Genomic DNA, 72,089 nt, shown 5'->3' with positions numbered 1-72,089 from the left:
AACTTCCAAAATTTATTAGATTTTCAATTAACCCTTGACTTCTACCAAACATTCGTATACTGTAAATTCGCAAAATACTGCTTACTTATTTGTTATGAATATTATGACATGTCCAAAAAAAGCCTTTCCCACCAACCCCCCATTTGCGAAATCTTTCGCCAGTCATTCCACATTGCACGTGAAAGTTCCTGACTTTCATGGCCCCACGTCAATGTCTGGTGGCCCCAACCTCACTTCCCAATGATTGGTATCTAATGCGTTGTTCAAGTGAAATATCGCTTATCCACCACGTGAATTATGTGATGAGCCATGCCAACTTTTCACTCCTATTACCAATGAAGATATCACCTATCTTTCTTTGATGTCTGAGTAATGCAAATCACTCATATCTGTCTATGTTACACCACTCCTTTTTATATACTCGGAGTCGGTGAGTTGAATAATTATTCATTGAATTCGTGTTTACCCTGGAAGCTTTCTTTCTGTGCATACAGTTAGCAGAACGCACCAAGTTTGCGCCATTAGCCTCAAGGACAACTAGCAATTTTCTGCCAGAATACAGGAATGTCTTTTTCGTGCGCTTATTTTGCAGTGAATCTTCAATGGAAAAGAATAAAGGTTCCAGGGTTAGCGATTGCCTCATAGATGCATTTTTTCTTGCACAGCACAGGTTCTAAGGGTTGGTTGGCTATTGCGAACTCCGGTTCCTACGCCATGCAATTAAGAATCACTTCCGTTCTTTATCATAATCATTCCAGCTGTCTTCCCCGTTTTGAGCTACTCAAGTCCGGATCGCCGGTACAGTAATATGTTTCAGAAACCAAGGGTCATGTCTAAGACTCTTTGCGCTTGTTCGAAAGTCTTTCGTTTGCACTTAGATCAATTTGGTACTTACAGGCAAAATGCGTAACACATTAAGGAAAAAAATCCTTGTTATATTCTGTATGAGGGGAACCAAATTACCAGGGAGAGAGCCATCATAACTTCTGAAGCCTAGAGGCACCTCTGTAGCGACCGCCTAGTTGGTCCTTAATCACCAGCCAAGGCTCATGTAAAGTCAACACTTACTTTCGAATAACTTCTGCCAGATGATGTATGTGGCCGAAAGTGTAACAAGGTCACAAAAGGGAATTGTCGTGATACGCTCTAGGCCTGACAATGCTGGGTATTCTTTTCAGTGCAAGCAGGTAACTCTTATTTTGGTATGCATCACATGCAGATAACATGCAGACACAAATGGTTTGCGGATGACAACAAGGTCTCACAGAATATGGATCGCGTAACGAGTGTGTCTACAAACGCTTTCAAGATATTACAAATTGTTCAGCCATAATTCTTGATTGTCACAAGACGCAACCTCAACAAAGTGCACTCGACTCCTCACAGGTGTTTGTGGGTAATGCTAAGCGTAATGCTAAGCGTAATGACCAATAATGGCCCAGTGCACTCTTTTTATCTTTACTAAAACTGTGATTTATGGCGCAGTGGCTACCTCGCAAGCATCATTTTAATTGTTGCCGAGGTGCCACGTTAACGTTTGACATTACCATAACGACGTGCTGTCACCTAATGCGAATTGCGTAAGTAGTGGTTACTTGAATGCTTTAAATCTATTAGAAAAACATTGACCATAACTTTTCATCGTCATCGGCCAGAGCATGAACAAAAAAGACATATTGCCTCAAAGAGCCTGGGGCCTATTTCACTCCTCTCTAAGTACCGAATGCGTTAGGTCTGGGAGAGCAGTATGCCCTCATGTCATGGCTAAATAAAAGAGCACACTTCCTGCTGCCATGGGAGAAAATGCTCTTTTCAACAGACGAAACAGGGACACTGCATCAATTTTTTTCTAATATAGAAATGAAGTAGCCACGTATGTTTTTGAGAAGTTTGTGGTCGCCAAAAAAAGGTTCAATTAATTAACCAGGCTTTGGATCGGGCGCAGAGAATTTACTGCGATTAGCAGTAACACTCGTGACTTTCTGTAAAAATGTATTTAAATACTTTCGTTGCTGTCTTGACTCTTTTTTTTGTTCTGCGACTGTGTTTGCTTCTACACTTATTTTTTAAATGCTGATCTTCTGATTTTATTCAGCCTAATTATCCTATGAAACATCCAAACACCAGCCTCGAACGCTGGTGTTACATTATAGGAGAACGCCTATGTTATACTGGGACTGTCACATTCCGACAAAATTCCCGCCACGGGAAAAACGCAGCATTGTCAAGCATGTATTCGTGAGCATGGCAGCATCGTCGGAATCGACGCAAAACCCCGCCCAACGTAATCCCATAGACGTCGATAGCAGTTACATAAACTCCTGTGATGTAAAAGGTTCTATTTAAGGCGCAGCAAAATCGATTCTAGTGTTGGATAGCTTCCTTCTCTATATATAAGCTCCCCACAGAGCTTGCATACTTCGTTAAAAGATGGCGCATCGAGACTGCTCTGTTGCAGTTTCGCGGTCTCTCATGAAGAAAGCATTCAATTTTTCCTGTGCTTCTTGATATATAAATAAGCGTATTTTAATCGCAGCAATGACCTTAAGACATCAAACCGCATTAGCGGTCTCTGGTCGCTTACACTTGGGGTTATTACAAAATGAATCATTACAGCTAATACAGTTAGGAAGCCAGAAAATCTTCAGGTGCTGCTTCTTACCTTATACACTTGTTTTTCACGAGCACAGACCTATTCGTTTGTGCTTGCACAACCCTTGGTCAAATGGCGAATCGTGCATTAAGTACATAAAACATGTTATTTCGCTGTGTTAACAAAGTCCACATAAGTATTAAAATTACCATGCTCGCATTATTCTTTTGAAAAGAGCAACTTCCCGGGCGTAGTACTATTGATATAAAGAGGAACACTAATAAATTCGGCGCAAACTGTCATGCTACGTTTCTAGTCAAGTGTAACGCAGTCTGTTGACAAACTAAAGCTGTGCAGTTTTTCCTAAAACCAGCTTACTCATGAATCTGTATGCGTGCCATCAGTAATTCCCCAGTGGTACACAAGAACCGGCTGGCTTTCTACCAAAGCAATATTTATTCAAAGTGAGACTTGATTCAGGGCGAAGTATTTTAAAGCGGTCTATTGAGGCAACGGGCATCGCAAAGCCTAGCGTCGTCTTTCTGCGGCAGAACGGCTGTGCAGTTTCGTTTCAATGCTCTGACCACATGTTTATGACACGCTGCCGCACACCTGCATGAATACGCTTGCTCACGTTTAACAGTGAACCTAAATACATATCCTAACTTTTATGCGCGTGTCCTTTTTCATCCGGCTTTTGCTCGCCTTCCTATTCATTCTCGACGACAACTTAAAGTGTTCATGTTCTCATAAGCTCGCGCACCCTGCAACACACACGTACACGTGTAAATGTAGTCTTCTTCTCCTATAGCCATTTACTTATGCCCACTAGAATTTGTCCTGATCGACCCTCGTCATACTCATTTTAGCCGGCCTGCTCTTCTCTTCATGCCCACGGGCTATCTCACACATTGTTAATCATATGCACTCGCACTCATCAGCGCAAACCTTATTGCACGTGCGCCGTGAATATAAAGCGCTAAATGGTCGCTCTGCTCATGGATCGCTTTCTCGAATTATGCTTTATGTTTAGAAATACATTCACGTGCAGCAATAGATGAGTGAAACGCTATCAACCTAGTGCTACTGGAGGCACTCTTTTCCTACAAACATCACTGCTTTGTACAATGTGCGCCCGATTATAACTTGTGCGCTTAGTTCGAACCACGCACAATCTTTTTCTGAATGGACAGATGGCGTAGTGAATCCCATCAGTGGATTGATTATACAACAAAGGTTTCCTACATTGCGCCATGTTTCCTGTTCCATGGGCCCCCAAAAATATAGTGTATGGTCATGCAATATTGGCACTATTTTGTTGTTTACGACTACCTGTGTAGAGTTTATAAAAGAAGGAACATGACTTGCAATCTATATTTTCCGTATAAAGAATGACGTCAACATTCCGCAACGACCTACACGATCGTTCATACAGCAGACAAAAACTTTATGCATCACCCTGTATGATCTTTTGGACCGTTTTTGAGCCAAAAAATAAATACGAAGTCCGACATTCAATATCAAAGAAGTTTCCGAAACGGTTGATAGTTTTGAAACCTACATGCTTTTTAGCGGAAGCAATGAACGATTCCTAAAAAAGAGAACAAATCAGTTCCAGATGCATCAATGCAGTTCACACACTAACTCGCGCTTTAAGCAGCTTAGTAAGCGCAGTTCACCGAATGTCGCTGCCTGGAAAGAATAACAGTTTACGTGGCACTGAATCAGACACTGTTGTGTAGCACTTTATGCATTTAAGGAACCCTCTTTTTAGGCCACAGCGCTGAATGTGGCGACATACCCGTCGTGTCAAAAGCTATCTTTTGGCTGTCCGAAACTGCTGTTTATCTCTAACCTGTTTTTCAGGTATGTGCAGCCGAGTAATAACCATCTGCATTTTCATATGTGTATGAATTGTTTTGCTTTCTCCTGGAAGCTGACAGCGCTGTCACTCACACGTGGAAAAAAAGACGCAGAAGGTTTTTTTTTTTTGCAAGTGCCACCAAATTCCTTATTAGCTTGTACAGGGAAGAAAGGCTCAAGTTTGCGCAGCGCCGTTCAGTGCCCTAGCGGAACGAGGGCAAAGCTCCGGTCGGTCGGACGGGCTGCGCTTGCTAGGTTTTCCCATTGCGCGCACAGAAAAGGTAAACTATGGAGTGCTTATCTCGAGTTTCGCACGCTATGGGCAGCGCTCCTTCGTCATTCTGGAAAGCAGGCACGCACTACTGCTACATTGTGAGCTGCTACGAAAGTTTAAACATGACGAAGACCTGAAAACTGCCCGTCAAGTTCTAGCGTTTCTAATGCTAGCATTGCAAGAAGCAAAGGCGTCAAGAGTGAAGTGTGGCAGTTCGCCGAAACTCCGCGGTCTCCTTACTTCGAAATATTTTTGTCATGCTAGCATTACAAACTAATATCTGATGGAAGCGTGATGGCCAGACTTATAATAAAAGAAAGTGTGTTTGAAAACTGAAACTACAGCAAATAGATAACCGCTTTACAATTCGTGATTGCGCGCTAGCTTTTCGAGACAATCACTGGTAGTGCGAAAGTGGTGGAGCTTGCTAGCTTAATACACTTAAAATACCGTACTGCGAGCGCTGCAAGTGTTTTATGCAGCTGATGGGTGTACACTTCTCAACGCCACTGAGTGTAAACAGGTTTGTGCTGCGGGTTAACGTCGAGCGTTTATTCGTACAGGTCTTGCAAGCAACACCCACCGATAAGTTAGCATAATGAGGTGTTGCGATGCTAGAATTGTAGTCATGAGTTTGAATCCCACACACGCCAGCTGCACTTTTACGGGAGCAACACGCAGTAACAGTGCGCTGAGATTTTGGTGCAAGAATGGCAGACAGGGCGTGCTGGTGGGACATATCTCAAGCGTACGGTGGTATGACGCTCAATTTAAATAGAAGGGACGTTGAGTGTGTGTGTACCCTCTGTCCGTTATCGTCGCGTCTTACACTTTAAAGAAATTTAGGTGCACGTTAAAAAAAAGAATAGCTAGTTGGCTGGAATCAATCTAAACTCTCAAACCATGGCGTGCTTCCTAATGATATGCTGGCTTTGGCTTGTAAAATATGATATGATTGCATGCGCCCGAGCCATGGGTGATATATGAAAATGAGTTGGAAAAATAACCAAGGCAGATAGAAAATGTTTTATGGTTTTACAACTTTTGACGTGGTTATCAGGGGCGAATATCGGCGTAACTAAAAACATGCTCGATGCTAGTGGGTATCGTGCGATATGACTACGACCAGGCGAGCTGCCAAAACAACCTACTCGACATTTGAATCAGTGAACACGCTGCGTGACAAGGCGTGGATATTATCTGAAAAGAAACATGCGCTGCAAGAAACATGCATAGTAGTAGTGTGCATAAATATTTTTGGGCGCATAATTATAACTTCAAAGGAGCTGAACGAAATCAAAGTTGTCATTCCACTTACGATATGACCTTGTTAACATGCCATGAAAACCTAGGCAGAAGTGAAACTCTTATGAAACTGAGCACTGCGTTTATCGATGCCAGGGACTCAACAAGACAGACGTAAGTTTGGTCTCTTCACACTGGCACCCTAATAACTCCAAACCCGCAAGACAAACTTGACATTCAAATAATAGAAATACGAGCACTATGTATACAAACGCACAGGAAAGCTTGGTGATAGCTTGCCAGCAGCTCCGAGAAGACACGAATGCCATAGCAAATGCGCGTTTCACCAGTAACATACATATAGGATTCGCGCCGTCCCTTCATTTTTAATGTCATAAAAAAACGGCTGTTCACCATCGACATGCACTAGAACTCGCTCAAAAACATCGCGTTTCACTTGCTTAGTCCCGCAAAAGTTGTCAATAAATCGCTCTCGCTTCTGATGAGGTTAACTCCAGGATAACGTTTTTATAATATTTTTAAACCTTCGGAGCAAGCCACAGGTGACGCTGCACGTGGAGGGCGACAGGATGACAGCGCGTGCAGAGCGTGTAGGCGGGAGCGGTGTACCGAGTGACCGGCTTCTGCTAGAAAGACGGCGAAACGCACGAGGTACAGCGCCCAGTGTCCGAGGTCGGGAGGCCCACGAGTAAAAGGAAGTGTGTCTTGTTTTCTCGTTTTTTTTTGTTTGTTTGTGACAAATGCCAATGTGTTTCCTCGCAGACATGAAAAGGTGCGTGCAGCTGTGACACGACATTAAGAATTCTGGTGGTTTATCCAGTTCGACGTGATAATAAGGCACAAATAGGAGTATCGCACAATGATGTTTATATTTACAGGCTTATTCGAGCAGCTGCCTCGTTTTGAAGAGACCTGAATTCTCGAAATTTAAAGCATCCTGGTTTTTAGGCCCCACTATAAATATTAAAATTCAATTAACTAAAGGAACAAGCAGGATTTCGAACAGGCTACTCAACCATCGACCACATTCATACTATCAATCAGGAAATCGAGAAATGCTCACTATACATAGCCTTCATAGATTACGAGAAGGCGTTTGATTCAGTAGAAATATCAGCCGTCATGCAGACACTGCGGAATCAAGGCGTCAATGAAGTATGTATAAACATCCTGGAAGAAACCTACAGGGGATCAACTCCTACCATAGTGCTTCATAAAGAGAGCAATGGAATACCAATCAAGAAGGGTGTGAGGCAGGGGGACACCATCTCCCCATTTCTATTTACCGCATGCTTACAGGAGGTTTTCAGAAGCCTAGTATGGGAACAGTTAGGAATAAGAGTTAATGGAGAGTACGTTAGTAACCTGCGCTTCTCTGATTACATTGCATAGCTGAGTAACTCAGGGGACGAATCGCAACTCATGATTATGGTGCTAGACAGAGAGAGCAGAAAGGCAGGTCTTAAAATTAATCTGCAGAAAACGAAAGCAATGTATAACAACCTCGCAAGAGAGCAGCGCTTCGAGATAGGTTATATTGCACTTGAAGTTGTAAATGACTATGTTTACTAAGGACAGGTAATTACCGCGGTGCCAAACCACGAGATTAAAGTGACTAGAAGAATAAAAATGGGGTAGAATACATTTGGCAAGCACTCTCAAATTATGCCAGGTAGATTGCCACTATCCCTTAAGAGGAAGGTATATAACAGCTGTATCTTGCCGGTACTTAGCTATGGAGCAGAAACCTGGAGACTTACAAAGAGAATTCAGCTTAAATTAAGGACGACGCAGCGAGCAATGGAAAGAAAAATGGTAGGTGTAACCTTAAAAGAGAAAAAAAGAGCAGAGTAGATTAGGGAACAAACGGTGTTTAAGGATATCATAGTTGAAATCAAGAAGAGAAAATGGACATGAGCGGGGCATGTAGCACGTAGACAGAATAACTGCTGCTCATTAGGGTAGCTAATTGGATTTCCAGAGAAGGCAAGCAAGTTAAGGGGAGACAGATAGTTAGGTGGGCAGATGAGACTAAGAAGTTTGCGGGTATAAATTGGCAGCAGCAAGCACAGGACCGCGTTAACTGGCGGAATATGAAAGAGGTATTTGTCCTTTGTGGACGTAGTCAGGCTGATGATGATGATGATAAACGATTGACTTTATTGTTCCTCCGGACCATAAAGCAGGAACCACGATGCAATGGAAAAAACCTTCTTGGACTAATAATTTCACCTATGGAATTCCCACAGCCCGCCAGGTGTGCACTAAAGAAACCAATGTGGTCTGAAATAATCTCGAGTACTTCATTAGATGGTGACCTGGAACTAACTGCCGCAGCGGGCTAATCGAAATTTGCATTCAATGAAAATTGGCTGTTTCAAATAAGTTTTATGCTTTTTAACATTTAATGAACAATGAAGGACAGGAACAGTTACCTAAAGCTACCAAATTCCGAATAATGACACAAACGACAAGGTAAACTACAGGTAACACACGCACACGCAAACGCATGGTTTTCAAGATCGAAAAAAATGTTGAACATTATTCGTATCATTCTTCAATAGTGCATTAAAAAAGGCTTCAACTTGGATGAGAAACGAAACAAATGTATTTTTAAAAATTGGTCCCGTATCCGCATGCTTCACTGCAAATGTCGTCGAAAGACGATAGCCTTGCGTCTGGAAAGAGTGACCAAAATGTTCATTTGATGGTCTGCGGGAGAAAATTGGTGAATTGTAATCTTGAGGCACTCCGTTATTGTGTCCATCCGTGCAGCGAAGGCGAACGAGCGCATCTAGGCACGTTAGACTTAAGTGCTATATGGAAGTTATCTTCGAAAACAAAGGAAGTCGTGCGAGCCCGTATTGGAGGCGATAAAGTGTAGAACACAAAGCGTTGGGCAGGCGCCACTACCTTGGTGTCTCGGCAAAGCATTAGAAACACTTGCCTTTTTTGAACATAGCGTTGCATTGTCGACCCAGCGTGATGAACGCTACGGTCCTTCGAATGATTTATGTGTGCCTTCTCTAGTATAAAGACACACATACAGATAATGGACGTGTTTATATAGAGCCTCAGATATGCGCAATAATTGTTTTTAATTGACATTCACACAAGTATGAACGCCTAAAGTTGAGCAGTATTGGTGATTGTTGTCGACAGGGTTGGCCGTTTGGGGAGTCATTCGTAGCTGTTAGGGGTATTAATACGGCGGACAAACAGACAAAAGTAGAGGCAGACAGACCTGAAGTTTTGCGTCGAAGTATCGAAATGGCGACATAACGGTATGAATGAGGCAGTATTGAGAGTTCGAGATGTACACACGAAGGATCACATATGTTGAAATACAATGACTTGAATATTTTTCGTTTTTTTAAACCAAACGAGCGCTGGACTGCGGCATGCCTTTCAAGCATTTCTAAACAGAATATGCAGTAAGTGACATCTGTTGTTTCGTTAAGAGGCGCTATCCTTCCCTCTATTTTGTATTTTTGCAACCACTATTTTTTTCCTCTAAAGCGCGTTATCCATTGTGAGAGTACAAAAAAAGGTTTGAGGAGGAAGTTTGACGATGATTCGATTGCTTATTTAACGTAGATCAAATGATGGACTAAGAGGTAGCGGATTGCCCGGAAGTTCCAATCGGTGAACGTCGTAATCTTCTTGGGAGTCTTCCTCGAAGCTGGGCGACGGTACTGTGGAAGCGGTGCTAGGCTACTGACGCGAAACGCGTGAGTAACACCTCTGCTCCGGCGTTCGTACTCAGACGAAATGCCAGACATCCCTGCACTGTCCGATATAAGTACACGTTATAGAATTCCCCGTGGTCCCAGTTCATCATCATCATCGTCATCATCATCATCATCATCATCATCATCATCATCATAATTCTGACTACGTCCACTGCAAGACAAAGGCCTCTCCTATGTTCCGCCAGTCAACTTGGTTCTGTGCTCGCTGCTGCCAATTTATAACCACAACTTTCTTTATCTCATCTGCCCACCTAACCTTCTGTCTCCCCCCTAACCCGCTTGCCTTGTCTAGGAATCCAGTTAGTTACCCTAATTGGCAAGCGGTTATCCTGTCTACATGCTACATGCCCGGCCCATGTTCATTTCCTCTTCTTATATGTAGCTAATTCCAACGTGGCGTCTCTTCTAACTTCAGAGCATTGCTCGGAGCGAGTGGCCTTGCTCGCAGTATGTGGGAAGCAGGGGCGTGAAACTTTGTGAATCATCCTGTCAACATAACTATGACTCGATCTTATATAAAAGGGTATACCAAATTAGCTACCCTAACTGACATTGCTGGCGCTGAGCAAGCTGACGTGTTTCAGTTTTTTTACTGGTTATATGGTTGTTTGTTTATTTATCTTTCGTATACGACGGCAAAAGAGACAACTATACCCACATCACAGGGCAAACACTGTGGCTCACTCACTTTTTATAGTTGCTTAGCCCAATGCGCGATCCGTGTTTCGGTGCTAAGAAAAGGTCACAGCCACCTTATTTGCTGAGGAAGTGTACTGTGACATGTACAGATTCACTAATACGTGTATTGTGCCACTGGCAGTGTACGGCGAAGTACACTTTAGCAGCTAAAAGACTTTGTTCGCAGGTTGTCACATTAAAAAAGAATTTGTGCTAGTTACACTTGCCCTTCGTGTCGAACCTCCAAGCTAAGCAAGCAGCATGAGGAACCTTTCAAAGTTTACAACTGCAACCACTAGTAAAAGCACCAGACGTGTGCCCTTGGCTTTTCAGTAGGCCAATAAAGCCTTTCAATTTTAGAAATTGCCATTGTGGTTCTTTCCACGCTCACGTGACCCGTAACACGCTGACAGAGTTTGCTCACGCTAATTAACGTGCGTAATACACTTCGGTAATTGAGTTTCCACTGGATCGCGCGCTATAAAATTTATGATTGCTGGTTTCTATGCCAATCACGGATACACACTGCGAACTACTCTGAAGAGGGATATAATAAAAGCACAAAGAAAGCCAGACGCACTTGATTTTTTTTCGGTGTGTTACATTGTGTAATCTTACTCAACACATTTATTTGTACTTGTTATACTCGTAAAATTCTACAATGATGACAAAATCAGTGAAAACGTTGTTCAATTCAGTATTTAAATAACGTTGTTTTCAACAGTGACTTCAGTCATCCACTCACACATTCGCATGCTTCAATTCCGGGATGAAAATTTAATGTTAAGGTAAATATTGCTGACGTTGTTGAAATGATTACCACTACAAAAGCATAATCCTACAAAGCACAACAAGATCACTTTTCTAATCTGGTGAACTTTGGAGGTCGACCAGACGGATAATCTGTTTTTTTTCTTTGCGTTTAATCAGTTTAAATTGAACATTACAGATCCTAACCTTCGCGCACGCTCATTTTTCAATGTCATTCACCTTCAGGTCCGTCAAGAAGGCATGCCCTTGCAGTTTCTTTGATCTTGTTTGACTCTATCGTAATTCATCCATCTCCGCAAAAGTCGAGATCGGGAATAGTTGTGCAGCTGCGCAAAGCTGAGATATACAATAAAAGAGCTCTGTCATTATTGCCTGTCGGCCTCAGACATCATTGGAAAATGACAAACGCGTAATCATTTCTCCAGACATAATATTTACGCATGAACAAGTCAGTCTGATGTTATAACGATAGAACATCAAGGCGCGCGAGGATAAAACTGGAATGCGCTGGAATTCGAGCTGCGGGCTTGCTGTAATATTGCTGTAGTATTTGCTGGAATATTGAAGTGTTCCACCTTAAGCGTGGTCATGATGGTAGGAGCTGGCCAGGACGCAGTTTGACAGCAAATGTTGTACGTTCGTATGAGCCGCTGGGGTAGGCGACTAACACAGTGTGGTATATGAGCCTTATGGCAGGCAGTATTACGCGCTGTGCGCCTTACGGGAAATGAGGCCGAAGTCATTTAGCGATAAAATGAAGCAGCGAATGAATATGGAAGGCCATAGCCAACGCCTTCATAATTTGTCTTGGACAAACGACTACACGCAATAAAGGTCAACGCTCTCATCCTCATCTCATTTTTTTAATGTGTGAAGCTGTCCCTGAGATGAGGACGCTATTCGTTCTGATTTACATGTTCTGTACATCTTTAAGCTTCTCATTAGTTTCGTTTGCATTAGTTTCCGAGAAATCTGAAATATGTTTTTTCTTGCCCGACAAAACTAAACTTTCGAATGTTATGCGGAGTTTAGAGATAGGTGAAAAATGAATAAGTTTACCTGGTATATACGGCGACTGATGCCTTTTTCCTGTGTTAACGAAACGAGATAATTTCTTAGAATATAGAATTAGCAAAATAATAGTAAACGCGCCCGCACTTGCTATCCAAATATCTAATTCCTAAGTAATAATATTATGTGAGGTTTGACGTCGCTAAACCACCATATGATTATGAGAGACATCGTAGGGGAAGGCTACGGAAATTTCGACCACCTGGAAATATTAACTTTCACCAAAATCTGAGCGCATGGGCTTACAGAACTTTGGCTCCATCGAAAATTCAGACACCGCAGCCGCAATTCTATCCCGCCACTTGCGGGTCAGCAGCCGACTACCTTAACCACCAGACCACCACGGTGGGGCTTCGATTACTAAGTGTTAATACTGAAGCTGCTTCTTTAAGATACCACTGAAAATTCGTACTACGCTGATACAAAATTCAGGAATGGAGAAATATTTTAGTGAACTCCACATTTTGAAATGAAAATATTGCGTAACGACTACGTATACTGTCGCGAAAATTGGCAAAAATGTATCAGTCATACAACCTATCGCTAGCGAGTTGTTGCACTGCGCGAAGTTATAAAAAAGAAACATGCTGCGATACCTACCGAGAAGTTTAACACCGTTGTCGTTACAACACGCGGAAACTCTCTTACTAGCGCGTTATAATGCGTAAACCATAAGCCACGGGGGCAGGTAAAAAACACTTCATAACCACAATGCTGAAACTCATTAAAACCTTAGAATTTGGTTTGTTTATGACATTTGTATAAGTTACCAAGTCGGTTGTGTTGTTGTGTAGTTATATCCAGGCTAGTGCATGTACAGCGTATGCAGTCATGGTAATTATTTTCCAAGTTCAGCGATTTGACCGGAGATTGCGTTTTCTAGCGAACTTTTAAACCACTCAATCTGCCTTTGCAGATCCCTTAAGCTGGCATATTACCAAGGCTTCAAAATTATGCCACGTATTTTCGGAGGCCCCATGTGACTCTTTCGTTCTGACTAAAATTAATTGCGAGGGACGGAGAGGTCATGTTCAGTGCGTGTAAACTTCTTGTGGGTGTGTTAAAAAATGGGTGGGCTTGCTTGACATAGAAAGCGCAGCTCAGACAGGACCCACGCAAGTCTGTTTCTCATGTCAAGCAAGCAACACGGAATAACCATAAACAAATCACCTCATTAGGGGAGAAGAATGTGGTGTCGCGTGTGTTTTAGTATGAAGCATGCGGTTAACAAACTGGCCAGAATCTCCGGCAGTCATTTTAAACACGAACGTAGGTGCAGTACCTGCTGTTGCTAGGACTTAAGAAGAAAGCAGTGTTGTTGCCCATATGCCTATTACACGGGGCAAACTTTTCCCAGGAGTCGTGCATTTTGGCATTGCCGTGCATGCGCTTTCTTGAAAGAAACAAGAATCGTGCGTCATAAACCACCTTTCGCTTTACATCCCTGTTATGTAGTTAGCTAGTTCATGAAGTATGTCAAGTTTGTTGAGAGTTTCTTTTAGCTCAGAATATATGATGAATGTGGGGTTAAACTGGAGAGTCGGTCGTTTTGAATCAGAATTTCAGAGACGTCATCGTATTGGCTTTACAGCAGCACAAATAATTTTCAAGGTGAATGAGATTTGCATTGAATCAGCATAGACTCATATTTCACCAGCACGGTTACAACAGCAAGCAACCAAGCTAGCCCATTTATGGTGAGTTTTCGCATTCATTGCAGCTATAATTTGCACCAATACGTACAATAAAAACACACAAATATTCCTCGTGACGGAATTACACGCCATTGCAAGCGCATACCGTGCATTGGTGTGGACGAGCCCATCGAATTTACGTCGCAAGGTCTTTGTAAACATCCGTATGAACAGCCACAAGGCTGCAGAAACCACCATGCGCAAAGCGTCGGAGAATTCACAATTATCACGCTGCCCTTTGCGAAAAACGACCTCACATTACAAAGAGAGAAATAGAAATAATTTAAAGAAGGGATGGAGATGTTTTTCTCGCTTTTCGCTTTCAATGCTACTCCAGGTGCTGAGTGATAATTACAATTGATACACTGATAGACACACAACACACACGGTGACACACGTAAAAACAACTATTCGTGAAGTTTCATTCAAGGTTGTGGCCCACAAGAAACTTAGCAGCACATTTGTGGCACATAACACATTGCAGTGGCTTTGTAGAAGACCCTGAATATGTGCCAGCTTCATGTTTGTGTCACGTTGGCGATTCAACATCACCTTCAGAGACTGTTTCTTTGGTGTGTATAGCGAGCATACTAAGAAGACAAGGTTGAGAATTTCTGCGATGTTACGTCAGACACACAATGGTGAGTGTGAAAGTACAGTCTTGTTCCTAATTAATTAGGCGACGTTTATTCGGATGCTGTGTAAGCATGTTTCCTCTTGCCTGTTCAGTCTGGCAGCATACGGACGTGACACGGTGGATCGATCTTGTACAGAGGCCCCTACTGGCGACTAGCGTCTCTCCAGAGGGTTCGCTGGTGTCTCCAAGCAGGTGCCGATACGAGTGTCAAAGCGTCTTTAATTGAGAACGGTTTCTCGACGATTTCACAATGTAATATGTTTCATGTGCATTAGGCGTGCACTACGAGAGAGGTGTTGAAGTGACAGAGGTCAATATTACCTGTTCCATTTTTCAGTTCTTATCAGCAATAATTATTTGTATTTTACAACCCCCGCGTATTTGTAACGATTGAGTTCAATAGTAAGGCTGAAATTTCGATTTCCCTTCGAAATAGTTGCACGCTCAGGCATGCATTTTTTGGTGGCCACTCACAAGCCGTTTTTTGACTACCGCTGTCTTTCGGCACTTTTTTATGGCTTTCCGAAGTGTAAATCTTGAAACATTTGTTTGTAGTCTCGAACCTCTTTCAATTTCACGTGCTTCTCGATTTGAAAACTGAAAGGTATTGAATAGAAAATTGGATGTCTAAGAGCCTAGCCACCTGTGGACGTGCAGTATGTTCTCAAAATTATACCTGAAAAAGAAACAGCATAAAGCACAACAGTTTAAAGTTGCAGCTGTGTTGTTTGTCGTGACTGAAAGCTCCCGAATGTCTACGTAATTTAGCTGTGGTTGAGCAGACACTCTTTTGAAGGCGTCACGAGGAATGGGTTCGCAGAAATGGTCCGTAGCATACTTCCTATGTGTTCAAAACAATTCCTGAATAAAACGAGAACAGCTGCCTTTCCTTTTCCCGTATTAACGCAGACAAGGTGAAGTAGAACGCGCGAACACGCCGGTGATTATGTCTTCCTTACACAAGTGTCTGCTGATTACGACGGCTGTTCTTTGCACGAGATGTGGGATATCTAACGCCTACATGCAGCGGGCAGCAGTAGAAATCAAGAATGGTACGTGTGCGTTCTGTTGACTTAGGTAACACTTGTTGATGATATGCGAGATTTAACGTTCAAAAACTGCCATAAGAATATGAGAGACGTCGTAGAGTAGGGCTCCGAAAATTTCTTCAACGTGCGCCTCATTCTGAGCACATGGGCCTACAGCATTTGCGCCTCCATCGGAGGTGACACTAGTACACCTAAGCTAAAAAAGCTACCTCGGTGTGCTACCTTTTCATTGATTACGTGTCACTGACAGTAGAAGCTGTTGGTAAACCACAAGCAATATAGTTGAATGTGGAGTATAGCTTAAGTGTAACAGCCACTAATATAATATGCACCCGGCTTCAAGGTTACTTCTACTAGATTCTACATCCCCGGCTACACCGAATGTCGTGCTGTTTTCATTTGAGCGAACGAATCTCACCAGGCCGGTGCTTGAAATATAGCTTAGTATTACTCATTTCTTTAAGTAGCTCAATACATGTTGCTATGGTACTGCACTTACTATGAAGCGCGACTGGGAGCGAAGGTTGCCGTACGAAGAGGCTGTGATGGACAGGCACATTTCATCAAAAGTTGGCTTTCTAAGTAAATCACCATGTTGTAGACTATCACCTTACACGAGCCTGTTTTATGAACTGCCTCGTTTGCTGTGATGTTCTGTTGCTGAAAACGGGCATGGCTTTTTTTTTTCAGTGAGACAGCAGAGGAGATCTATTTTTCAATCCTTACAACTTTCACATTAGGATTACGCAGAGCAGCAATAGTCAAGGTGGTGTGAATCGGGGCCTTCTGTCATGCCTCTTTACACGATTAATTTTTATGCGCCAGCCGCATGCCACTATTGAACCTCCAGCAGCCGATGTGAGTGACGTAATCAATAACGTAACAGAAAGCTTTCAGTGGGCTTTTTCTTCGCAAAAACAAAAAAAATTCAAAAAAAGTTTTTTGAACAACAAAAGCTAGCTAGAAATAAAATTTCTCCTTGGAAAATAGAAGTTTCATTCTGACACAATCTAGAGCGTGTTCTTTTTTTATTGTTTTAGGTCATTGCACATTTCAGGGAAGAGCTATTCGAGTGAACCAGTCTATCAGCCTTCAAGATCCTTGTGAAGAATGGACATGTGATCAGGAATCTAATTCTGTGTCTATAACTGGGTGAGTAATAAAAAGTATCATCGTCACTAGCAGAAACTGTCGCTTTTTTTATTCCCCTTGAAGTGCTGAGGCATTATAAAAATTTCTTGTAAATCATTTTGCATCAACTCAGTCGCTAATATGCCCGTAAAAGCCTAGGTCTCTTTTGTTCTGTTTTGCTTTCAACATCTTTCTACCCGCCAACTTAAGTTGCCTGAATGTTTTCCTGATAAATTTGATAAATAATATCTATCAACGCTTTGATAATAACTTCCAATTATATTGTAAAACTTATTGCGAACAGCAGCTGTTCTAGTCAACGTAAATAGAACGACGTTGACTCGGGGGCCCTCTTTCAGCGTTCTGAACTAATACGAGAAATGTGTTTGAAGAAGATGTTAGCGCTGCGCAAAAATGCGAATCAGTGAATGAAATATATATTGCAAAAAATAGTATAATGCAATTAGTGCAAGAGAGGAGTGGGAGGGTTGGTATGACTTGGTATGGTATGGTATGGTAGGGTTTGGTTTGGTATGGCGTAACACGACTGTATGACGAGCATAAGTGACGAGTTTATAACATGAAAGACAAAACATGTCGGTCATGAATGTCGTGATTTACAATTTATGGTTTTGCTGCTTTCATGATGGTTTCGTTCCCATGACATATTGCAAAACTGTCATGGTATGACATAGCTACAAGGTTAACATAAGTGACAGACCCTAGAATGGAAAACAGCAAATGCAAGCCATTTAAGTATTGACTACACGGAACGCTCAAGGTGCGCTCACGGTCATTTCGCTAGCTTCACATATATTACATTTGGTATTACGTAACGTGAATAAACGACGAAAGTAATTGACCCATCCAAACATGATAATCACAGGGAGCGACTACTAACCTACGCTTGCTTCCCCCTCTCCTCTATAATATAGGCAGTATTCTCTGCGGCTTCACACGAAGCCGATGCAGCCAGCATTTGATAGCGATCATCTTAATTGAAACAAAAACAAAACCACCTGCTCGTGCTGCGCACACGTTCACTGACCACTCCTTATATATAGGCACTCGATCTTGACCTCCAAATGACTGCCGGTGGGAGACTTCTCCTGTTTTGATTTGCCGCCCTTCTGTAAGCGTCTCACGAAATGATCCTGGGATGAAACTTGGAATTTTTTTTCCGCAAATCACGCGGTTAACGAATGCGCTCATGCACATTCGCTTGTTTTGTTTTGTTTTGTTTCCGTTCATCACGAAATTCTTAGATTTCCCTTGCTCACCCAAAAAGGTGGTCGTTGCTGCTGATGTCGTAATCTCTGCTTTTTCGGTCGCGCGTGGTGTCTATTTTGTGCAACTCCGTCCCTCATTCAACGGCCCTTTTTATGCCGTCGCAAGAATGTACTCATCGCTGGAATCTTGTCGTCTCGTATGCCATCATAACGCTTGCCGATGGTTCTAGTGCCATGTACGTGTGCAATTCATTTTTTTGTCCTGCTACCTTTTTGCATGGCGAATATATTGGGTGTCTTGACGGTTCTTTCTTTTCGATGCCCCTTTCGATATGACACCGATGTCCGTCGATGCTGTCACGGCTGCCACCTCACCCTCACAATCTGACGAGAACGTTCTGTTGTGCAGGGTAGACACCAGGCTTACGCAAGACCAGTGCAATCAGCTCGTTCAACTACTTGACCATTTCCGCGCCTCCTTCGACCACGCACAACCTCCCTTGGGACGCACGTCAGTTGTCGCTCACCATACCGACACCGGTCATCATAATCCGCTTCGTCAGCGCCCCTACCGCGTCTCACAGGCTGAGCGTGACGTCATCACTCAACCCGTCGACGAGATGCTGCAACGTGGTGTTATTCAACACTCACACAGTCCTCGGGCTTCGCCAGTGGTCCTCGTGCGAAAAAAGGATGGCTCTATTAGATTTTGCGTGGATTATCAGTGACTAAACAAGATCCCACGCAAGGATGTCTATCCCCTGCCACGCATTGATGACACCTCAGATTGTCTTCAAGGCGCGGAGTTTTACCCCTTCTGTGGATCTCCACTCTTGATATTGGCAAGTGGCAATGACCGAACCAGACCGTCCAAAAACGGCGTTTGTGACCCCTGACGGCTCATATGAATTTAATGTAATGCCCTTCGGTCTTTGCAATGCGGCTGCGGCTTTCGAAAGGATGATGGGCAGTGTCCTTAGGGGACTTAAATCGCACATCTGCCTTTGCTATTTGGATGGCATAGTTGTATTCTCTGCAAGTTTTGAAACTCTTCTTTCCCGTCTGGAACAACTTCTTCAGTGCCTTACGGCAGCCCGGTTGCAACCGAACTTCAAGAAATGTCATTTTGGTGCCCGCAAACTCGCTATTCTTGGCTACGTCATCTCAAAAGAACGGATATCAGCAGACCCTGCCAAACTGTGTGCTGTTGCCGAGTACCTCAAGTCTACTACCTAAAGGAGCTCCGTAGCTTCGTGGGCTTCTGCTCGTATTTTCGGCGTTTCATCCGCAATTTGCCTCTATAATTGGCCCCCTGACTCAGATTCTTTCCAGTAGCGTGGACCTCTCCAGCTGGAATTTTTATTGCGATGACGCATTCACGACGCTGCGCCGGCTACTCACGTCTCCGCCAGTTCTCCGCCACTTCAATCCAAACGAACCTATTGAAATTCACAAGGATGCTGGCGGTGTCGGCCTCGCTGCCATTCTCGCTCAACGCGTGGATGGCTGCGGCGAGCACGTTGTCGCCTATGCCAGCCGCACCCTAACGAGGGCAGTGTTCAACAATTTCGGCACGGAAAAGGAGTGCTTGGCAACATTTGGGCTATACGAAAATTTCGTGCCTGCCTTTACGGACGCCACTTTGATGTTGTCACAGATCACCATGCTTTATGCTGGCTAGTGTCAATGAAAGACCCTGCTGGTCACCACGCTCGTTGGGCTTTACGCCTTCAGGAATACGACAACCGTGTTATTTATCGCTCAGGACGCAGACATTCAGACGCCGATGCCCTATCCCGTTCTCCGCTGCCTCCTGACTGCCTGATTACCAACTGCCACCTGTGGTTCGTCATCGTTGAGCATCACCGACATGCCATCCGAGCAGCGCAAGGATCCCTGGATCGATTCTCTGCTCGACGTCCTCTCTCGCAGTTCATCACAATCGACTTCAAGCTCACTCTCTCGTCAAGCAAGCCACTTTGCTGTTCGTGAAAGCTTGTTGTATCGCCGCACTCACCTCACGGATGGCCGTAGGTGGCTCCTTGTCATCCCCCGTCATTTTCGCTCAGACATTTGTGCTGCCTTTCACGATGACCCCCAGTGTGGCCACGCTGGAGCATTCAAGACTTACTCTTGCCTTCGTCTAAGATACTACTGGCGCAGTAGGTATCGGCACATTTGCCAGTACGTTCGGTCATGTGCCACGTGTCAACGCTGAAAGACGCCTTTTCACAGCACTGCTGGCCCTTTGCAACCCTTAAACTGCCCAGCGAGACCATTCGACCACGTCGGAGTTGATACTTATGGTCCTTTACCCAACACTCTTCGAGGCGACCGGTGGATTGTTGTCGCCATCGATCATTTGACACGCTACGCCGAAACATCTGCGCTGCCTGCTACCACTGCGAAAGATGTTACTTCCTTTTTTCTTCACCATCTGATTTCGCGACACGGTGCACCTCGTGAATTACTGAGTGACTGTGGACGCGTGTTTCTCTCAAACGCCGTCGACGAGCTGCTCAAGGAATGTCGCACTGTCCATCGTAAAACCTCGGCCTACCATCCTCAAACCAATGACATGACAGAAAGGTATAATCGTACCCTTGGAGATATGTTTGCCATGTACGTGTCTGACAACCACACTAGTTGGGACTAAGTGCTCCTTTTTGTCACGTACGTGTACAACTCTGCGCCACAAACAACCACTGGCTTTTCTCCATTCTTCCTTCTGTACGGACGTGAGCCATCATGCTCCATGGATACCATTCTCCCTACAGACCTGATGCTTCCGAAGCAGCATCTGTTTCCGAAGGAGCTGCTTATGCCGAAGAGCGTCGTTAACTCGCTCGCTCGTTTACCGCGCAAGAACAATGACGCCAGAAAACTGACCGCAATGCCTCTGCGTATAGTGTCCACTACAAACCAGGAATGTTGGTTTGGCTCTGGGTCCCGTCTACCCCTCCCGATCTCTCCCAAAGCTTTCGTCGAATTATCATGGCTTTACTATGTGGTGCGACAAACATCTCCTGTCAACTATGAAGTTGAATCCATTGATCCTCCTTCGGACGAACGCTGCTATGGGCGTGAAACAGTTCATGTATCACGCCTCAAACTGTGCTATTACTTTCCTGTCGTGTCATTTCCTTAGGTCGCCAGGTTGGCTCCTTTCTGTGCGGGGAGTAATTGTACCGGAGCATAATGGCGCCAGCTCTGTGCCAGCGGGAAAGAAAGAGTTGGCGACCATGTACTTACTGGTTTCCTGCCTGAACTAGGTTGTTGTGGCTAACGCATCGTGAATAATAACAAAAGTTTATACGTGATTTCGATCGTCGCATTATATATATATATATATATATATATATATATATATATATATATATATATATATATATATATATATATATATATATATATGCTCTTCTTCTTAAGAAAAGGGCGACCCACTAGAAGGCGCTGAAGAGGACGACCCACTGTTCAAAGGCTTTACCACAACTACCCCGGGTACGAAAAGGGAGCCGCCTGGCGACCTAGCAGCTGGTTACAATGAGCGGGTCATGGTAGGCCTTGAGGCGCTTCAAGTTAACAATGTCGCGTCCTCGACGACGCATGTCCGAAGATTGTTCGATGGGTTCAATCAAGTAGTTGACTGGGGAAGTGCATTTCACGACACGGTAGGGGCCTTCGTATTTGGGCAATAGTTTTGAAGAAAGGCCAGTTGCAGTAGTAGGGATCGAGAGCCAGACGAGCGCTCCAGGGAGGAACGTGGGCGCAGTAGTGCTGGCGTCAGCGCGAATGCTTTTTTGCCGCTCTTGATCATGCGCAGTAAAGGTCTTTGCAAGCTCTCGACACTCTTCAGCAAGCTTGACTGTAGCAGAAATAGGTGCCCACTCAGACGGATCTGGCCTGTACGGAAGTATCGTGTCGATGGTGTGTGACGGGTGCCTTCCATATAATAAAAAGAAAGGTGAAAAGCCAGTAGTGCTCTGAGGGGCGGTATTATATGCGTAGGTGACGAAGGGTAGAATGGAATCCCAATTTGTGTGATCAGCGGCGACGTACTTGGAGAGCATGTCGCCGAGCGTACGGTTGAAGCGTTCTGTGAGGCCATTTGTCTGCGGGTGGTAAGCAGCAGTTTTGCGGTGAACAACGTTGCACTCTTTGAGAATGGCTTCAACGACTTCAGACAGGAAGACACGGCCTCGGTCACTGAGCAGTTCCTGGGGTGGGCCGTGTCGCAGAATGAATCGTTGGAGCAGAAAGGAGGCCACATCGCTCGCTGTAGCCGCCGGAAGAGCGGCCGTTTCGGCGTATCGCGTGAGGTGGTCCACAGCAACAATGGCCCAGCGGTTACCAGCCGACGTTAGTGGAAGTGGCCCATACAAATCGATGCCAATGCGCCCAAACGGCCTGGCAGGACAAGGTAGAGGTTGCAGACCTACCGGCGACAGGTGCGTTGAAGTTTTGCGGCGCTGACATTCTATGCAGGAGCGAACGAATTTCTGCACGTAGCGGTACATGCCGCGCCAAAAGTACCGTTGGCGAATGCGGTGGTATGTCTTCGATACCCCGGAGTGCGCACACTGCGGATCAGAATGAAAGAATTCGCATATGTCAGAGCGCAGACTGCGAGGTATGACTAGTAGCCACTGGCGGCCGTCACCGTTGTAATTGCGTCGATGGAGGAGGTCGTCGCGAACGGCGAAATGGTGGGCTTGACGACGCAACGCGCGAGTGGATGGAGTGGATGGATCAGTCAGCAAGTCAATAAGTGAGGCAATCCATTGATCCTTGCGCTGTTCAGTAGCAATGGCATGAATGCTAATCGAAGAAATGGCAAGGTGAGACACTGAGTTGTTGGCATTGTCGTCAGGCAAGGGAGAGCGCGACAGGGCGTCGGCGTCAGCATGTTGCCTTCCATTGCGGTACAGCACGCGGATGTCATATTCTTGCAGGCGAAGTGCCCACCGGGCGAGACGGCCTGAGGGATCTTTCAATGACGACAACCAGCATAGTGCGTGGTGGTCGGTAACGACATCAAATGGGCGACCATACAAATAAGGTCGGAACTTTGCAAGGGCCCAGACGATTGCCAAACATTCTTTCTCGGTGACTGTGTAATTAGTCTCGGCTTTAGTAAGCGTACGGCTCGCGTACGCCACGACATATTCCGGGAACCCTGGTTTGCGCTGCGCAAGGACAGCGCCGAGGCCGACACCACTGGCATCTGTGTGTACCTCTGTAGGGGCCTTAGGGTCGTAGTGGCGGAGTATGGGAGGCGACGTCAACAAACGACGAAGTGTTCTGAAAGCGTCGTCGCACTGTGAGGACCACGAATGGAGAGGCCCGTTACTTCCGAGAAGCTTCGTCAGCGGCGATATGATAGTCGCGAAGTTTCGAATGAAGCGCCGAAAGTAGGAACACAGTCCTACGAAACTGCGCAGTTCCTTCACGGATGTCGGCTTGGGGAACTCGGTCACGGCCCGAAGCTTGGCTGGATCAGGGAGAATTCCGTCCTTGGACACGACGTAGCCGAGTATTGTCAGCTGCCGAGCTGCAAATTGGCACTTCTTTAGGTTCAGTTGCAGACTGGCGTTGCTCAGACGCGTTAAAACATGCCGAAGGCGTTGAAGGTGCGTCGAGAAGTCAGGAGCGAAAACGACGACGTCATCGAGGTAGCACAGGCACGTGTGCCATTTCAGGTCACGCAGAACTGTATCCATCATGCGCTCAAAGGTGGCGGGCGCATTGCACAGCCCAAACGGCATAACGTTGAACTCGTAGAGGCCATCGGGGGTGACAAAAGCGGTCTTCGGTCGAGCGTCCTCAGCCATAGGTACTTGCCAGTACCCTGAGCGCAAATCGAGGGATGAAAAGAATTCTGCTCCTTGCAGGCTGTCAATCGCGTCATCTACCCGCGGTAGTGGATACACGTCCTTACGAGTGATCTTGTTGAGGCGTCGGTAGTCCACACAGAACCGCACAGAACCGTCCTTCTTCGTGACGAGAACGACAGGAGATGCCCAGGGGCTGCTAGAGGGGCGAATAACATCGCGGCGAAGCATGTCGTCGACTTGCTCGTTGATTACACGGCGTTCTGTGGGAGATACGCGATATGGACGTTGCCGCAGCGGTGGCTGTGCGCCTGTGTCGATGCGATGCGTAACGGTGGATGTGCGGCCGAGAGAAGGTTGAGCGACATCGAAAGAACAGCGGAATTCTTCCAACAGGCCCAAAAGCTGGGAACGCTGGTCCTGCGTAAGGTCGTCGGGTATGCAGGGACCGAATATATCATCGGATGATGAAGCAGATGTCGAAACAGCACCAAGCGTACAGGAACTTGAGCAGTGCATGTCATCGGGTTGATCCATAACTTGCGCGTCTTCGATGGGTTCCACGCTGCCGAGACATTCTCCTCGCACCAACGTAACGCTGTACGGAGATGAGTTCACAACAAAAATAGTGGTGCTGCCGTGAGTGAGTTGCCCGCAAAGCGGCGTGGTCACTTTGCGCAGTAATCGGCTAAGTTTTTCGTCCATCACGGATACGGCGGCTCCAGTATCTACAAGGGCACATGCACGAACGCCATCCACAAGCACGTCTATCACGTTCGACGGGCTTTCCTGAGGGCTTCCGCAGTTCGACAGCGTCGCAGCCCTTGCCTCGTGGACTGCGACGACTAGTTTTCCTGGTCGCCTGCGAGTGGACGTGGCCGCATCGGCGACAGTGAGCGACGTCGTGGAGATGGTGAACGGCGGGTAGACGGAACGGGGCGGGACGACGGTGACATAGGCGGCGGTTGGTCATAAAAGCGGCTTGACTGGCTGGGAGAGTTGGAGGCGACCTGCGGTTGCTGCACACGATTGCAATATCGTGCTACATGACCAACGCAACCGCAAGCAAAGCAGATGGGGCGATTGTCAGCAGTGCGCCATTGGTTTGCGGGTCGCATCCATGTCGCAGAACGCGATTGGCGAGCCGGCTGCTGATATGAGTGCATGGTAGGCGGCACTCGGGGCACGTGGGTGACGCCGGCGTATGTAGGCGAGACAGGTTCTCCAAAGGCCTGGGGCCTCGCGACGGGTTCGGTGTAATTTAGGGGAACAGCGACAGAAATCGGTGGGGGCGGCCTGGCGACAACTTGGGCGTAGCTGAGTGGCACCGATGCAGGAGGCGGCTGGTGGTATTCAGGGACGACCTCCGCGATTTCCTGCTGAATGGCTCGGCGGAGCGGAGGTAGAAGTGTACTGGATGGCTGTTGAGCATGTTGTGGGGAAGCAAAAGCCAGTAGAGAGACCAGGCGGGCAACTTCCTCACGCACGAACGACTTGATTTCGGCGAGCAAGGTTGCGTGGTCAGGAACTGCTGACAAGGCCGAGAGATCAGCATCACGTGGTGGCGGGCGACGGGTCATCAAGCGCTGCCGCCGCAGCTCGTCGTAACTTTGGCATAACATGATGACTTCTGCCACAGTGCGGGGGTTCTTTGCCAGGAGCATGGTGAAGGCATCGTCGGCGATGCCTTTTAGAACATGCGTGATTTTGTCAGCCTCTGACATGTTCAGGTCGACTTTCTTGCACAAGTCAAGGATGTCCTCAATATAACTTGTGAAGGACTCGCCGGTCTGCTGGGCTCGTTCACGTAAACGCTGTTCAGCTTGCAGCTTACGAACGGCCGGGCGGCCGAACACGTCGACGACAGCGGTTTTAAAAGCGGACCATGTCGGGAAATCAGATGCGTGGTTGTTGTACCACATGCCGGCCACACCCGCGAGATAGAAAAACAGGTTGCCGAGTTTACCTGCCTCGTCCCAATGGTTGGGGACGCTCACGCGTTCGTACATGGCCAGCCAGTCCTCGACGTCGGTGCCATCCGCTCCGGTGAAGACAGGAGGGTCGCGGATGCGGGGGACACCGGGACATGGCGTCGGCGTAGGAGGAAGCGTTTGCTGGGCGGCGTCTTGGTACATGGTTAGAGGCACGGTACGGGATCGAAGCTCCAAGGGCATCGAATGCTGACCGAAGGTGTTTGAAGGGCACAGCACTCTCAGCACCTCCACCAAATTGTTAAGCGGTTTATTGGCGGACACTCAGCGATGATTCACGACAGCGACAGTCAATTCGGGGATCGACTCTCTGCACGAGCTGCTCTTCTTCTTAAGAAAAGGGCGACCCACTAGAAGGCGCTGAAGAGGACGACCCACTGTTCAAAGGCTTTACCACAATATCTATATATATATATATATATATTGTCGCGAGAGGAAACGATAGGCAGGAACTCGAAGTGGAGGACTGTTTACTCAGCCACAGCTGCCATTCACTTCTTCGCTCTCGAACACAGCGTGGCATTACCCTCTCTGCAAAGAAAAAAAAGAAGAAGCATCGCATGAATACCACGGCTCCGAAAAACAACTAAAGGTAGTCAGAAATGTCTGTGTCTTTTGAAAAGAAAAAGGACGAGATGAAAAATAAAGAAGCAAGAAAGTAATGCACAATTGTCTTGAAGGCTATTGCCACATCACAAAGTTCTTGACTTGCAGTCAACGCGAGTAGTACGCCTTAATCCTGGAGACGTGAACCACATCCGAGGAGCGTGGTCTGCGAGAACGGTGTGACGTGTCTGCTGGGTCAACTTCGTAGTTTAATTCGCCGAGGCGATGAAGAACTCGGTAGGGTCCGAAGTACCGACATAACAATTTTTCTGAACATCCCCGTTGACGTATAGGAGTCCAAACCCAGACTAGTTCACCGGGTTCGTATATTACTGCTCTGTGGTGAGTGTTGTATCGGCGAGCATCTGGATTTTGCCGTGATAAAATGCGAAAGCGCGCCAGCTGCCGGGCGTCTTCGGCACGCTGAACAAATACATCTGCGTCCGAGGTAATCGTGTCCGGCAGAGTTGGTTGCAGCATGGTGTCAAGCATTGTGGTGACGTCGCGGCCGTAAACCAGACGAAAAGGAGCAAAGCCGGTTGTTTGCTGCAAAGTAGTATTGTAGGCAAATGTTATATACGGGAGGATTTCATCCCAGTTCTTCTGATCCTTGGCGGCATACATCGAAAGAATATCTGCAATCGTTTTGTTAAGGCGTTTGGTTAACCCGTTAGTCTGCGGGTGGTACGCAGCTGCTGTTCGCTGCATCGTGCCGCTAAGCAACAGGATCTGTCGAAGCAACTGTGCCGTAAAAGCAGTACCACGATCTGCGATGACGACAGCGGGAGCACCGTGGCGGAGAACGATGTTCTTGATGAAAAAGTCAGCCACCTCGGAAGCAGTTGTTCGCTGGGCGGCTTGTGTTTCGCAGTATCTGGTCAAGTAGTCGGTGGCAACCACAATCCAGCGGTTACCAGCCGTAGACTTCAAAAATGGGCCAAGTAAATTTATCCCGACCTTTTCAAAAGGTGCGTGAGGGGTCGCAAAGGCTGAAGCAGACCGGCTTGTTTCGTCGTCGGAGTTTTGCGGCGCTGACAGGCTGTGCATGTCTTGACGTACTGCCGGACGGTTTTCGTAAGTTTCCGCCAGTAGTATTTGTCTTTGATCCGCGCCAGAGTACGCGCGAAGCCAAGATTCCCTGACGATTGCTCGTCGTGACAAGCACGCAAAATATCATCGCGGAGAGCAGCGGGAACGACGAGGAGGTAAACAGTTTTCGTTGAATGAAAGTTGCCCTTGTAGAGGATGCCTTGGCGTAGACAGAAAAATGACAAATCACGCACGAATTGACGGGGGCTTTGTGGGCGCCGTCCCTCAAGGTATTCGATCAGTGGTTGTAATTCTAAGACTTCGCGTTGCTGCTCAGCCACGTTTAATGATGCGAGAATGGCAAGGCGGCGGAAGTCTTCATCATTGTCTTCATCAGTGACCTCGACGGGTGCGCGAGAAAGACAGTCAGCGTCGGTGTGTTTCTGGCCAGACTTGTAAACCATCGTTATATCGAATTCTTGTAACCGAAGGCTCCATCTTGCGAGACGGCCCGAAGGATCTTTCAGATTCGCTAGCCAGCAGAGAGAGTGGTGGTCACTGACGATTCGGAAGGGGCGTCCGTACAATCAGGGCCTGAATTTTGTTATGGCCCATACAACCGCCAGATATTCTTTTTCAGTCGTCGAGTAGTTCTTCTCCGCAGATGACAACGTGCGGCTAGCGTAGGCGATGACGCGTTCCACGCCATCTTGATATTGCACGAGAATAGCTCCCAGGCCAAGGTTGCTCGCGTCAGTGCGGACTTCTGTGTCTGCTTCGGTGTCGAAGTGACATAGGATCGGTGGCGTTGGTAGGCGTTGTTGAAGGTCGCGGAAAGCGCCGAATTGTTTGGGGCCCCAGACGAAGGCGACGTCATCCTTGACGAGTTGTTGTAGAGGGTCGGCGTTTTTCTAAATGTTTGGCACGAAGCGGCGGTAATAAGCACAAAGTCCCAGAAAGCGGTGTGCATCATGCTTTGTTTTCGGTATAGGGAACAGAGCAACTGCCATAGCCTTGTCAGGATCGGGGCGAACACCACTGCTGCTGACAATGTGGCCAAGGAATTTCAGTTCCTCATATCCAAACTAACACGTTTCCGGTTTCAGAGAGAGGCCGGCACTGCGAATAGGCAGAAGAACCGCCTCAAGCCACTCAGTGTGCTGTTCAAAAGTCGTAGAAAAAACGACTACGTCGTCTAAATACACTAAACAAGAGTACCACTTCAAGCCACATAAAACTGTGTCCATCATTCGTTGGAACGTGGGTGGAGCGGAGCACAGGCCAAAAGGGAGAACTTTAAATTCATAGAGACCATCCGGTTTAATACACGCTGTTTTTTCTCAGTCCCGTTCATCTACTTCAATCTGCCAATATCCGCTACGGAAATCCATGGAAGAGAAGTAATGGGTGTGTCGCAGGCGATCCAAGGAGTCATCAGTACGAGTAAGAGGATATACGTCTTTTTTCGTTATCTTGTTCAGTTTGCGGTAGTCGAGGCAGAATCGTAATGAACCATCTTTATTTTCAACCAGAACAACTGGTGACGCCCAAGGACTAGTCGATGGTTGAATTACGTCGTCGTCGAGCATTTGTTTCACTTGATGACGGATAGCATCTTGCTCCTTCTGCGACACGCGGTAAGCATGTTGGCGCATGGGTTGCACGTTGGGCTCAGTGATAATTCTGTGCTTCATTAGAGGAGTCTGCCGGACTTTCGAAGTAGTGCAAAAGATTTGTTTCAATTTTAGTATATGTACTTTGGAAGTAGTGGCAAAACAGTCTCTAAAGGATAAGAGGAGACGGAGGAGCCTTGCCTTCTTGGGTTCTTCCAACTCGCGATTGACGTTGAGGTGACTAGTCACGTCAGTATCGCAGCTGTTCTCAGTCGAGATCGTTGTAATCAAAGGGAAGGCGTCCAAATTATGCAATGCCTCCAAGTAAGCTATGGTTGTGCGTTTCGCAAAATGCCTGTGTTCACCACCGAAGTTCGTAACTAAAACCATAGTCTGGTCATTTCGCAGTTGAACGACACTTCGAGCAATGGCTACTTCCCGATCAAGCAATGACGTCAGGTTACTTTCGGCAATGCCCGTAATCGACTGCTCCCGTGGACATTCAACAAGCACGAAGATACTACTGCGAGGTGGCAACGTGACGCAATCATTGACAACGCGTAAGGCCACGCCACGATGTTCGTTCTCGATGTCGGAATCTGGAGAAACACAGTTAACAAAACTGACGAAGAAATCACGCAGAATAATTATCGCTCTATACTCTTGCAAAAAATCCATGCCCAAAATGACCGGCCGAGAGCAATTGGGCAGTACAAGGAATGATGCTACAAAAGCTGACGCACAAATCTCAAGCCTGGCGGTGCACCTTCCTATAGGGGATACGAGGTGTCCTCCAGCGGTGATTAGCTGAGGGCCGTCCCACGTTGTCAGCGCCTTGTGTAGACGGGTGGCCAATAAAGCACTCATCACCGAGTAATCAGCTCCCGTGTTGACAAGCGCAGTCACCGGATAACAGTCGACGTAAACGGTAATGGCAGCCGACGTTCTGTTGGCGGTTTCACAAACAGGCTTTAACGGCACGTCGTAAGGCAGCGGACCTCACCTCCGGCGGTCGCCGTTTTCAGTTTCCCCGGCGTGGCTTGCGCCACTGACACCAGGTGACCCAAAGGCGGGTCTGGCGCGGTGCGTTCATGTGGACGGACGGGGTGATGGTGACCGTGACTGTCGTCGCGGCGGGACAAGAGCGTGATGACTACCTTCCAAGTAATCCGCAATTTCTTGTGGGCGCTCACCATAGCATGGACAACGTGCATCTGGGGGGAATCCGCGTAGGCCTATTCGTCGGTAGTAACAGTCGCGGTACATGTGTCCAACTTCGCCACAATCTTAGCACAAAGGACGATTGTCGGGTGCACGCCAGACGGTGGACTTCCGCGGGCCAGGATGAAAATCGGCCTGAGAAGGCAGGCGATGAGTTGGACTTGGAAAGCGTCTGGAGGTCCCAGTAGGTTGATAAGCAAAATGTGCCGTCGACGGCGTAGAGGCGCGTAGGGCATCCACGTAGGAAAGCATGGGAGCTTCGACTTGCGATGGTGGTGAGGAGTGAACGAACTGCCTGATTCCGTTATGAACGACGTCCGTAAGGGCAGCGCTATTGGTAGGGGACGCTGCATGAAATTTCCGAAGTTCTTCGCGTACAACTTGCCGTACGAGTTCTGTGAGGACCTCCCTGTTATCACCTCCTGGTACAAGCGAGCACGCAGCGGACATGGCTGTCTGACGCTCATACTGCGACACCCGCTGCCGAAGCATGTGCTCCATAACTTTGTCCTCACGTATAAACTCGGACACAGTCGTAGAAGGGTTGCGCACAAGACCCGCGAAAAGTTTCTTCTTTAGGCCTCGCATTAGCAGGCGCACTTTCTTGTCTTCTGGCATGTGGGGGTCAGCCCGTCAAAACAATCGCGACTATTCTTCGACAAACATGGCGACGCTAGTTCGGCATTTGAAATCGCGAAGAAAGTGCCTGCTCCGCTCTCTCTTTTCGTTCGGGGTTACTGAACGCCTTGCGAAGCTGCCGATAGAATTCCTGCCAACTTGTGAATGAAGTTTCGTGGTTCTCATACCCCACTCTTGCCGCGTCTAAGAGAGAGATATACACGAACTTCTACTTACGGCGATTGTCCCAGTCGTTGATGGCAGCGACCCGGTCGAAATGGTCAAGCCAGTCTTCGACATCCTCACTGGCATCACCATGGAATGGGTTGGGTGTGCGAGGCGTGTTGATGACACAGAGTACGCTAGCGAGTGGGTCATGCTCGGTTTATGTTGCGGATGTACATTGTCCTCATGGAACTTGCCAAGGGGCCGTACTGTGGTGGTAGTCTTTGAAGGCGGCGGCGGCTTCGATAGATGTCAGCAGACCCTGGTGCACTGGCGGTGGTTGCTTCTGGTTCAGGACCAGCAGGCATAAGACGTTGCAGTACAGTACCCAGCACGTTCAGTACCAGCACGATCCGGCCACCAGGGGGCCCGGGTTGGTTGAGCGGCTTCACAACAGCTCAGCATTCAAACCTCAAATCTCCGTCAAAACTGTGAGTAATAATCTAAATTTCCTCGCATGGTTTTATGAAGCTTCGGAGCACTTCGAGGAGCACGGTTTAGCCACCCAAAAGAGTTACAACTTGAGAAATTAACGACTCATACTTCGGGTAGGCCTAACAACAGCAGTCACTGGCTCCACTTCGATCAAATCAGGAATTCCGCAAGAAAAGCTACTACGCACCTGGAAAACCACCCTTGACTCTTCTTGGGACGTTCCGGAGCCTCACCGCTAACATCTTATCTTGAATCTGCGGGAAAAAATGGTTTTTCTTCACCGAAAATCAACTGTGAGTAACACGTGTATCCGCCCTATGGGGGCTGCCATGTTGACAGGGGACTTTAGCACCTGCCCCCTCGTGCTCAAAGATTGAATGAAAATGCAAAAGATCACAACAAATATTGGTAACATTATTAAATCACGCAGAAAGGAGGATTTCGGGCTCTGAGCTCAATCTTACCAGTTTCTGACCGGCGAAAACAAACCCACAAGCAATTTTTCCCACTTTATGACCATATGGGGGCTGCCATCTTGTGTGGGACCAAGCCACTTTGAGGACAACGAGTCATATCTCGGCTTTTACACACCCCAGGACGACAAATCAGGTCTCAATTGAGTCGTTAAAATCCGGAGATAGCCGTAAAAAAAACCGCGAGCGCCAATTCAATGAGAGCGTCAAAAGAGACCTATTTAAAAGACACACTCAGTGTTGCCGGACTGCTGTCACTGCTTGAGCGGGGTTTGGCGAAACAGCTTCCACAGCAAATTAAGCCCACCGGAACTGCTCCTCCACCTCTTAGCCAATAAGCACAGATTATTCCAACTGCGGGAGCGGGAGCGGCCGCGTCAGAAGCACGGGTAAGTGAGCTCTGCACATATTTACCTATAACATATCTACCTATCACTTTAGCAATTTTGGTCCTAAGAGGGTCAGAGTGGTGTCTATTTGTTTGTGAAGATACAAGGGGTTTAACCGCTACAAATACTGCTATTACAAACGAAAATTTTAAATTTTAGGAATGGAAATCTGTGAGAATCTGTGAAAACAACAACAGTCGGACCACGTGCCCGGTGCCGCGCATTTCCCAACCGGAAAAAAAATCCCGTGTTGATGGAACTACAATAAGAGGCCTGAGGTGCCGTCTCACCGGTAACCACCGCCGGGAACGCACTCCCTCACCAGAGAAGGATTGGCCACCCTGGTGCAGTATCTGGCCACTACCTCCCACATGGATACACCAAATAACTCACGGCCCTCAGTCCTCAGCAGCTGCGAAGCAACTGACTACGGCGGCGGTCAGATCTGCAATGCAGCAGAGGGTGCTAAAAATCTCTGGACTACAGGCCGCCATTGGAACCTGAGCTTGGCAACGTTTAACGCTAGAACCTTATCTAGTGAGGGAAGTCTAGCTGTACTATTCCAAGAGCTAGAGGGTGTTAAATGGGATATAATAGGGCTCAGTGAGGTTAGGAGGACAGATGAGGCCTATACGGTGCTACAGAATGGGCACGTCCTTTGCTATCGGGGCTTGGCAGACAGAAGAGAACTGGGAGTGGGGTTCCTAATTCACAGAAACATAGCTGGCAACATAGAGAAATATTATAGCATTATTGAAAGGTTGGTAGGTATTGTAATTAAACTGAATAAAAGATACAAGATGAAGGTAGTACAGGCTTAGGCGCCTACATCCAGCCATGATGACGCTTGAGTTGACAGCTTCTATGAAGACGTGCAATCGGCAATGAGTAAGGTAAAAACACAGTATACTATAGTGATGGGCGACATTAACGCAAAGGTAGGGAAGAAGCAGGCTGGAGACCAGGCAGTAGGAGATTATGGCATCGGCACTAGAAACGCCAGAAGAGAGCTACTAGTAGAATTCGCAGAACGCAATAATTTGCGTATTTTGAATACCTTCTACCGAAAACGAGAAAACCGCAAGTGGACATGGAAGAGCTCTAATGGCGAATATAAGAACGAAATAGACTTTATAATGACCGCACACCCAGGAATCGTGCAGGATGTGGAAGTGGTTGGCAAGGTACGATGCAGTGACCATAGAATGGTACGGTCTCGAATTCGCCTAGACTTGAAGAAGGAACGACAGAAACTGATACGCAAGAAGCCAATCAACGAGCTAGCACTGAGAGAGAAAGTACAGGACTTCAGAGTGTCGCTGGAGAACAGGTACTCGGCTCTTAGTGAGGAAACCAACCTTAGCGTAGATACAATGAATGATAATCTGACGAGTATCATTACGGAGTGTGCAGTGAAAGTTGGAGGCAGGGTAGTTAGACAGGACACTGGCAAGCTTTCCCAGGAAACGAAGAACCTAATTAAGAAGCGTCAAACCATGAAAGTGTCAAGTACAACAGACGAAACAAAACTGGCAGAACTTTCGAAGTTGATTAATAGACGTAAAGTATGCGATGTAAGAAGGCATAACATGGAGAGAATTGAACACGCTCTGAAAAACGGAGGAAGCTTCAAAGCAGTGAAGAGGAAACTTGGGATAGGCAAAAGTAGGATGTATGCACTAAGGGACAAAGAAGGCAAAATAACTACCAATATGGATAGGATAGTTAAAATAGCGGAGGAGTTTTACAAAGATCTGTACAGTAGCCGAGACAACCACGACCTTAATACTATAAGAATTAGCAGTAACCCAGACGACACCCCACCAGTAATGATAGAAGAAGTCAGAAAAGCTTTGGAGAGCATGCAAAGAGGCAAAGCTGCTGGTGAGGATCAGGTAACATCAGATCTGCTGAAAGATGGAGGACAGATTGTGTTAGAAAAACTAGCCACCCTGTTTACGAGATGTCTCTTGAGGGGAAGAGTGCCAGAGTGTTGGAAGAACGCTAACATCATCTTAATACATAAGAAAGGAGATGACAAGGACTTGAAGAATTACAGGCCGATCAGCTTGGTCTCTGTAGTGTACAAGCTATTTACAAAGATAATTGCTAACAGAGTAAAGAAAACATTAGAATTCAATCAACCAAAGGAACAAGCAGGATTTCGAACAGGCTACTCAACAATTGACACCATTCATACTATCAATCAGGTAATAGAGAAATGCTCAGAGTATAACCAACCACTATACATAGCCTTCATAGATTACGAGAAGGCGTTTGATTCAATAGAAATATCAGCCGTCATGCAGACACTGCGGAATCAGGGCGTAGATGAAGTATATATAAACATTCTAGAAGAAATCTACAGGGGATCAACTGCTACCATAGTGCTTCATAAAGAAAGCAACACAATACCAATCAAGAAGGGTGCAAGGCAGGGGGACACAATCTCCCCAATGGTATTTACCGCGTGCTTACGGGATGTTTTCAGAAGCCTAGAGTGGGAACAGTTAGGGATAAGAGTTATTGGAGAATACCTTAGTAACCTGCGCTTCACCGATGACATTGCATTGCTGAGTAACTCAGGGGACGAATCGCAACTCATGATTACGGAGTTAGACAAGGAGAGCAGAAAGGTGGGTCTTAAAATTAATCTGCAGAAAACGAAAGTAATGTACTACAACATCGGAAAGGAGCAGCGCTTCGAGATAGGTAATAGTGCACTTGAAGTTGTAAAAGTCTATGTCTACTTAGGGCAGGTAATAACCGCAGAGCCTAACCACGAGATTGAAGTAACTAGAAGAATAAGAATGGGGTGGAGCACATTCGGCAAGCACTCTAAAATTATGACAGGTAGATTGCCATTATCCCTTAAAAGGAAGGTATATAACAGCTGTATCTTTCCGGTACTTAGCTACGGAGCAGAAACCTGGAGACTCACAAAGAGGGTTCAGCTTAAATTGAGGACGACGCAGCGAGCATTGGAAAGAAAAATGGTAGGTGTCCCCTTGAGAGACCAGAAAAGAGCGTAGTGGATTAGGGGACAAACGGGGGTTAAAGATATCATAGTTGAAATAAAGAAGAGGAAATGCACATGGGCCGGGCATGTAGCGCGTTGACAGGATAACCGCTGGTCATTAAGAGTAATTAACTGGATTCCCAGAGAAGGACAGCGGGTTAGGGGGAGACAGAAGGTTAGGTGGGCACATGAAATTAAGAAGTTTGCGGGTATAAATTGGCAGCAGCAAGCACAGGACCGGGTTAACTGGCGGAACATGGGAGGGGCCTTTGTCCTGCAGTGGACGTAGCCAGGGTATGTGATGACCCAGCACGTCCACCAGTCTGTCGCGAGAGGAAACGATAGGCAGGAACTTGGAGTGGAGGACTGTTTACTCAGCCACAGCTGCCATTCACTTCTTCGCTCTCGTCTTCTGCCACCAACACAGCGTGGCAATATATATATATATATATATATATATATATATATATATATATATATATATATATATATATATATATATATATATATATATATATATATATATATGTTTGTACGTATAAACCAATAAATAAAGGAGCGCAGTTACGACAATCTGCTTTTTTTCACTTATTTGCGTTTGGGTCGTCGTGGCAAGGCCTTCGTAAAAATTTTCCACAGCCGAAACACAAGCAAGAAGAAAATATCCAGTTTTAGTAAGAGTGTTTCTTGTATTTCTTGTCTCCTGAAATATCTATCTATCTATCTATCTATCTATCTATCTATCTATCTATCTATCTATCTATCTATCTATCTATCTATCTATCTATCTATCTATCTATCTATCTATCTATCTATCTATCTATCTAATCTATCTATCTATCTATCTATCTATCTATCTATCTATCTATCTATCTATCTATCTATCTATCTATCTATCTATCTATCTATCTATCTATCTAATCTATCTATCTATCTATCTATCTATCTATCTATCTATCTATCTATCTATCTATCTATCTATCTATCTATCTATCTATATTGTGGTGAAGCCTTCGAACAGTGGGTCGTCCTCTCCAGCACCTTTCATAGTGGGTCACCCTTTTAGCAACAAGAAGAGCAGGTCGTGCAGAGTGTCGGTACCCGCATTGACTGTCGCTGTCAAGCATCATCGACAAGTGCCGGGCAATAAACGTCTCAACAATTTGATGGAGGAGCTTGCAAGGACCTTTACAGCGCATGATCAAGAGCGGCAAAAAGGCATTCGCGCTGACACCAGCACTACTGCGCCCACGTTCCACCCTGGAGCGCTCGTCTGGCTCTCGATCCCTACCACTTCAACTGGCCTATCTTCAAAACTATTGCCCAAATACGAAGGCCCTTACCGTGTCGTCGAACGCACTTCCCCTGTAAATTACTTGATCGAACCCATCAAACCATCTTCAGACATGCGCCGTCGAGGGCGCGACATTGTCAACGTGGTGCGCCTCAAAGCCTACCACGACCCGCTCATAGTAACCAGCTGTTAGGTCGCCCGGCGGCTCCCTCTTCGTACCCGGGGTAGTTGTGGCGAAGCCTTCGAACAGTGGGTCGTCCTCTCCAGCGCCTTCTATAGTGGGTCGCCCTTTGAGCAAGAAGAAGAGCAGCTCGTGCAGAGAGTCGGTACCCGCATTGACTGTCGCTGTCAAGCATCATCGACAAGTGCCGGCCAATAAACGTCTCAACAATATATATATATATATATATATATATATATATATATATATATATATATATATATATATATATATATATATATATATATATATATATGTATTATTTTCAAATGAGTGTTCCAATTCTTGAGGAGACGAAATAGGCGCAGCAAAGGAGTACCTGGAGAGCGTATGTTCATTGAAACCTTGAAAAAATGGATAGGACTCGTCAACAGTTCCCAGGCCACTACCTTACGTATTTCTTGGGCAGCGTTGTGAGGCAACTTTTAACCCTCCTCCACCCAGTAAATTTCGCCTTTCACTAAATAAACATTTGCTCGAACTCTAATAGTTTGTAGAAGTGAACGCAATCACAGCTGAATCACAGCTAGACGACCTTTGCAGCGTTTTAATTTTGTTCTTTCTTGAAACAGCAATGTTCCACTTGGCATCTAAAAGAAACATTGCGTTTATCTGTGAGTAAAAGACGTCATTCGAAGTTGTGACCCAATCTGTCTTTTGGTTTATTTTTTTGTGTAATCTCTTTTTGTCATGTAATACCTCAACAATAGCATTTAAAAGAAAGATGCATGATTGTCATGAGGATGGTGAATATAATTAGCGCTTACGTAACGGCTTACTAAAGTTGATATGGTTGACAGCACTGATTGCTTGACAATCTTGTGTGCCTGCAAATTACACCGTCTTGCGTACGATTAATCAAAATATAGTGTGTGTAGGAGGCAAAATGTTTCATAAAGTTGATCTCACTTTAATAACGCAGAACAATATTAGTTTAACCTAGTTTTTTTTATTATGAAGGTAAGTGCTGTACCAAACGCTAGGTGGTGACTCAAGAAACAGGTAATAATGGAAGCATGTCTGACCTAAAACTAAGCGTTCTTTCGCGATAGATCACGTCCGTAGGTATGTAGTAGATGTTTGCGCACAATCAAATGTATAGATGTGGCCTCACTTATGTTCGTGTCTGTTATCACATGAGTGCTGTGGCGGAGTGAATGTACATAGAACCTATGCTTTTAAGTTTTTACATATTCTCAGTTAAAAGAAAACAAAGTCACACTCACGTTCAACGTGGATGAATATCCAAGTGTAAGTTATCGCCAACCTTGTCATTAGACTTGGTTCTTCTATCGTCACGTTGTTTGCGCTCATACAATTACGGTAAAACAACCGATTTACCACGTTATTTATTCGATTCAATTAAATGCTTAGCACGCTTCATAATGTATGACGTACATATTGTAGAAAGAATTAACTTTCCGTTGCTTTATATCATCCAGCGCACTTTTTTTACCATCACGTGTGTTTGCTTTTTTTATAGATGTTCTCCAATGGCAGCAGGAAGAGGCTGCCAGCTGGTGGGCGGTAAAGGAGACTATCCGGATTGTTGCCCTCAGATGCTGTGCTACTGAACATAAAGCTATATGATTTCTAGATATGGTTGAGGTTCCCATATTCTACTCAACTGTGTACCTCAAAGCAGGTTACTGTACATGGTGATTGGAAGGCCGAATAAAAATATTGAAAAAAGCTATGCAAGGAAATATTCCACGTATCATTGAACGAAACATTTGAAGAACGTGCCTTTAGTTTTCGTGGTTAATGAAAAGTTTAAACCTATTATTTTACAGCCCACCTTGGCACATGTGTGAATTGATAAAATGACTTCAGTGAAAAGTAGGAACCTGGCAGTGCCTTCACTTGAAGATCTGAAAATCGAACTTCCGTACGTATCAGGAAGCCAGGATAAAAAAAACTGAAAGCAGACTAAGTACTTATAACACGACGATAAACAGTGTTTAGAGGCCACGTAAAGAAAGTGGTCACCGAGTGTGGCTTGTGTGTACAGAGATATTTCATTATCTTTTATTTGTTTCACTACATTTGGGCTCCCGACTATTTAATGCGAATGTTTTAGATTTTTCATAAAAGCAGAAATTCGACCAGCGGTGCCCACTGCATTTGAAACAACGATGCAAAAGTTCATCATGGCGTGATGGCATCACCTTTTGATGTCAGGAGACATCTCAGGTAACCGAAGTGTGTGACGTCAATGCGTAGTTAGTCTAACAACACATGATGACTCCATTTTTATTACTTCGTAACTTTGTCAAAAGTGATCGGAACACGGAGGCGATGCAGGACGAAAACAAGGGCTTCCAGTCTTAGAGGCAGTGCTAGGCTATGTTAGGTAAAGAGCGTTTAAAGGGACACTAAAGAAGAAAACGACTTTCCGCTTGTTTCAAGAGCACAATTTCGCAATCCTGAGTCAGGTCAAACTGCCAGACTGGACTGGTTTCCGTAAGTCCCTGCCACGGACCTGTCTTTCGAAAAGGGATATAGTTCGTGGGCTCAAAATCTTATGACAACACTCAAGAAACATGAGAAACGCATACAGTTTACGGAGGACCTCCCAGTGGTAGATAACCATTTACTCCATCTCTAGGAAGATCGCCACAGTCTCACAAAAAGATGGAAACGGAAAAAGCACAACAGAACGCTGAAAAGACGCATAACAACTCTGACCCAACAGGCTGCCGATTATGCCTCTCAGTTAGCTGATTCTAACTGGATCGATGGGTGCAACATGAAGGCCCAACAGATGTCGGGGAAGAACACAATAATGCTTTTCTGCAGCCTAATAGATCCCGCTCATTCACGGTAGAAATACAGAAACACTTGCAACGTGCTTCACACAATTTTCAGGGCACAACAACACAACTGGCAGAGGCGTTAAGGGATAAATATCTCTGCGTAAAACAGGAACCTCGAGGTCAGGAATATCTCTATTCAGGCAGAGATAACGAAGAGATGGATAAGCCTTTCCACCACTACGACCTTAAGGCGCCCTTACCCAAAATGAAGAGAGGAACTGCCCTCGGTCGGGACAAGGTTACAGTCAAACTGCTGGCCAACCTCCCTGATCACGAGTATGAGGCTCTTTTTACCTACATTAATGCGATGTAGAAAGGAGAGATGCCTGTGCCACCCGATGGGAAAATATCACTTGTCCATTTTATTCCGAAAGCAGGAAAGAAAATTAATACACATAACCTGATACCTATCTCGCTCACATCGTGCGTGGGCAAACTAATAGAGGGTATGGTGCCAGATAGGCATTCCGATTTTTTGGAAAATTGTAACACATTTTCAGACACGATGTTCGGCTTCCGTCCACACAAGTCGGCACAAGGCATGTATTACAACTCAGTCATGACATATTATAACTGTGAAGAGGAAAGAGCATCGTTGGCAAGCAACATCGCCACCGCTTGGGTACTGGGTGCTGGGCTTCGCTCGCTCGGCTCGTGCTGATCATCGCCGGCATCTGCTTGACCGTTGCTCTTGCACGATCGTGTTTCTTCGTAGGACCACCGTTGCAACAGTCGCCAATAAACCCTTTTTCAATTGGTGGAGGGTGCTGACATTCCCCGTCGCCTGAACCTGGGTGCTGCCATTCGCCGTCGCCTGAACCTGGAGCTGCGAAACCGAACGCTACCTCCCATCATGGCTACCAACAACGCGCAACCTGGTTCTTCCACTCCATCCCCCAGCAACCCCGGCGTTCTTCGTTTGCGAGAGCCCAAGGTCTTTAGCGGAGCTGATGAGACCGACGTGGAAGACTGGTTCGCTAACTACGAACTGGTGAGCGCAAACAACAAGTGGGATGACGCGGACAAATTGACTAACGTCATCTTTTACCTCACTGACGTGGCCGAAATGTGGTATAACAACCACAAAAACGACATTACGACGTGGTCCATCTTTAAAACCTTGTTTGCTGACGTTTTTGGCCGACCCGCAGTCCGCAAGTCCAGAGCCGTACAACTCTTGCGGACTCGCGCACAAAAGCCAACGGAATCTTTCACCAGCTACATCGAAGACATTATTGGTCTTTGCAACCGTGTGAACACCACCATGCCCGAGTCGGAGAAGATTCAACACATCATCAAAGGGATAAATGACGGTGCATATCAGCTGCTCCTGGCCCGTAATCCTGCCACCGTTGCGGAACTTGTCACTTTGTGTCAAAGTTTCGACGAGTTGAGCAAGCAGCGCGCCCTGACTCGGCCATTTTCCTCACACGCCGACTCGCTCTCCAGTCTCACTTCTGTTCCCGACCACTCACCAACCCTGCAAGAGATTAAAGACTTCGTGCGTGAAGAAGTAGCTCGGCAACTGTCGTTGATTCCCTTCACGCAGCAGCCACCGTCCTCTCGTCTGCCCTCACCACTCCGCGACGTTATTGCCGAAGAGGTAGCTCAGGCTGTTGCCGTCGCTGCCCACCAGCAGCTTGTGCCTGTGGCCATGCCTGTTGCCCATGCGCCGGCTTGCAGCCCGTGGCCGCGCCTCTTACGTATGCTCAGGTGGTACGTAGCAGACCCCGCCAGCAGCATTTGCCACCCATGTCTTCAGTCGCTCCCCACTCCGCCCCTTTTTCGACACCTTGGGCCGCACCACGAGTCAGCAATTCCTGGTGCACTCCTGACAATCGACCGATCTGCTACGCCTGCGGTACTCCAGGACACGTGGCACGATATTGTCGCCGTCGCTTCCAACCACTCCACGACGCTACTCGGCCGTTACCGTATGACCCACAGCCCATGCACATACCTGCTCCCTATCCCTCACCGCAGTATGGATACACTAACCTTCCTGAGTCTCGGTCACCCCAGCCTCAAACTCACTCTCCCCGCTCCCCATCTCCTCGCAGGCGATCACTGTCCCCAATGCGTCCTAGACCCGCTTCCTCCAACCGGGAAAACTGAACGCAGCAGTTCCAGAGGCAAGAACTGCGCCGTCGTCGAAATGCTCAAGTCCTCGCACTTCACCAGCTAACGTTGTCGCTATATCTGTCGATGGTGTTTCTACCTTTGCCCTCGTCGACACAGGTGCTGCCGTTTCTGTTATAGCCGCCCAGCTCTGCCGCTCCCTACGCAAAGTGACCACGCCACTCTCTGGACTATCGCTTCGTACAGCTAGCGCACAACAAGTTCGACCTCTCGGCACCTGCACGGCCCGCATATTCATCCAAGGCTCTATGTACGTTGTCGAGTTCATCGTCCTTTCGGTGTGCTCGCATGACGTTATCCTCGGGTGGGACTTTCTGTCAAATCATCATGCCATCAACGACTGCGCACGCGCTGAAGTTCAATTTTTGCACCTGTGTGAAGAACCTTTGCACGAAACCCTTGAGCGGTCGCCAAAACTTGTCGTGCGTGAGGACACTGAAATTTCGCCAGCCTCTCTTGCCGTTGTCCCGGTTTGCTCCGATGACTATAATGATGCTACAGTGATGTTTACACCTTCCGACATTTTCATGAGCCGCAGAGCCGTTTCCTTGCCTTTCGCTACACTCGACGTCACTGCGGGCCGAAGCAATATTTTCGTCCATAACACCCTTTCTGCACCGCTTACGCTACTTGCCGGCGAATGTCTCGGTCGAGTGGAGTACCTCGATTCCTCTTTATTTTTTAACATGCCAGACGAATCGTGCAGTAGCGCCTTGACCCAACTTCATGCCCTTTCCCCACTGGAATGCTCATCGAGTGACACCTTCTCGAGTTCCATCGCCGACACCTTAAGTGCCCATGAACGCGCCGAGCTTCTTAATCTCCTCCAGCACTTCGCGAATTCATTCGACGTTTCTCAGCCGCAATTGGGTCGGACTTCCGCAGTGCACCACTACATTGACACCGGTTCGTACCAGCCATTGCGTCAAAGACCGTACCGTGTCTCTGCTGCAGAACGTCACGTTATCAACGACCAGGTCGAAGAGATGCTACGCCGTCGCGTTATTCAACCATCGCACAGTCCTTGGGCATCTCCTGTCGTTCTAGTTCGAAAGAAAGATGGATCGATTCGATTTTGCGTCGACTACCGGCGATTAAACAAGGTGACGCGGAAAGACGTCTATCCATTACCGCGCATAGACGACGCCCTTGACAGCCTCCAAGGAGCCGAATTTTTCTCCTCCTTAGACTTACGATCTGGATACTGGCAGGTTATTATGGCAGACGCTGATCGCCAGAAAACTGCGTTCATTACACCAGATGGCCTGTACGAATTTAACGTAATGCCATTTGGTCTTTGTAATGCTCCTGCCACGTTTGAACGACTCATGGACAACACATTGCGTGGACTGAAGTGGTCTGTGTGTCTATGCTACCTCGACGACATTGTCGTTTTCTCTCCCGATTTTCCTACGCATCTGCTTCGGCTCCAACTGGTTCTGACGTGTTTAACCAACGCTGGGCTCCAACTGAACCTTAAAAAGTGCCGTTTCGCCGCGCGAGAGCTGTCCATCTTAGGGCACATCGTCTCCAAGCATGGTCTTCGACCCGACCCTGCAAAACTGTGAGCAGTCGCTGAGTTCCCGAAACCTACTACACTGAAAGAATTACGCAGTTTTGTCGGACTATGCTCGTACTTCCGGCGCTTCGTGCGAAATTTTGCATCGATCATGTCACCACTGACCAACCTCCTACGTGGTGATGCAGACCTTTCATCCTGGTCTTCTGACTGCGACGTCGCGTTTGCCACGCTCCGTAGTCTGCTAACATCTCCTCCAATTCTTCGGCATTTCGACCCAACAGCTGCAACGGAAGTTCACACAGACGCTAGTGGGGTTGGTCTAGGCGCCGTCCTCGCCCAACGCAAGCCGGGCTACTCCGAATACGTCGTCGCTTATGCGAGTCGCACACTTACTAAAGCTGAGGCCAGTTACAGCGTCACTGAAAAAGAGTGCTTGGCGCTAGTGTGGGCGCTTCGCAAGTTCCGCCCTTATTTGTACGGTCGCCCATTCAACCTGGTAACGGACCACCATGCACTTTGTTGGCTCGCCACATTGAAAGACCCTTCTGGCCGCCTAGCTCGGTGGGCACTGCAAATCCAGGAGTACGACATTCGTGTCATATATCGCAGCGGACGCGAGCATTCTGACGCCGACGCCCTGTCGCGTTCGCCTTTACCTCCCGACTCGGCCTGCGGAAGCACTGGTACCAACTCCATCGCATCTCTCGACCTCGACTCCTTTACCAGTGAACAACACAAGGACCCGTGGATCGCTTCCCTTTTTAACTGTCTTTATGGACCGTCAACCACTGCGGTACCACGATCTCTCTGACGTCAAGCTGCTCATTTCGCCATTCGTGATCGGCTGCTACACCGACGCAACTACGCCCCCGTAGGTCGTAAGTGGCTCTTGGTTGTCCCGCGCAGCTTGCGATCACAAATCTGCGCCTCCTTTCACGACGATCCCCAATGTGGTCAAGCCGGAGTTTTCAAAACTTACGAACGCATTCGCCATCGCTTTTACTGGCGCGGAATGTATAATTTCGTTCGAAAATTCGTTATGGGCTGTCTTGACTGTCAACGTCGCAAATCACCGCCTTTCCACTCGTCCGGTGCGCTTCAACCGCTTCCGTGCCCTGCCAAACCTTTCGATCGGATCGGAATTGATCTCTATGGCTCTCTACCGACAACATCAGATGAAAATCGGTGGATAATAGTCGCTGTGGACCATTTAACACGCTACGCTGAGACCGCAGCCCTTCCAAGTGCCACTGCGCGGGACGTAGCATCCTTCATCCTTCATCGCTTCATACTACGACATGGGGCACCTCGAGAACTACTAAGCGACCGAGGTCGAGCCTTCCTATCAGAAGTCGTCACGTCTCTGCTTTCTGAATGCCATGTTGTTCATCGTAAGACCACGGCATACCACCCGCAGACTAACGGGCTCACGGAAAATTTAACCGCACCCTTGGCGATATGCTCGCCATGTATGTGACATCCGATCATACTAACTGGGATCGCATCCTTCCATTCATCACGTTCGCATATAACACCGCGGCACAGTCTACCACTGGATTTTCACCTTTCTTTCTTCTTTATGGACGCGAACCATCCCACACCATCGATACTCTGCTTCCATACCGTCCTGACGCATCCGAATGCCCATCTGTGTCCGAAGCTGCCCGAAATGCGGAAGAGTGCCGTGAACTCGCACGCACCTTTACGTCACAAGAACAACAGCGCCAGAAAGAAAACAGCGCCGACTCTTCACAAAGCCCCAGCTATTCCCCGGGATCACTTGTATGGCTGGCTGTTCCTTACCAAACCCCCGGCATTTCCTCAAAACTCGTTCCAAAGTACGAGGGCCCATACCGCGTTTTGGAGCAAACCTCGCCGGTGAATTTTCTCATCGAGCCACTTTCCCCATCTGACGACATGCGCCGGCGTGGACGTGACATCGTCCACGTCGCCCGCCTTAAGCCATATCATAGCCCTCTGCCTCCAGACTTTTAGGTCGCCAGGATGGATATTTTTCGGCGGGGGCAAATTGTAAAGAAGAAAGAGCATCGTTGGCAAGCAACATCGCCACCGCTTGGGTACTGGGTGCTGGGCTTCGCTCGCTCGGCTCGTGCTGATCATCGCCGGCATCTGCTTGACCGTTGCTCTGCACGATCGTGTTTCTTCGTAGGACCACCGTCGCAACAGTCGCCAATAAACCCTTTTTCACAACCAACAGAGCACCCTCGCAACGACAAGGTTGTCCTAGCATTAGATCTGAAGGGAGCCTTCGACAACATAAAATACATAATTATATTAGCACATGTCAGGGAGATTCATTGTGGCACAAACACATTCAAATATATCAAAGATTTCTTGACGTATCGAGTGGCACTCATCAGAATCCAAGACAATAACTATGGACCTTACAAATTGGATACTAGGGGGACGCCACAAGGCGCTAAACTTCCCCTTTACTGTTTAACCAAGGGATGATACTTTTCCCGGTCCCGCCAAAGGAGTATGCAGGTGTGCAGCACGCGCTGTACACCGACATCACCATCTGGTCCACGGAAGGAAACATTGGGCATATGGAGTGAAGCCTGCAAGCAGCCATTCACGTAGTGGATCGGTATGCAGAGCACTACGGACTCCAGTGTGCACCAAACAAATCAGAATTTCAGCATCCTAGGCCATCGCCTAAGGACGCTACAAAACTGCGTATCTCTTTGGCTAATGGCCCCGCACACGAGGTTAAGGAGATTCCTCGGGCTCTTCATCCACAATCAAAGAAGAGTTGACACAACACTACAAAAGCTTCGCAAGGTTGGGTACCAAGTGGGCCGAATGGTCTTACGCGTCCCCAACAAGAGAGGGGGATAACGGAGCAAGCATGCTGTGCAGCTAGCTCATGCCTTCGCAATTAGCCGTATTTTATACGCGGTCCCCTATTTCTACTTGAGCAAGAATGATGCAGAGAAAGTTGAGGAAATCACGCGAAAAGTGATCAAGAGGGCCCTTGGGCTACTTGTCACAACTTCTAACGCGCGACTTCTCGCGCTGGGAGTAGTGAACACCTTTCAGGAGCTTAAGTAAGCACACATTGAGAATGAATACACATCTAACACAGACAAAGTCAGCATGGCATCTGCTGAACCGGCTTTACTTGAAACACGACTTTCACACTCAGGAACGACTGCCTGAACTCTGAAGATGCGTCGTGAAAGTTCGACCTCTCCCCACAAAGATTAATAGAGAAGACAATAGTGGTCGTCGCCAGGTAAGAGCACACGGTTTGCAACCTCACTACGACAATAAACATGGAGTCTTCTACGTGGCTGTGGGTGCTCCTGACTGCGTGGGGTGGATACGGCAGCAATAATTCACGAGGGAAAGCAAGTAGATGGACTCACTTTCAAAGCTCCTGGCACAACACAAGCGCAAAAGGTAGCTATCGCCCTAGCTGCCTCCAACCATCGATCTCAATGTATCATATCAGATTCACGTGGGGCATGTCGAAATTATGAAGCTGGTTGGATCACACCACTAGCGGAAAGAATTTCGCAGAACTATAGCAACCGGGGAATCGACCCTACCCGTCGTTGCCTAGTCTGGACTCCAGGCCACCAGGGCCTAACGGTGAATGAAGCCGCGAACCCGGCGGCCCGAGCACTCGTTCACCGGGCATCCCGCTTAGATCCTGAGTGCCTGCAACCCGAAGGCGGATATCTGCTGACATTCAAAGATATTACAGCCTATTACAGGGATCAGAATCGTCTATACCCCCTTCCTGAAAAGGTGCTGGGGAAGGCTAATGAACGCATGTTGCTGAGACTGACTAATATTTTATTGTGGCTAGCGATCATGCAACATTTTGATTCCTCCTTCAAAGGCAAGTGCTAATACTGTGGGCAGGTGGCTGACACCTACCACATCGTATGGACTTGCCAGCTCAACTCAGTGCTTCCCCCCAACCCTAACCCAACCAGAGAGGAGTGGGAGGCTACCCTGCTAGGTTGCTCGGACCTTAAAGCCCAAAGGGCCCTGGTCCAGAGGGCTAGGTTAGCAAGTGTCACCAATGGGGTCCCGTAATAAAGACTGCACCCACTATGAAGCCTCTAAAAGGCTGCACCTATCCTACTTTTCTTTCAATAATTCTTTTCACTTATTCATTCGCAATCCTCAAAACACCACTTTTACCTCGACGCGACGCTTGCTAAGCGAGAAAACGTCCGATACAGACTTGCGTCTGTCAATGCCACCGTGAGATTCCCGCATCAAACAATGTGACGTAATAAACATATAAGGCATCTACTGAGTCTACGTAGTTTAGAAAAAAATTATAGATTAAAGGTATTGTCCACTTTGGGTACCATAGATATAGCATACGATGTTTTTAAAAAAATCATATTCCATCTTCCAAATGTTGCGAAAACGCGAAAAGTATACTTATAAATATTTGACGTCACGCACAGAGATTTCGGCATGAAATTAAGGATAGCAAGTTCGAGCTAGATTTTTATCCACTAATAATTAACATATGGCCTCGCCGTGGTGGTCTAGTGGCTAAGGTAAACGGCTGCTGATCCACAGGTCGCCGGATTGAATCCCAGCTGCGGCGGCTGCGCTTTCGATGGAGGCGGAAATGCTGCAGGCCCGTGTTGTGCTCAGATTTGGGTGCACGTTAAAGAACCCAAAGTGGTCAAAATATCCGGAGCCCTCAACTACGGCGTCACTAATAATCATATGGTGGTTTTGGGACGTTAAACACGCCCCGCCACGGTGATCTAGTGGCTAAGGTACTCGGCTACTGACCCGCAGGTCGCGGAATTAAATCCCGGCGGCGGCGGCGGCTGCATTTCCAATGGAGGCGGAAATGCTGTAGGCCCGTGTGCTGAGATTTGGGCGCACGTTGAAGAACCCCAGGTGGTCAAAATTCCCCGAGCCCTGCACTATGGCGTCTCTCATATTTATGAGGTGGTTTTGGGACGTTAAACCCCACATACAAGTCAGAACGTTAAGCCCCACACTTCAATCAAATCAATAATTACCATATTAGAGTGGAACCTATAAAATTAGACACCTCAGAGTGCAGTTTTTAATTTAAACCAAACCTCTGTTTCTTTTTAGTGTAAACTTAATGAATAGCCTCACGGCAACATCAATACATCGGCTGAGAACAAAAAGAGGATACTTTCTTCTTCAAGTCCCACCAAGTGAATACACTAGAGACACTGAGTTTTCGGAATATAGGTGTGAGGTCAATGAGCTTAGACATTGTTAAGCTCACAATCAGTGTTCAAAATTTTCGATTGTTGCTCGAAACTGTGCAGTTGCTTATCTACGATGACGCAAAGAAATGAGCACTACACCAAGTAGGGCGAAAACGTTAGTGGCACAGGCATACGCGTGGTTCTCCAGTTGCACGGAGTGGGGGGGGGGGTTGGATTGGTGCGACGTCTTCTCAGCGCCATCCATCCGTCGCTCGCTATTTTTCACCTTCTCCACGGAGGTCCTTATGTTGAGAGCGTAGGGAAAGGATGTGGTTTTAGGGGGAGATAATGGTGCGGCTACAACTCGTGCCCTCGTAGCCTGCGCACGTACGCCTATTCGCATACACCTCATGCGTCGGAAATTTTTGTGTCCTGTTTCGGAGAGTGGTGTCCGCGTTCGCAAATGATATCATTAACCTCCTGAAGTTAAGAATGGATATATTAATGCTGAATGGTTATGAAAAATATTAAGTAGATACAAGTGAATAGCAGACAATAATGTGAATCAACGACGCATAAGTTGAAATCATACAAGAAGGATTGAGTAAAAAATTGATCCAGTGATGTGGCTGAAATCAAGTAAAAATGGTTTAATTGTGAATCAGTGTGCAGTAAAGGTAAGACACAAACTATAACGTATAGAGTCGCCTTTAAAAGTTCGAACTTTTCATGGTTGGTGAAAGTGGTAAATTAGCTGCAGTCTGAGACTTCATAGACTAAATTCAGTCAAACCGTCCAGTACATTCTTATAGGGTAAGAGAAAAGGCAGAAAATTTGAATTTGAGGCTGGCGTCCACAGTAACCGCAAAATTTACCCTTTTTTGTGTGTCTCGTGGTTTTTGAACTATTTACGTTGACTCTAAGGTAAATAACTCAAGTTTTAATTAAAAAAAGTGTAAATTCAGTTTTGCCTACTCAGTCACATGGTGCTCAAAATGTATGAAATGTGCAATGTGTAAAGCAAAAACGTACTAACTAATGATTGTAATAAGAGTAAAAATTCAGCTTGAAAGTACGGTCCAATCGGCTCTTATATTCTGCTTCTAGGAAACATGTTGCGGGCATGCGAGATGAAGGGTTTAATGACTGCATCACTGTGACGGTGCACACGAGAACAAAGGCCGCCCTCGTGTGATGTTTTTATTTTGTCTGTGTTAAATTTAACGCTGGTAATTTTTATAACGAAAATATTGCGTGCTTAGTTAGCCAAGAGATATCTAAGAAATATATGATTGCACTGACGTCACACGGAAATTATAGCACGGTCAATATTACGAGACGCCAGTTGTAATATTTGTGTCGACGTTTTTTCTTTATTACCAAAGACGACATCGGATCATCCGCTTCAGAATATTTATGCTGTCGCAGCTTTTTCCCGCAATCGCGTTTCCTGCAAAGTGACGAAAACCAAGCTCAATAAATAAATAAATAAATTCTTGGTTCGCGGAAACGCAATCTTTCGCAGATAGTATGACTTTCTCCTTTCGATAAGCGACGTTCCAAGTAGTTTGTGAGGCAATATCCTAGCGCCGCAGCTACGCTGTTCTCCTGTTTCTAGATTTCAACGCGTGATTTCTTAGGAAGGATACCGAATGCAGACGCTATGGGAAAGATGATTGTGATTATCGCTGCAAGTTTTTTTTTAACTCTTGGTCGTTCTGTGCTGGAGTAGGAGTCGAGCGCACCCGTCCTGACTGTCGCACACTTGAAGTCTGGAGCTGGTCAAGATGAACTTCAATGCTGGGTTACTGGTTATTACTGCCATATTGGGCATCACACTCTTGCAACCTACTGAAACGACAAGCGGAGAAACATTTGTAGAAGTGGTTGATGGTGAGTCCTTCCATTTTAAGCATGTAATTTTTTAGAACAATTGCGTGATTCTATAGATGTAATGGTTTGTACTAACATGTTTGCCATTATAAACCAGTTAGTAATGGCGCATGCTGAAATGCCTGCAATATTGAAAACAAAAGTTAAAATATTCTCTTCGCTCTCCGTCGTCTAGATTTTCAGGGCTTCAAATGATTGAAAATGATTAAACAGAAGTGATCATGAGACACAAACTGGAGCCTTCCTTTTTTATGCGCTTGAAGTTTAGTCAGTGTAATTTTTTGTATAAACTTGAGAATTCCTCAATGCATGATTTGCATAGGGTCACGCTCGCGAAACTGCTTTTTGCTTGTGTTAATAAATAATTAAAATTATATATTTAAGTACTTGCAAGAAGGTACATTACTGTTTAAGCTGTATTTACTCAAACTATATTTTTATTTGTTAAAAAATAACAGTGATTTTGTGACGCCTATTCGAATATGTTACGTTTCAGGCAAATGCGTCTACCAGAACATAACCCTAGAACACCACCAAAGCATACAGTTCGAATCACCTTGCCAAGCTTGGTTCTGCAACGCAGATTTTCATAAAATATACTTCGGAGGGTGAGTTGTCTGGCTATAACCAAAAAGAATTTCTTTCATGGCACTCAAAACCAAGGACTATGTTTTAGGGCGAAAACAGGACAGAAAAGTGCATTTATAGCAGAAAAAAAAATCTACGGTTTGCTCAATTCGATAGTATTCACGTTATTGAAAATTTTGTTGACAGCTGAATGGCTTCAGTTTTTAGGCGGCAGAGTGTGTTCTGAAGCTAAACTTCATGTTTTGTAGACAAGCTTTCAAAATTATTCGGTCCATTAATAACTTAATTGTACAGATCATGCCCACTTGATGTATAGAAACCCACGAGAAGGAGTAAAATCACATTCCGTTCCACAGTACAGTTAAAAAATATCAATGAGCTCTAATAAACCAATTTGTTCAACTCATTGAATAAAAGGATTGAGAATCGATTGAAGTATTAGAGAGATAAGCTTATGAAGAAAAAAAGGAAAACAAGAATTACGAAAGTCTGAGAGCTCTTATTTCTTCTTGACCCCCCCCTCTCCACCTTCCAAATATTTAGGCAACTTCCCATACGTAGTGGTGAGCCATAAGGAATGGGGAAGCCGAGTGCCTTGCCTTCTTTTCTTTATTTTTCACTCTCTTTTTTGCTATTGTTCTTTTCTTCTGCCTTTTTTTATCTGTATCTTTCGTCCTTTTGCCTTCTGATTTCGTTCTCTATCCATATATCTGTTTCTCGAATTTCGACTCTCGATTTTCTATTGCTGTCTCTCTCTTTTTGCGTCTCTTTCTCCTTGTTTGTTTTACCAAACCTATCCCTGATCCTACTTCATTCTGTCTTTTTTCTCCTTCATACTTCATCACAGTTTTTCAAATTTTTTATTCCCTACGTATTTTTTCTAGCTTCTTCTCTCTTTGTTTCTTTTCTTTTTGTCTTTCTTACTTCTATATATTTTTTATGGCTACCGCTTTCACTGAATATCACTATTCCTTTCTCTCTTTGTACTCCTTCTCTCACCTATCAGAGTTATTGCGTTCCATGCTGAAGAAATTGGCATCCGTGCTATGGTATCAAAGCAAGAGATGAATGCCAGAAGAGCGTGTGTCGGTTGAATTATTGCCTACAAAATATTGAAAGTTTTTGTTCGCGCCTAATGAAGTTTCGCTGAAGAGAACGAACATCTTAGTACCTGCAGAGCAACGCAGGCTGCAAATGAGCATTTGATAATGGTGCTTATTCAGGTAGTTAGTGATCATGCTGGGCTATAGGACCAGCTTTTGCAAGCCACTTATTTCTGAACGTTGCTGCGACAACCAAAGATCCTAGAGAAAGCTGTGTCGTCTTAACATTTCCAAGCATGCTTTAATGAATACAGTAACACAAAACCGAATTTTCTTCCACAAGGCCATTTCCTGGGCGTGAGCTACTATATGAAGCAACTTTTTTCATGGTTATGACAGAAAAATAGCAAATGAACACTTCCAAAACAAAATATATGATATTTGCCCCAAGTATTAAACCACGAAACTGCAACGCGACTATTGCTTTTGATGACAGAGGAATCGAGAAGGTTAAATGGCAAAAATTTCTGGCAGTCTGTTTTCAAGAAGTTATGGCCTGGAACATGCATGTGGACAAAATTGTAACAAAAATAAATAAAACTGTTGGTTGCTTATACAAATTGAGTACTACGGTTCCTTCTCGGCTGAAATTTTTTATGCACTATTTTACTCTCGACTAACATACTGCATAAAATTCTGGGGCATGACCAAACTAAAAATTATAAGAATCTGATTGTACTGCAAAAAGAGTTAAACGATAATTGTAGGGTTATCGTGGACCTTTACCGAATTCTAGACCACAGCCTGTTTTTATCAAATACTCTCTGTTAAAGGCAAATCAGGTGTACTATTACAAGTTAATGCAATATAACGAACAAAACAGAACACATTATATAGCGGATGCACTCACAAACCCGCATTACAGCTTTCGGCAACACCATCTAAAACACGAAAAATAAAAACGAATTATGGGAAAGTTACCAAGCATCTTCATTACTCAATGAAATACATGAATATCACGACGAAGTGGTGAAAGCGTCCAATGAATCATTCAAAACATTGCTCATTTGACACAATATTGAGTTTGACAAAGCGGCTCTGTGTACATTCCAATTCCGTGTCCTAATTGCAAACTATAGTTGTTTACTAAGGCAAAATTACCTATCAGTGTATTATGTAACGTTTTGTTGTTGTTGCTTTGCAGACATAACGTGTTCAATTTCGCTTTTCTACTTTTTTGTACACATGTTCTTTTATTTCATGACTTGTCAGTGGAATATGTTCTTACAGTATATTCTGTATTGTGTTGTGCTACGTACGGCCTCCGTGCCGAACTGTCGTAGAAGCAGAAGTCTTTGTCTGGCCACACCGCATTTAGCGCCTGCTTCCTTTATGTTATAAACAGAAGAAATAAAGCCAATTCAATTAAATTTCATTCTTATTTCATAAGCAGACTAATTATTAAAGTATGCTTATGTTTTAAAAAAATAAAACATTTGAATGACAATTGATGCATAGCAATTCGGCCCACATACCCAAGCATTAACATGCGCATTTCAACAGACACACATATAGAGGTACCCACATGTAAGCATACGTGTAGATCTACGAGTACACGTTAACACGACGCATTTGAAGTGTTTGGTGTTGGGGAATGCCCTGGCAGTGCTACTGCAAGTTGTGGGTGAGGCCCAGGGGACGGCTTATTGCTCTCCCATAGTAGAGTACCAAGTACTCTAAATCGTTAACAACTTTTCCGAACACATGTCCCCGCTTAGTGAACGTAGAACACTTCCCCTTCATTTTTATACAAAGTATGTGAATGCATATATAGTTTTTGTAGTTAACTGTTTGTAACAGTAGCACGTTTCTTTTTCTTCACAGATGTACACCCAATCCTTCGCTAGAGAACTGCGTTGAGGTCAATGGCAACGGAACTTACCCGGACTGCTGCCCCCGTCTAGTTTGCGAAGGGCAAAGCAGAGGATGATGAAATAAAGCTTTTCTATATTCTGTAGCAGCCGATCGCAATAAAGTATGTTCTGTACCAATACAAATGTTTGTTTCAATGCTTAAGACTTACGCTTGTTGGTGTACAAACTTGTCCATTGAATTAGCAAGGCAACTGCCACAGCTGCATTTACGGTAGGCATAAATTTCTTTTCAAGATCTTATCTCTGATATGTTCCCCACCATAACGTCGTTCTGGCTTGAAATCTCAGCTATTAGGTCAAAGTTGGCTTGCTGGTAATGTCAAGAAGTATTGTTTAGGAACGAATAAATATTTTAAATGGAACGTCCAGCTAAAGCTTTTGCGTCTAAATTGTAGCTGAGTTCATTGGAATACGGAGATGTATTGCTTATAATATTCTCAAATTTTTTTCTGGCCCAAAATTTCTATGATGTTTTAAATTGGTTGCTTCCATAGCCTTTGCAGAGGCCAAATGTTTAGCAAGATAGCAGTAACTATTTTTATCGCGACCATGAAACACTTGGTTTCAATGGATGGTATGTGATTTTGAATGACAGAGCTTGTTGTATAGGTACGTTAGCACGCTTAAGATAGGTAACCTCAATATTAATTGCCCTACATCATACTTGGTCATTGGATCTTGTTTATATGGGATAATTCACAGCACATATATTCGTGATCGCGAGCATCGAGCAGTTACTGATACATATGCGCAATGTCAGTTAGTTTGCATCGTGTGATTAAGCCATCATTTAAGCGTTATATTAGTGGCCTTCAGCCGCTTCAGTCTACTGCGTCAGACCTTTTCGTTTGAAATATATTCTTATGTATCAGGAGCTTTGATGTGTCTTATGCTGCTCATGTCACATTCCCAATTCGTTGAAATTAGCCATGTCTAAATGTTCTGCAAGTGCATTCGCGATTTACTTGAGGGGCACAATGCCTGGTTACTCATCATGGAAGAAGAAGAGGAAAGAGAGAAAAGGAATATACAAGAACAGTAAGAGAAAATTAGAAAAGACCGTAAAATAAATAAAAATTGTCAGATCCCACGTACAGTGGGAATCGAAGATATGCGAAGCACGAACAGGAAAGCTTGATATGTCGCTTTAAAATCAGCACAGTGTTATCAGGTGGAGGTAAATGATGCCGTACATGACTTCCGTGTCCTGATTATCATGTTTGGATGTGTCGTATACCTTCGTTATCTATTTACTTTACGTGATAGCAAATTTAGTACATGTGGAGCTAGCGAAACGGCTGCGAGCACACTACTAGCGTGGCATGTTGTGATGTTCTTACATGACACGCGTGACAGGATTATCATGTTTGCACCAGTCGTATAGTTGGTCAGCGATCGACGTCACGTAACACTAACTTTTGTATATGCAGAGATAGCAAAACGGCCGTGATCACACCATGAAGAGCCCGATATATTCCAATGTTGCGTTGACGCGCGCACACGCTGGGCACAGTGACGCTACGTTAGCAAAACGCGAGCCCTCTATAGTCTGATGCCAGGTGTGATCGACGCGACCAGCGTCCATCGGCCCGGCCTGACGGCAATCGGCGCGAATTCGCACCGATGCGTTACCCAGACAACACTGCGTCTCTCTCAATCATGACGGAGGGACGCCGGCCGCAGTGAAACGCACATGCGTCAAAGCAACGCGCGCAGAGCGGGCCTGCGAGTATATGGCAGTACCGGTGCCTGGCGTGGCAACGCTGGCGTAACGCGACAAAATGAACGCCCGGCGAGCATGCGCACCACGTCACGTCGAAATATATTGGCGCCTTGACTGTGGCATGTAGTCGTGTTCTCACATGACAGGCATCTCATGATTACCATGTTTGCACCACTCGCATACTTTCGTCATTCATTGACGTCACGCAATTCCAAATTTGGCATATGTGAAGCTAGCGAGACCGCCCCGAGCGCATCATGAATGTGGCACGTACTCATGTTGTTACATGACCCGCATGTCTTGATTATCATGTTTGGATGAGTCATTTACCTAAGTTTTGATGGATATGTGGGGTTTAACGTCGTAAAACTACCATATGATTATGAGAGACGCCGTAGTGGAGGGTTCCGGAAATTTAGACCACCTGGGGTCTTTAACGTGCACCCAAATCTGAGCACACGGGCCTACGTCATTTCCACCTCCATCGGAAATGCAGCCGCCACAGCCGAGATCCGAACGCCATTAGCCTATGTTGTTCGTTCGGCCTTAAAGGTAGCCCATTCACATGTCAGCGAGCCATGGATAAGATCATTGATGGTGTTATTACGACAATACCCTTGCGTATATGAATAACTGCGTATGTCTTCAGCCGGACATTTGAATAACACGTTTCGCACATTCATAAAATATTTACAAGGTTCAAAATAGCAGCCTTAAATTTCAAGCCACTGAAGTGTTTATTTTTTTATACTGCCATCAATTACCTTGGGCACGTTGTCACAGAAGACGGTGTATCTCCTGACCCATTGAAACTGGCAGCGGTTCAGGCTTTCCGGCCTCCTCGAAATGTGCAGGAACTACAGTCATTCATCGGGCTCACGTCGTATTTCAAGAAGTCTATCCCGAATTACAGCGTTATCGCATCACCTCCTCGATCACTACTAAAGAAAACGCTACTTGGGAAGAAGATCAGCAAGTGGATTTTGAAAAATTAAAGCACGCGTTGTGCCAGCCGCCTGTCCTTAAGCTATTCTCTGAAAAACCAGAATTTGGTCTCCAAGTACACACAGATGCATCTCGGCTTAGGTTGGGAGGTCTATTGCTGCAATACGATGAAGAGCGACCATATTATCCAGTGCTCTACTTGAGTCAATCTCTCAAAGGCGCAGAGTTCAATTATTCTTCGACAGAACTGGAAGCTCTTGCAGTAAAAGGGGCATTGGAAGAGCTACGACCATACCTGATTGGCCGAAAATTTTAAGTTGTCTGTGACCACCATGCACTGTGCTGGGTCTTGCGCTACAACGAAGGAAACCAACGCCTTCTTCGTTGGTCACTGATTCTGCAGGAATTAGACTTTGATGTCTTCTATAAATCAGGAATTCTGCACAGTGCACCAGATTGTTTTTCCAGGAATCCCTCATTGTTGATGATGATGAACGAATTCTTGCATTATCATATCCATCACTGTGATTCTGTGACAACATTGGTGGCTAGAAGCCTCCCGATGCATTTTGCGCTAAAGTCCTGCATATGCTGAGGGGTGCGCTGGACACGAAAAAGGAACAGAAACGCATGCAGAAGAAGTTTATCATACATAACGACGTATTGTACAAAAGAGACAAAGGCCCAGTCAGCAGCCAATTTCTCCTCTGCCTTCTTGCACAATGACAAGCTGAGGCACTCCGGGAAATGCATGAAGGAAGATACGGTGGCCACATGGGCTCCAGGCAAACATTCAACGCACTTATGGTTAAGTATTACTGGCCGAAGCTCTATGCAGATGTCAGATGGTACGTGCGTCACTGTGACCTTCATCAGAGGATGATGTAGACGTTGGTACCTTACGGTCTATTACGGTAATAGAAGTACACAGCCCATTCACACAGTTGGGTAAACATAATAGGGCTTTTCAAAACTTCTAGTGGTTACAAGTACATCCTTGTAGCCATTGATTACCTCACAAAGTTCGTGGAGGCAAAACCACTTCAGAACATAGAGGCCGCAACCATCCAGAATTTTGTCGAATGACGGATCATCTTAAAGTACGCATGCTCAGCCACAATAATCACGGATCACGGTACTCGAATGATGGCGCGCTCTACTGAAGCATACTTTAAACATTGGGGCATCAGACATGCAGCCACTACCACTTTTCCCCCCGCAGCAAACGGCTTGTGCGAAAGAGCCTATAAGACAATCAAACAGATGATTGTCATGAATACCGCCGGGGGAGAAAAATGGGCCGATGTCCTCCCTTATATTGTATTTTGATAAAACACCGGGTACCAAGACACGGTTGGCCAAACTCCCTTCTTCTTGATCTGTGGTAGGAATCCAGTGCTGCCATTAGATGTGTCAGCCGCCGAGAGCTTGAATAGCTCAAAGAAGAATCAAACTACTTCACGGTAGTGCGTGAAAGACTACAAAAAACCAGAGAGCTTGCAGCCACGCACAACCGACTGGCTCAAGAAAAACAGAAGCGGCACTTTGACAGGCACCACAAGGACCTTGTGTTTGAAAGAGGACAACTGGTGCTCCTCAAGGCTCCCACGTCTGGTGTGAAAACAACTACATCGTACACCAGACCTCACAAGATAGTGAACAAACTATCTCCCGGGAACTACGAGATCGAACTCGTGGACAACATGGGAAGTGACATTGTGCATGTTGAAAAGTTAAAACCATATTTAAAGTCTGTCTCTGAGGCCAGTTGTTACTCTTTGATGTTGCCTTTCCTCTGGCGCTATTTTTTTTTGTAATTTCTCTCTCTCTTCGCAACATTCTTTTTATTATCTTTTATTTCCCTCACCCCTTTCCCCAGCACAGGGTAGCCAGTCTGTTTATGATCTGGCTAATCTCCCTGTCCTTCCGCTTAAACTTTCCTCCTCCTAAGACCATATCTGAGGCCCATTGCTAACATGCAGCAACCCAATGCTTCGGACTAAGGTATACATAGGTGCCATGCAGTGTAAAAAGTTTTTGGTGCTTTTATATAGTTTTGTGTGCCTGAAAGTGCATAGACAATGTTTTGTTGACTTTTATAAATAGTTACAGATAGAACTGTTTAAGTTAGTTTAGTTACGTGTATCTTATTGTTTTGTGTATGAAGGCGGGACGACTAGCTTCTGAACCAGGGCATGTGACAGGCGATAGCAGACGACGCTCGATGCGTGTCTCGCACCTTTGCCCGAGGAAAACGAAGAAAATCGGCGCAGAGCTCGCGGGCGCTCGAGTAGCTTGGAATAAAAAAAGGGTCTGGCAGTCCCTTCCTGACGCTGAAAAAGTGTGCACGTCCTTCTTAGGCCGCTTCGGAACCCAGTATATCCGACGGCCACAACGGCACGTCACACTTGTATTATGATAAATAATAAAAATGAAAGCATATTCATGAAGTTAATGATGATGAGTGGGGCGAAGCGCCCGTCATTCCGGCCGTGCTTCTGGCCGTCCGCTCTTTCTTGCTTCCATCCATCCGTACGTTCGTGCATCCGTCCGTTCGTTCATCCATGCGTCCATCGTTTCGTGCATCCGTTTATGTGTCCATCCGTCCTCTCATGCGTCCATCCATGCGTCCATCCCAGGGTTTGTCCATGCGTCAGTCCATCCGTCCGTCCATGCGTCCATCCTCTCGTGCGTCCATCTCTGCGTATGTTCATGCGTCCTTTCGTCCGTGCCTACGTTCGTCCGTGAGTTCAAACGTCCGTCCGCGCGTCTATTAGACAGACGACGGACGGACGTGGCCAGCGGATGATTCAGGGTTTGTCAATAAAACGTATGATATGCGCAAGGTTGCGGCGGCTCGCGCTCGAATACGGAACCCCCATGTGCGAGCTCGTGAGGCAAAAGCGTGCCGTGAAGCGGCGCGGTGGCGCCGACAAGATCCCGGTGTACGAGAGCGGGAGAAGGAAGCGGCACGGCAGCGGCGTGCGGATCCAGCTTCGCCCTACTCTCCATCATTTACCCCGTGGATATGCTGTGATTTTTTTACAAGCAGACGCTGCCTGCATCGGCCTTGCGAGGTGAGCGAGGTGGAAGGGAGTGAAAGTTATGCGGGTGTCTTCCTGGGCCAGCACAGGACGCGAGCACGCACGTCTCGGCACTCGACGCGAGCATGCAGCACGAGACAGGAGCGTGCGCAATCAGGATGTACGGACGAACATCGTTACACAGGCTTGTTAAACAGCTGCTTCGCATCTAAAAACGAAGACTATATAATTTCTACGTAAATGTGGCCTTACGATTCACTATTGACATAATGCTTGGCCCACCTTCGTTTCTTTTCAAAAGCAGGGTAAGTAATATTGCTCAATTGTGCAATAAAGGAGAAGCAAAAAATAAATGTGTGAATTAATTGATGCAACAGTCAGAAAAATGCATTGGGCTGCGTTGTCAAATAGTGTGTCGGCTGACATTTTTGGAGCAAAGGTCCTTTAGTCCGCACCCTCTATCTCTGCCACCACAGCCGCAGCTCTCCACCATATACCCGCATGAACCACTCTTTTACTTGTCTTCCTTTTTCTTGGTCTCTGCCTTCTCGCTCAAACTGGTGAACGCGCGAAGCCATCGCTTCGCCCTGTCCACTACCTTCAACTCCTTGACATTTTTGTGGTTTCAATCCGCCCAGTGCTTTATTCTTTGCTTGGGCTAGCTCACGCTTCGCGGCACGCACAGCGCAATCACTGGTTCAGCCGTTTTTGCCACCGAGTGCACCCAAAGCGCTCTCGACTCGCTCCCCAAGCCTACCACCTTCATAAAAGCCAGCAGTGAGTTCAGTAGTGTAGTCGGTTGCAACCCTTTTCAAAGGTGCTTGACTCGTCGGTTGCATTAATAGTTACAAGGACTGTTTTTAAGTCTCGCTAAAGTTCACTTTAGCAAAGTGCCCTCAAATTTGTAAACCTCTTCTTTGAAAATTGTCTGTCTGCGTGCTTGATGGATAGTAGCTGTGCACTATGTCTACGAATTTATAAGCTCTCGCGTCTCTCCGAAGACCACCAACACAATGTGAAAACAATTTTCATGAGTGTACGCTTCGCTTTGATGAAGGTATTTTCTTCGGTGTCTCAGTGAAAAAAAAAATGCGATGAAATAGGGTCGTGAACAGTGCAAAGGTAAATTATTATGGTAAAGAAGGGCAAAGTTGGACAAACAATGTGCACTTTGAAACCTTTTCCAAAGTTTGATATCATGCCATAAAGTAACAAAAGAGGGAGTTTTCCTTGGGTAAAAAGCATACTCTAAATAATCGTGTTCGTTTGGCGGGTCTACGGAATGTTAAGAAAGGTAGAAAAAATTTTGTAATTGTATTACTATGGCCCGATCAGCTGGGCGATGTGAGCCGAGGAGCCGAGATGAGACGGTATGGGAAAGCTTAGGTTCTACAGCAGGAGAAGCACTTGGGGATCACTGCGCGAGTACACGCGCCATCTTCATAAGCCTGCGCTTCAGATGCTACGCCCTTAATCGAAAGAGAGCTTGCTGCTACGATGAACTTGCTCATTGCAGCTCATTTGTATTCTTGTGTTACAAGAGTGGAGCTTCTGCGAAAATTTGTTTTGTGAACGTTGGCTGTTCTCATTGTCAAAAGAAAGCACTCGACTGTCATTCGGCTGGTTGGCGAGCTTTCACAACATTCATTCAAGTGCCATGCTCTTAAGGTATAAGGCCAGTAAAGTTGTTTAAGAAAATTTCGGTTAACAAAACCACGAACAATTTGTGCCAGTTTATTTTGCATCACTAATATTTTGTAGAGTGATCAATTTTTCTGTCACGCCCCAAGCGCAAGCACACAGATAGATGTTGTTCCCGCTTCGTCGGCAGCTGAATGTGGCGCTGTCATCAGAAACTCCTCTCCTGCCCTCTATGTGAGCAGTGTATAGTACGCCATGCTGGCTTCTTATTCCAGAGCAAACGAACATGCCGACAAGAACTCTAGAGGCAACTAGTGTCGTTCTGCCGTTTACATAACTTCCCGATATCGGCGCAACAATTGCACCTGTTTTGAGACATGAGTTCATGCATGTATCGCCACATACTTTCGCATAATTGATATAGCTAGTTCCAGCAGACTGTAGTGCATTGCATTGACGCCTTGTTGGCAGCGTAAAACAGAAGCTAGTGGTAGTCTTCAAACAAATTTTCCAACATTATTTTCTTCCTCTGCTATCGTCAACAACCACTTCATAACGTAGACACAATTTGCGTGCCTCTGATGGATTTATTTTAGGCTTTGCTGAAAGCTGTGATCATTCCGAAATGTACAATAAGTCTTTATGCCGCTGCTTAGCAAAATGCAAGACTTCTTTCCACTTGAAACACAATGGTCATTCAAGCAATTTTGTAACAGTCGCAGTAGCTTAAATAGAGTGAATACAACAGGTTACATTTAAATGGCCAACGTTCACTATGCAGTGACTGTCTACTAGGCTATACCAAGTAGACTTAAGTGCGGACAAAACTACCATTTTGTTCCCACAGAATGAAATGCGAATGAAGTTTGTGAACTTTTTATAGCAATCTTGCTTTCTAACTTTGAGGGGTGTACAGGAAGAATGGAATTCGTAACGAGAACTTGATTGGCAGAACACTTAATGAGGATAGGAGGTAAAGAAAAGCTCTTCTAAGCCAAAAGGGCATGCAGACACTAATGCAGGATACTTTTGAACAAGCTGTGCTTCCTCAGAATGAACGGATACAATTGTTTATACAACGTCTCGTACGCAGATACTGTACCTATTTGAAATACTGCAATCATCTGTCTGATGATCTTAATCTGCCGATTTGATGGACCGAAGAAGAAATACCTCTATATGTACATAGAGATACGGCCTTCTCACGCTAAAATTGCCAATTTACTTTTACTACTATTACCATTATTGGTCGCTATAATAGGTTAACTTATTGTGTACGTTCTGGCTATATTGAAGCTTGTTGTCTTAACGTTTTGTAGCCATTTATTTTCATCTAAAGAAAAACGGAATGGTTACAAATTTTTCGGTCCCCTCTACACAAGCGCACGTGTCTTCTTCACACTCCAATCCTTGGTGCCACTGGAGAAATCTCAATCTAACGTTCGGCGTAGCAGCAAGGACGAATGACAAGTGTTGCCTCCGCTGAAGAAAAGCAAGCCACAATACTCAAACTGGCCGCCATTTTTATACCTTAACAAGCCATATCAGTTTGTAATGCTCATGAACAGTTGAAGTTCTTGTGTAATTTTCATAAAAGCTCATATCATCAATGACATGAGGCTGAACTGTTTTTCAAGAAAACTTTTCTTCTCGAGACGGGGAATATATTCAGGCAAAGCTACTACTATTTTTAACCAGTGAAATAATAAAAAATACACGAACGATTATTGTTCCTGCTGCCTTTTCGGTTGGTACGTTCCACCATACATATGTCTCTGACAAACGCATTACCTAGTTTACACAATATACATGTAGGTGCATTGAACCTAATGTAACGTATTCATTTGTTACCACATTTCCTGTAAGTTGAAAATAATGAAGAGGGAAATATTCAGCTCTTATTTCTTCAATAATGCTGCATTTCCAATATATTTTCTCTTTGAATTTCTCGGTGAGATCAAATATTTTGCTAGCAATGTACACGTAATATATGTCTGCAAAGTATATTGTAGCCCTACAGAACCAAATGCAGTCACTGGTTGTGGCCACTAAATAAGACATGGGGCGCATGAGAGGCGTGAGGCTAGGGGGATGGGTTGAGTGCGTCCTTCTGCCCTCCCTGACTAATACCTACGCACATGTTCATAGAAATGGTCTTAGGAGTAGCACCGTTGAAGCATGCATCGTGACGTTCAAATATATATTACGACCATCTTTTTGAGGGTGTAGCAAGCAAGAGATCTTTTTCAAAGCTATGCTTCAAATATATACCTTGGGAACACTAAGTTATTTAAAACTTTGCTATCTCTGTGATCATCAAGCTAATTATTATGGACACTAGCAAGGACGCAGGAAACGGGCCTTTGCTTTCAATAAATTCTGTTTCTAGCGTAGAAAGCTAAAGTGTTTTTATTCTCTTTTCTGTAGGATCGAAAAACGATATTAACTTAGTGAGGTCACATCTGTAGCTTCTTCGTTCTACCAGCTTTGTAGGACGACATTCCAATCGTGCGGATACGAATATCTGAAGTCAGGACCCTTTGTTCAGTTTTCACTTCAGTATTTCTTGAAGTTGAGGTCGATAATGTTCCCATGCATCGCGGCGCGTGGTACAAAGAACGTCATCAATTTCCACAAAAAATAGTTGACATGACCTACTATGTACTCTGAGTTCTTATCGGCTTCAGTAGGAAGCACATCTAGTGCTGCGTTGTATGAAACCAATGCGATTCGCTTACTTGATAAATTCGCTATGGAGTCATGTCGGCATTCAGTCGCTAACAATGCCCTCAAACTTCTGGGAGAGCTCCTAGCAGGCTCAGAAATGCGAATGCTCTGAACTGTCTACTATGGTTTAGTGACCGCACGCTGTACTGCGTGTGTGATGAATGACCCAGGAAAATTTGAACAATGAGTCCAAATGCTGGACTGCAAGGAGATGCTTTTCAAGGTTAAGGTCGGTTGAGCTGATCAGTCTACATAGCACATGGCATGCTCTCCTTATGGTGACAGCTGTTTTTAACCTACATGCATAGTTTGTAACACTGTTGACAGACATACAGTGTGTGTTAGAAGCCCATGAACGGAAAATGGTGACGTGGACGTATAGATTTATATTTGTAACTTTTTTGTTATTGGCTGCCACGCAATACGTACTTGAGTTGTCATATCTCTTTTTGTAGGACCAATATTTTTGAGGAGCATATGCAGGGCCTGCTTATCGCTAGGCTTCTGCTCACTGTTACGTGACCAGTTTAATCACAATGGCGCGGCTCTTTCTTTGAGCGGGATGACCTTGTCTGGGTCTATAGTAAGTGGCAGTCAGCACCAACAATTCCGATGAGCTTTTTTCAGCGCCTGATGCATGTCTCGTGGCTTTCACATATTATTGGCACACAACCAGGCTGATCGCGACTCAACAAATACAAAATCTGGTCTTTCTGTATTGCTCTACAATATGTGACTCTTTCAATGTGAATATTGCAACACAAGATATTTCAACTCAAAAATACGAAGTATAAAAAATCTACAAGAACGCTACGCATCCTCAATCAGCGTAGCATCGTTCTGAGCCATATAGAGCATGTTAAAACATTTTTCGGATGCTCCGACCTAATCAAACACCAAAATTTGCTGTAATGAACTTTTTAAATAACTATTGACTGTGGAATAAAATCTTCAATACGAAAGTTTTAATGACTATTCACAGATAATAAGCTTCAAATAATGGCGTAACATATGTGTGCTGATTAATTTTTTTTAGTGTTTGTTTAAAGTGCGTAAAATTGAAGAAAAAATATCAATATTCTGACAAGCTTTATATGGCTCTGAACATTAAAGAGCTAATTGGGAACGTGTAGCGCTCACGTATAATTTCTAATACTTGGTGTTTTAGCTGAAATACCCTGTATACTCATAGAACAAAAATATTCTCTGTCTAGAGTCCATATTTGCTGAAGACTTATGATCTCCGCATACCAACGCTGCATAGGTACACTGAAATTGGAAGGAATAAAACGGGCACTCGTCTTTTTTGTAGAAAAAACAAGCATTCACTTGGGCACTGCTGGCATCGTACGTGTAGTACAATGTGGCAGTGGGGGTGGCCCCTCACCCGACCACTTTCTTCGCTATCAATGAAATCTTCTCACGTCCAGCTAGCGGCACTTGTGGCATTTTTGGAGAATATGAAGGACTCCCTTTACCACTTCGCGTCTTGTAGCATGTCATCCTTACGAGCTTTAAGATCTGAAACGTGGCGGCGTCGACACCGTAACTATGCACATAATAAATGCAGTAACTAGAATGTATTGACGGACCCATTAACAGTTGTCGCACAATTAAGTGGCCTCATATGAACGATTCAGATTGGATCCACAGTTTTTTAAGGGCAAAGCCTCTTACGCCGTAGGGCGTGTGTCCCGTGTCATCGTAGTCATCATAGTAGCCAGTTGCATTGCATGTCAATAAAACCCATGTCACAGCATTTTCACGGAGTGAATAATGATGAGTGGAGCGAAGCCTCCATCTGTCTCTCCACCCTTCCATGTGCCCGTCTGTCCGTCCGTGCATCCGTGCATGCATCCGTCCGTGCGTTCATCCGTCCATCCATCCGACCGTCCATGGGTCCGTCTGTGCGTCCGTCAATGCTTCCGTTCAACCGTTCAGCCGTGCGTCCGTTCGTTCATGCATCCTGGCGTCCGCCCATCCATCTGTTCGTCTATGCATCTGTCTCTGCGTCCATCCGTGCGTCCATCTGTCCACTTTACTCCACTCATCGTTCACCTCGGAAATATGCTGTGATTTTTTTTCTAGAAAGGCGAGTGGCTTTTTTATTTCTTTCAATGAACCTTCCTCGCAAGACGAGTTTTCGTCGAACCGTGGACCAATATTTACTTAAAGTACTAACAAGGCACACACTTTGTAATACGCACACACTTGGTCAGCTTACATGCCATTTATGTAGAGATTGGACGCCACTCAATGTTAAAAGGACACTAAGAGAAACATTGACTTGATATAGATTCACAAACTGCACTTTGAGAACTTTTTTTCGATAAGTTTATTATTAATTTGGTTGATGTGTGGGGTTTAACGTCTCAAAACTACCATATGATTATGAGAGACGCCGTAGTGCAGGGCTCCAGAAATTTTGACCACCTGGGGTTCTTTAACATGTACACAAATCTGAGTAAGTTTATTGGCAGAAGAAAACCACGGCGAAAGTTTGATTTTAAAGTTTCACGCCGAAATCTCCACTCAGTAAAATTACAGGTTTCAAAATGTATCTTTTTGTATTTTGGCCACATTTGTTTAATTAAACTGTCTGAAATTTTGTCTGCTAGCTCTACGACATCAACACATGATAATGTACGTTACATTTATCTAGTGGAAGCCATGTAGAACCCAGCAGACGCCTTCAATGTTTTCTACGTCACCATTTCTGTGGGGATCTAAGGGTGGAACCTCCGCGCGCATTTTCTTTTCGTGCATTTTTGTCGCCCAGAGTGCGTCATATTGCGGAAAACTTGGTGTTTCCTGGATTGTAAAATTGTACTCAACTAATACACGAAAAGTCGTTTTGCTCTTCATGTCGCTTGAATGTTAATGCATCATAGACACATTGTATTAAGAAGCTGACATTATGCGCACAGAAAGAGAAACTAAAGTATTTTAATGCGCTCTTTGAGCTGAAACTGCCCGAGCGAGTCCTGTGTATTCTCTATATCTGCTCTTGTCATGAGCAGCATCCGTATTATGCAGGAAACGTGTTAATAATGCTGGGTGCCTGCGTAATTTCACATGCAATCGAGCGACAAGGCTGAAAATTGCACGGATGTCCGACGAGAGAACGTTAATTGTGTGACGAGAGAACTCTTGATTACCGTGATGGACCGAACGCCTCATACAACTTCCATTAGTACACCAACTCGAATGAGAGTTGAAACGTATAAGCTAGGGCAATGAAGAGCTTCTGTTGTTTCCGTGTAGAGCGCAACTTTCCTCCGCGCGTACGAAATTGTTTTCTTCGCCGCACAGACTTATGTGTGCACTCAGTCGCTTGATCACTTACATGTTTGCTTGTAATACGCCTAACAATATTTAATAACGCCAAAATGGCATCCCTCACGCTACTGAGGTCATGGGATAGCGATGCCAGCTAACGGGATGCTACCTAATCTGAAGCATCCGTTAGAAGTCACGCGATTACGTGACAAATGGTAAGGTAAATGTTTGCTTAAAATTTTGCTTTTCGTAAGGGCCGAATATATCAGCGTCTGATAAAAAAGCGGGATCCTCGATTCTTTCGGGTTATTTTTTTTACTCTGTGCATATAGTTACGGTGTCGATAGCGCCACGTTTGATATGATAAAGGTCGTAAAGATGACGCACTACACGACGCAAAGTAGCAAAAGGATTTCTTCATATTTGCCTAAATAGCGCCGAGTGCTGCTAGCTAGCAGTGAGAAAATTACAAATAGCAATGAAAGCGATCGAGTGAGAGGCCACCCCCCTGCCGTAAAAAAGGAACTAGCCATGTGCATCTTTGAGATTCGGTTCCCAGATGCTGGACATTGGTTTTGTGTACTATCAATGACATTTACCTCATGACTATGGCTCATTCATTTTTAACCATAAATGTGGTTTTGTATGATGTCTTTCGCTTTAGTAACTGTTACCTTCATATGTTGCGTAAAATATTTGTGTGCTTCTGATCACTTCCTTATACTGCCTTTCGCCTTTGTAGTTTTTCACTACAAAAACAAAAATTTACTTTAGGATTTTTCTTGATACAATCGTCTTCCTAAAATTGCAAATTGGGCGTATGTGTAGTACTCTGTTTTATTTGCAAATGTAAAGCTTTCACAACAATTTCACTAAATCTTCAGCTGTTCAAAAATAACAACAGCTACAATTGGTTATAGAGCACTTGAATATTTCAGTTGCGGCAATTTTTACCGACATTGTAATGCTGAAGAAATTCGCGTTTCCTGTAGTTCATTCACCCAGCTATGCTCTTTCTACATTTGTTCAAGTAACTTCCGCTTATCGTGAAAAATTGCCCCTCAGCGCAGCTTGCATCTTTCCCGCTGAGCTTCACTTTTGCTTGCGTATTGTGATTATTACTTGACACGTTTACATACATTGTCTTTACGCTTCTCTTCAGGCCTGAGCGAGCACGGAAGTAATTCAGGGCATCTGTACGAGCTAGCGCGTGTGCCGCGAATGTCACCACAACTTTCTGGCCGCGAAAAATGCACCCTAGTTTTTGCACCTTGACAAACTGCTTGAAACTTTCAGCGCTTCTTTGCGTCTTGTCTATAACGAAGGGATTCCACTTTGACGCTGATTCACTGAGAAACGTGGTGAGTGATTTCCCATATTATCCTAAAAGTGTATCGTATACACGATACAGATATATAAAGTGATTCAAACATGGTGCGAAATCAGTCATTTCGTGCGCATATGAGCGTTTTGTTTGCCTCTTGAGAGTAGAAAAAGAAGACATTTTTGCCCCGTTATTGGGAAATGTACGTGTAATTCATTATTATGCTTTGTGATCAATAAAGGAGAGGAACTGGACTTCATCACTTGACAAAATTTGTCTTCAGAGTCTGGTGTTGTCGAGCTGGTAATGTAAACGTGTTCATAGGCAATATGCGTTTGCTGTGTTTCCTGTTTTTGTTTTGTGACAGACATTACAGCATGTAGTCATCAGCATATTCTTACAATGCAAGAATATACTGAGGACTACATTAGGCAGCTATGAGAATTGTATCGCATTTCGATTTTTCCGTACCAGAAAGTGTGCGCATGATAGGTGGTGATTTTGGGTGCCCCCGCCACTACGGTGACATAGCAATGAAGGAAGAAAGCAACAAAAGGGAGAAGGCAGGGAGGTTAATCAGAAAATTATCTGGTTGGCTACTCTACGCTGAGAGATTAGGAAAGGGGACAAGCAAGAATGGCGCCAGCCACTACAGGGCAGTGATGCAATCCAATGCAACCTTTTTTGTATTGGCTTTATGATATGTGAGCCATGCTATACGATGACTCCTTCAGAGCATCTTCTCTCGGCAAGCAAAATCTAACGTAAATACGATTTACAATTAACTATATGTTAAGACTGTAATAAGCATTGAATTGAAGCATGTACAAGAGATTACGCACGATTCCTGAATTGCAATAGCACCTCCTTCAAAAATACAAGGCACATGAATATTTTCATGTTACGATATCTCGCGAATAAAACCCGAGCAAAAATTCAAGCTTCTTACTCAGAACATCTGGAAAAATTCGGAGCGCAACCAAGCTAACTCCAGTAACACATTTTGCTCTGGGAAACTTGAACTCAAACTGAATGAAATTTTTTAACCGATCTGACGCATACTCAAACTCTCTGAATTTTTTTTGAATCATATTTGCTCCGACGAATACTCACCAACATATACTGTAGAGCCCGACTCACTCAAACTCACTCAAGGCTTAACCTGACTATGAGTAATTCTGAGTTAGCCGACTGATGATTCCGCTTACGACCAATTATCTATTCCGATGAAGGTCCAAATAGTCTTTAACGCGAATATTTCACATATTTGGTACTAGAACACTGCTCTTCATGATGTATCTTCAAATACAATTTAATAGTGGTTTTTATAAAAGGCGTTTTCGGAAAAACGTTTTTAAAAGACATGTGGCTCGCACGAGATAGTTCTATCAAGAACGCCCTGTAGCGGAGATTCGGAAAACGGGAAGGGCCGTCTGGCACTATACTCCCCCCCCCCCCAAGCCTTCGATCAATAAATATTTAAGAGACACAAGAATGCTATTTCGTTGAGAAATGCATGTATATATTTGAGTGCAAATCTAAGCTAATAGAACACTTATAGCAATACTGATAGGTGAGTAGGTAGGCGTACATACACCAGCTACTTCTCTATATATTTATCTTTTCGAGTGTCGAGTGAGACGTTTGTCGTAAGGTGGCACCAACTTTTCCACAACATTTGAAGGCAGGGAAGCTAGCAGCAAGATAAAATTTGAGAAGCGATTGGGAGAAATGGGGGAGGAGTGTTGAGCTAGGAATGTATTCAGCTACTTTTCCATGAAGAATGTCGATACATAATGACGGAAGCGAACCAGAAAATTGACTGATAAATACATGGAAAACAGCAGGGGGCCAATCCAAAAAGAATCAACAGTTAAGAAGAAGGTGAAGGAAGCTGAGAACGATATATGGAAAATTGGCATGATTAAGAAGTCCGCACTAGAGATCTATCAAACATTTAAGCAGGATATTGCCAAGGAAAGGATCTATGATAATACTCGGGGTAATTCTATACTGTTTCAGGCCAGGACGGGAGTATTGCGAAACAAGACATATCAGGCCAAATACGAAAGGGTAGACACGATATGCAGTGCGTGTGGAGAGAAAGAAGAAACTGCCGAACACTTGATAATGTTCTGTAAAGGGCTTCACCCTATAGTTCAAGATGATGGCGCAGAGTTTTTCAAAGCACGGGGGTTTAGGGACAGGAAGGGCAAAATAGACTTAAAGAGGGTAGAATACCCTAGAAGGAGATTGTCTGATTGCTGGCTAAAGTCAAGGCACGAGTGAAAATAGACCCTTCACTGCAAAGTGCGAATCCTCCATCTCACTAATTAAGGAAAAAAAAATCTAGTTTTTGGTTCATTAATTATTACGGCTTGGTGGCGCAAGCCACCACCCGATCTAAAGGGTACAGCCAAATCCATCTATCCATCCATCCATCTTAGTAGAACAATTCTGCATGCGCTTTTCACTCAATTGTTTGTGCTATGCAGCTTTTCAGTTCCTGTCAATGTATCGTTCTTCCGGTTAGCGTTTTATTCACGCGAAGAACTGGTAATGAGAGGAAGGCATGCTTAGGCTGTACACTGAATTTCCGAATACCCACCACTGAATCGTCCACATACCCGTCGTTGTTGCAGCCACACTGTGTGGGCACGCATGGTGATGAAGCTGGACAATGCCTCATAGCAACATTCATCTTCGTACGCGTTCAAGAACCGCGCTATACAAGGCTGCAGTGATACTTACGCCATGATACATGCATTTCAACGAGAGTACACTAGTTATGTCTTAGGACAGCCACAGACTGCCTGCTTAAGATAATTTGCTTCAATTTCTGTAACATCTGGGAACTAAAATGACTCCACTTTTCACATTGCGCTGGATCACGCGTCGACCCCACTGTGTATTGTCCCGGCGTCGTGACGTTGACAAAGGCAGCAGACTTCAGGTCGGAAATGAAACTGTTTATTCAGGCCGAACTTGTGGCCACGCAAAAGGAAAGTCAGATTACAGCAGGACACTGGCACTGATAGCGACGATCAGAGCGTCGGCCGTCTATCGACTGACAAGCGGCGAAGCATGTCGCCATTTACACTCGCCATCTAATATTCTAGCGTTATCGCTAGCGGCTACGTAGGCGCAAGAAAAATCTGTAATGTGAATAATGTGGGCGCAACAAAAGAATTTACTAGAGCCTCGAAGCCTCTAGAACATCGTAAGCGCGGCTTGCGCTGAACTTAGTGTAACGGGGCGATAACAAAGCTTGAAAAAGGAACGTGTCAATATTTTGTTAATCACCTTC

General features: G+C 45.4%; 2 protein-coding genes across 2 annotated transcripts; both read left to right on the top strand.

Moving 5' to 3' along the window:
* The first annotated feature begins 15,519 nt into the window (after positions 1 to 15,519).
* Positions 15,520 to 38,668, top strand: LOC119185843 (complement inhibitor CirpT4). Its single transcript, XM_037434706.2, has 3 exons — positions 15,520 to 15,651; positions 16,689 to 16,800; positions 38,456 to 38,668. The coding sequence occupies exons 1-3, from the start codon at positions 15,546 to 15,548 to the stop codon at positions 38,544 to 38,546; spliced, it is 309 nt and encodes a 102-aa protein (XP_037290603.2). The 5' UTR covers positions 15,520 to 15,545; the 3' UTR covers positions 38,547 to 38,668.
* An 11,688-nt stretch (positions 38,669 to 50,356) lies between these two features.
* Positions 50,357 to 54,222, top strand: LOC119185842 (complement inhibitor CirpT1). The gene is made up of 3 exons (XM_037434704.2): positions 50,357 to 50,534; positions 51,031 to 51,142; positions 54,050 to 54,222. Exons 1-3 carry the CDS (start codon positions 50,429 to 50,431, stop codon positions 54,153 to 54,155), a joined length of 324 nt encoding a protein of 107 aa, XP_037290601.2. The 5' UTR covers positions 50,357 to 50,428; the 3' UTR covers positions 54,156 to 54,222.
* The last annotated feature ends 17,867 nt before the right edge of the window (positions 54,223 to 72,089 follow it).

Source organism: Rhipicephalus microplus, chromosome 5, assembly GCF_043290135.1.
Source record: "Rhipicephalus microplus isolate Deutch F79 chromosome 5, USDA_Rmic, whole genome shotgun sequence".
Lineage (NCBI taxonomy): Eukaryota > Metazoa > Arthropoda > Arachnida > Ixodida > Ixodidae > Rhipicephalus > Rhipicephalus microplus.
The sequence above is the reverse complement of the archived record's forward strand: the minus strand, read 5'-3'. Positions and strand labels throughout refer to the sequence as shown.

Bases quoted from the DNA above. Each gene is read 5' to 3' on its own strand.
- LOC119185842 (XM_037434704.2), top strand. From the start codon at position 50,429: ATGAACTTCAATGCTGGGTTACTGGTTATTACTGCCATATTGGGCATC. The intron at 50,535-51,030 runs GTGAGTCCTTCC...GTTACGTTTCAG, and splicing joins ATTTGTAGAAGTGGTTGATG to GCAAATGCGTCTACCAGAAC. The intron at 51,143-54,049 runs GTGAGTTGTCTG...TTTTCTTCACAG, and splicing joins CATAAAATATACTTCGGAGG to ATGTACACCCAATCCTTCGC.
- LOC119185843 (XM_037434706.2), top strand. From the start codon at position 15,546: ATGTCTTCCTTACACAAGTGTCTGCTGATTACGACGGCTGTTCTTTGC. The intron at 15,652-16,688 runs GTACGTGTGCGT...TTATTGTTTTAG, and splicing joins AGCAGTAGAAATCAAGAATG to GTCATTGCACATTTCAGGGA. The intron at 16,801-38,455 runs GTGAGTAATAAA...CTTTTTTTATAG, and splicing joins AATTCTGTGTCTATAACTGG to ATGTTCTCCAATGGCAGCAG.